Genomic DNA, 72,089 nt, shown 5'->3' on the forward strand with positions numbered 1-72,089 from the left:
TTATGGAGATAGGCGAAGAGTTGTTGGTGAGAAAGATGAAGAAGGTTGAATTGAAGCGTTGAAGAAGATGATTCAGAGAGAGCGAGGTAAAAGTTTGTTACAAGTTTTTGGAATTCTGTTATCTCCTTCAGTTAAGCTTTTTTTTGAGTTTTTGTTGTGAACTATTATTGATCTCCCCTCCTCAATTTCTGATGTTAACCTCTTATAATCCCCCGATGCCACCCTGAACCGATTTGTCTTTATTTTTGGTTGCAAGCTCCTTCTGGTTTGAACTTGCTAGGTCGGTTTGGTTTGAGCTAATGTATGAAGAGGCTGCAATTTGATGTATTGTGAGCTGATGGATTATTCAAGTCAGAGTACCATATCCATGTTATTCTATTTTTTTTGTGAATGGAAAATTTGTAATGAATATTGGTAATTGTCACTTTGAATTTCTCAATGATTGTAATTGAATGAATGTACAAATTGAATGAGATTGAGTATGTCTTTTTTGATAATTTTTGTGAAGTATGGACCTTTGAATGGATGGGCTTTGGATGTTGAAATTGAACGGAAATACTTGAATGAAAAGATGATGACGATACTTAAACGAACACTTCACACTCCTGACTCAATTAAATTTTCTAAATCCAATCCAATCTGACATGACAAATCATAATTGATAAGGATGAGAATCAAATTACATTGATCCTAATGCGCTCACAAGTTCCCTTCCCATACTATGGCTCACGTCTTGCATTCACATAATCTTCTTCAATTGATAACCCTTGAGACATACCTTATGAAGAATGAGATTTGAACTTGAAATTGCACTATCAATGAACCATGACATTTTGAACCGACAAAAACCTTGGATGAACTTTGAATAACACTTTTGGATCTTAACTTGAATTAAGTTCTTGATGAACAAAATGTTTTTGAACGAAATTTGAATAATAGGAATAATTCAAGCTCAAATCATCAAATTAAATTCATCCTCAAATCATTGTGACCTTAATTCAAGATCAACTTCTTTATTCAAACCAAACCACCAACAAATTGAACATACAGTGGTGCCTTGAACACAATGCTCTCCTTAAGCTCATAACTTTGTATCATGACTCAATCCTTTGCAAATCATCCCACCTTTTGACTTAGTGGCCTTGAAATAATGGAACTCTTTATTATTTTTCTTCGATTTTTGATTGACGAAATAAACGCCATCCATAACTTAAAGCTCCAATAAAGAGGGCAAATTTTGGGGTACAACAGCTGCCCCTATTCAAACTTCTTGAACCTGACGAGTGAGAAATGAAAGTTTCGAACCGTTGAGGTGGAAGGAGATTGAATACCAGAATGAACCCAAAAATTTGCGCTCTTGATCAATAGAAGATTCCATCTTGCAATAAGAAGGAATGTACCACCCCGCATGCAGGGAGAAAAAACTTCAATTGACCTGGATAATTAAATATGCTCCAACTTGCGATAAGAAGGAACGGGCACCCACAGGCAGGGGAAACACTTCAAATGATCTGGGCATCAAGAGAAGGAACATCTCGACTGATCTGAGTATCAGACGTAGCAGATGTCTCCGAACTTGCATCGGGATAGATGTCTTAGGTCGATCTGGGAATCGAGGGAGATACATCGGTTGAATCGGACATCAACGGGTAATAGGTATCTCTGATCTGGGAATCATGATCTGGGAATCTGGGCAGACATCTCTTCTGATGCAATTAAATCATCAGGTAGATATTCCTACTAATCTGGGAATTAGCGGCTAGCTCCTTCGTAAGACCACGGGGATCCAGAGGCGGTTCCTTCAACTGAACTGGTAATCAGGATAGGAACAATATCTCTTCCGAACTGTGTACGCCGGGGAAAGAATGCCTTTAAACTGATCTGGACATGATGCCAGAAAATAAGTAGGACAATCTTCATCTGAATGAAAAAGTCAATCAGGCAGATATCTCCATCTGATCTAATGATATCAGTGGCTTGCTCCTTCGTAAGATCTTGGGAGATACGGAGGCGGTTCCTTCAACTAATCTGAATCTGAATATTAGGATAGGAACAGATATCTCTTCCGAACTGTGTACGCCGGGTAAAGAAAGCGTCTTCAACTGACGGTTAGGCATCAGGACTGGGCAAACGAGTTTCTTCTTCTGAACGAACTAAATCGTCAGGGAGTAGATATTTCCAACTGATCTGATGCATCAGAGGGCTTGCTCCTTCGGAAGATCTATAGAGATCCGGAGGCGGTTCCTTCAACTAATCTGAATATCAGGATAGGAACAAATATCTTCCACCGATCTGGGAGCATCGGGAATAGGAATGTCTTTGAACTGATCTGAACGGCGCCAGAAAATAAGTAGAACAATCCTCTTCTGAATGATAAAGTCAACCAGGCAGACATCTCCATCTGATCTAGATATCAGTGGCTGGCTCCTTAGGAAGATCTTGGGGAGATCCGGAGGCGGTCCCTTCAACTGATCTGAATATCAAGAATAAGGACAGATATCTCATCCGAACTGTGTGCGCCGGAAACGAAATGTCTTCAACGGATGAAATGACATTCCTCTTCTGATCTCAACATCAGGATAACGCCCGTAATGATTAGGCGAGTATTGCTCTCTGGGGAGCATTCGTATCTGGATAACTTTCCTGCAGAAAGAAACAAATATGATATGATTTATGCATGATGCATGTATGAATGTTTATAGAATAACGTTCCCGAGAAAGAAGATGTTATACGCTTTTGAGAATGCTATGTAAATGATGCATGATTCGGACGCTGCTTGGGGAGGCAACAGATGAGCACTGAATTGCTAAAGAAGTCCTGGAGAGAGTATAGAACTCTGCGGGGAGGACAAGATGAGTGACCAAGGGTCACAACTGCGAGCTGGCAAAAATGGATCAGAAATCTGCTGGAGATAATCAAATCTAGATGCGAGCTCTGCTTGGGGAATAGATCTTGCTTGAAGATAAGAACATCCCAATTAACTGCTTGGGGAATACCCTGGAAACTTCACTGGAGAAGCAGATTTTCGACACACTGGGGATGAGGAGATAAGAGCAAGTCATGAAGACAACTCTGATGGGGAGTGACCAACTTGCTTGTGTGGGACACATTCCGCTGGGGAAAATCCTTGAAGGAAACAGATTCTGCGGAGGATGCATGTGAATCTCTGCTGAGGAAAGACTCAGTGGGGAAAATGAATACTTCTGCACAACGATCCGCTAGGGATATGAGAGATCCGCTAGGGATAAGGAACTTAGCATAAGAACCTTTTGTTTAGGCAATTCCAGTGGGGAATAAGATGACTCTTCTGGGGAAAACAGGTCCATCTGATGGAGAGAGAAGTGCTCTACTGGGGAAAGAGAGGCATTCGGGCAAGGAACCTCATTAAGAGCTTGCTGGGGAATCAGATACCATTCAATCATGATTCAACTGGGGAGAAAATATTCCACCGGGGAATAAGACTTCCGAAGCACGGAGATTTCGTTGAAATATGCTTTGCTGAGGATATGAGAATCTTGGAACAAAGAAAACCTCATCTGGATGTACTCAGCTGGGGAATGAGAATCTCTCACTTGGATAAATTCGCCAACACATTGAGGATGTACTCGAAAGGATGTACCCGCGAGATAAACAGATGAAAATGCCCTAGGCTATAGCATAACATCTTCACGGGGTTTCCTCACATGATAGAGAATAGTGATGCTCACCCACAATGGAAAAATGCAAGAGCAAACAGATTGTAAGACATCTGAGCTTGAAACTTTCCAAACAAGCAATGGATTCACAAGTTGACAAGCAAGCAGTGATTAGAACACCAAACAAGCATCAGCCGGAGCATCAAACAGACATTGGTTCTCCAAGAGAATGCCACCAGGAAGTGGGATTAATGGGTCAAGCAAGTATTGGACTTTCAGCTTCTGACTACTGAGGATGACGACCCTGACGGTTCTCAAGTTCATATGTTGTTTAGCTCACACCCGAACTTAACCTGAACATCTCCTGATGAGGGTAAAATGCCAATGCATAGTGCTTTGCCCCAGCCTGTATGGACTTTGAAGAAATTTGTCTTGCAAATACTTCCTGAAATTTGTGCTATCATAGCCAACTTGCCCCAGTATCAAGAATTTTGGAAACATGCCCCTGATTGATAAGTATTGGAGGTAGCTTCAACTGTGCTTGGGTGAATACCCCTGATTACTTAGCACTTTGAGAGATTCTTTGAATCTTGACCTGATTGCCTCAGATTGATTGAAAACTTACTCGATAGAGTAATCAAATGCTTTTGTGCCCATGAGGGTGATCAGACTTTGAAATATTGTTGCCTCTACTCAACGGAGTTCGGAAGACAACTTGTCCTTCGGGAGGATAAAACGTTTTCATCTGAAGTTCATGATGGAAACTTTCTTGATGCCAAGCACTTGTTCATATGCAAAGAATGTTTATTATGAGAAATATAATTCTAATGCAAAGAGTATGTTTGTCTAAAAGTTTAAAGAAACTTTATGAAAGGATGTCGTAACATCGATTTTTTTTATGAAAGACAGAAAAGATGGTGTGATACCAACTCAAGCGTTTAGCGGATCTCCCAGGAGTCAGCTTACCGTATTCTCGTGTATAGTCTGCTTTCGAATTAACCCTGCTTCAATTAGGACTTTCAAAGTTTGTAACGTGGCCAGGTTCACGGTTTTAAGAAAAAAGGATTTTTAGGCTCAAATTATTTGGTGCCCACCCCCTTCATGATGTTCTCCAGTCCTAAGTTCAGTTAACTTTGACACGAGCATTCATCTCTCAACAAGAGTTTGAGATGATTGAGGAATCAACGAGGCGTTCGAACATGGAAGTCACTTTACCTTCCGTTTTTGGTGTCTGATCACACGACTTTGTTCTTTTGATGAGGATTCTTATTTTGTAATCCTTGTTTTTCGCTTTTGCTTTTCTTATTTTTTGTTTCCCTAACTTTTGCCTGGACAAATTCTTTTGAATTTCGAGTTGGATGTCCAGCGGGATGCCCTAATTTTTGCCTAAGTCACATGCTTTCAACTTGTTGACTTAGCGGGCTTTTCTTCTTTTTTTTCCTTTTTTTTATCATTCTTTTCTTTTGAACAAGTCGTGTGATCTTGAATCTCTGATTTGTTTGAAGTGCTTGTGACTGCCTGAGTCTTTGATTGATAAAGAATTACCATTGTGGTATCCTCATCGTTTTTTGACCTCCTGATGTGAGGGGTAAACCACAGCGGCTTTGATGTTGGTCTCGACCTCCTGATGTGAGGGATAAATTTGATGTCTCGACCTTCTGAGGTGAGGGATAATCGTTGTGGATTTGACTTTCCTCAACCTTTTGAAGAATAACCATTGTTGTATCCTTAGATGTGTGCTCCTGATGAATTTTGAATGCTCGATCAGGTTAACTGAATACTACCCTCCCCTGGGTTGAATGTGAGGGTTTTTTATTTTGAGAAAAGAAACTCCTACTTCAAGGCTCAAAGGGGTTAATGAAGTTCTATCTCCCTTATATCTCCAGTGTTTGGGAATTTTAAACAATGCCTGTACATCATCAACAGGGTTCTACTCAAAAGCATACCATTTGAGGTTTTTGGTATTATGTTCATCATTCTCCCTACAGAGTTATCATGCTTTATGTAGCAAGAGTTAAGTATCACAAAAAGCATAAAAAAACATATAAGAGCAAAAGCGAATGGATTTTTCCAAGACAAACATATCCAATGCATTATGATTATAGTTCAAAAATAAACAAGTTTTGCATGCAACAGTATTGAACAAAGCAAGAAAGCTTAAACATGAACATGCATGATGAATTAGGAATTGCCAATGTTGAGGAGATTCTCTCCGTATGGACTTATTGCTTCAGAAGATCCGCTGAGTCAAAGGAGAACTTCAATTCTGGACTTCAGGTGCGGATGTGATAGCCTCTGAATCAATCAGGTCTTGTACCTTGTCTCTAAATGACTGACAGCCTTCAATCAGATAACCAAGTTCCCCTGGAGCGAAAAGCACGCCAAGCGTTGCATATGTTCCCATAGAACACTTCAGATTACTTCCCAGCAGAAAATTCCGACAAAGTCATACAGAAATTGTAAGTGTCTAGCTTTTAGGGATTTGAGCCATGCAAGTTGTGCACAAACTCAAGATACAAGGCGTCTTGCTTATCCCTCGGTCGGGAGCCCCAAATATAGCGACTGAAGTTGTGAATGCTTTAGGGATTTGAGCTGCCAATGATGCGAACTCAAGAACACGGAGTCTTGCTTATCCCTCGGTCGGGAGCCCTAAGTATAGCTGCTGAAACAGAAAACACCATCATGAAGGGAGGAAACTTGTATTGCTATCGGTGAACAACAATAACCTCTGACGCTTGGCTATCAAAGTCAATACTTGGAACACACAATAGTTGTTATGAAGGAAGCCTCTGGCAGTACCAATTGCAAGTGACTCTCACGACTTACTTTCTCGAGGAAGAACAAACATTCTACTTGCAGCAGATGAAATGAGATCGACCATTAGAAACCATTATGATTAAACTCAAACATCTCTGTATCGAGCAAGTTCTGGACTCTTTGTACCTCAACACCTTGTAAGGCTTGACATTATGATCAGGTGCCTCAGAATGGAAAACACCAAGTATTGTCATCGAAATCAGGAGATCTATTTGTGGTGAGAAACACCCAAAGCACGAATCTTTAACCAACTGAAATTCCATCAAGCACAGAAGCAACTGAACATAATGGCACTAGGATCACATCAGCTTATTTCTTATACACCTTCCGTCTCTGTTGACAAGTAAAGGTTGCTGAAAAGGAAACTCTAGGAGGAGATGACTCAGGATGTGAAGCAGAACCTTGAGAATGAGGTGTACCTTTGCAGATCACTCTTGATTACTGTCTTGCAGAAGATTTTGGCGAAGTCACACGAAATTTGTAAGTGCTTTAGGGATTCGAACAATGCAAATGGTGCAATGCTCAAGATAGACAATGTCTTGCTTATCCCTCGTGCGGGAGCCCCAAACAACTTCAAAGACTTGCAGATCCTAACATCAAGACCAGGTGCCCCAGAATGGAATTCACACCTAGTGTCATCATCATCAAGCAGAGAACTTGCAAACATCAATACAGTACGGAACTTAACCAGTTGCAAATAAAGCAACCGTGGAAGCAAATGAGAATAAGACCTGTCTTCAAAAAGAAACCCAATTGAGCTTTCACCTTGGATAAAATCCCCACAAAGTTGTTCCATGACCAATCTTTGAGCTCACAACAGTAACAAGTCAAGTGTGCGAGCCTGAAGAGAGCACCAAGTCTGAATAATAGATCCTCGGTCCTGAATACCTGTTAAGCATGGAATGTATGAGATGCATGATATGAATGCAATGCCATGTTCATTCGATTTCCAAGGAATTCTCATGTTTTGATTTTTAGCCAGAGATGAAAGAGCTTGACACGAGGCTTAAAGATATGATTCCTTGAAAATGGAAGGAACATGCATGCTAGTATGCTAGTTATTTTTTTTTGTACATCATTTTTTGGAAAGTAAATATGCAATGATGCAAAGTGGTGGGACTTGTTGCCGCCCACCAGGCATTCTGCACTGCCGGTAACACACATAGTACAAAGCCAAAGGTTCGGCCCCAAATGATATACCACACGGAACATAGAATGTCAATCCACGGAACCAAAGCCCATAGTCAATAACACACTGGAATAGAACACAGATTACCACCCGAACAAGAACCATAGTACCCCACGAACAGGAACCAATAGTAACCTACGAACAAGAACAGCGGTAACCCACGAACGAGAACAGCGGTAACCCACGAACAAGAACAGCGGTCACCAACAATGTACCTGTTATATAATCATTGATTCCCGCCCCACTCACGGGTAAAATCTAGGCCAAGGTAAGGTCATGAAACGCAGTATAAGGTCCGCCCGAAGGTAAGCATCATCACAGCGTGTAAGCGGGTGACGATAATACCTCCGTTTGAAACCACTATTCTGCTCGTGTTCACATAATCCATCCCGAGACGTACACCTCGAGACAAACCATGCTCCCACTCTATCCTAGGGTTCCTATGGTTCACACATAGCCTGGGTATTGGGCCTTTTACCTCTTGAAACACCCACCCAACAGACAGAGATCCAGCCAGTCCAGAATATGATGCAGAAAAGTAAAAGCGCACATAGAATGCAATGCAAACATGTAAATATGCAAAGCAGTAAAAACACCCAATGATAAACACACAAGCGCTAGGATCGACTCGCTAGGTCCGGACCAGCAACAGGTCAAGACGTCCCCAGCAGAGTCGCCAGCTGTCGCTACCGCGAAAATTAACAGAGTCGCCACTAACATATTTATCCTAAAAAGGAAGGGAATGCCAGCAAACCACAAAACAAAACAACGGTCTCCCGACCAGAGAAAAAGGGTAAGGGAGTCGGTTACGCGAGGGGAAGGTGTTAGCACCCCTCGCGCCCATCGTACTCGATGGTATCCACGCCTGTGTCTAACTCTATGGGTGTGTAACAAATCTACGCTAATCTGGACTAAAATGAATGCAGAATGTAGGGAAAAGAAAGGATTGTGCTCGCACGGGCCCTACCCCGCTGCCTACGTATCTGTTTTGCAGAATCAGAGCTACCGTAGCTCGACTAATTAATTTCTGTTTGTTTTGTGTTTTTTAGGTGAACAAGTTACATTCACACTCCGCTGCTCGACCTTTGGAGACTTATGCTTGGGAATGGAGCGGAAATAACAAGCTCTTAAGAAAAGAAAATCAAAGAGTGTGGTTTGTGTTTTAAAGAATGCATGAGGAAAACCTAAGCTAAGGGGGGAAGCTTGCTACCTAATGTTATCATACAAAGGGTACAAGTCTAAGCTAGCCTAACAACCTATGGGGAAAAGGGGGAAGCACACAAGAATATCACACAAACGAGCATCCGCTCGTAAAGCAAACAAACCAACGGTACTGACCGAGTGGTAGAAAAGCGGTCCCGCCATAGCCAAGGGGAGCAGCTCAACCCAAGTTAACCAAGCATTAGACCTCGCGAAAATGATCGGGCCATAGACAAGAGGGCGGACCCCTCTCAGCAACCAAGCCGTCACGGATCGTAAAGGAAAATGGTGCGTGCGTACACCGAGCATCAACGTCGAGCGACGCGAGCTATAGGAAAGGCGGGGGTCCGGCTACATGAACCCTTTTCCTGACATACTCGATAACAAGATCTTGTGTTGGTTCGGAAGCAAGCGACGCGTAGCGTGCGCATACCGAACGGACTCGATGAGACTAGGCGGGGGTTGATTGCTAACCCTTTCCGCATGCCTTCCATGAGGACTTAACGGAGTGCCATATAGGACTTATTACACCGTGACTCCCTGCCGCAAAGCACAAATGTAAACACACCAACAAAAACAGAGCCTCTTTCGAGGGCTTGGCCAGATGCATGTCTAGGTCCTACTTCTCATGTTAAAGGATGATGCGAGAAAGCGGTAAAAGGGACAAGGAGACAACACTGAACGGATAGCAAATCCGCAATGAGCTAGAAAGCGTAAGCAGAGAAGTCCGGAATACTTCGCGTAAGCCATCATCAAGCAAAGCGAGTCAGAAAGCGTCGTCGTGAAAATAAATCACGAGCGACATGTGGTACACGTCGAGCATAACCACATAAGCAACCTGCAAGAGAACACAAGCCAGACAATGCAGGAATATACATCTCAATGAATGAGAGATCAGATGAATCCCGTCGGGAAGGAGTTCGTGTCCCACAACTAAAGTGGAACACGATGCAAATCAATCGCACCGGAAGCGAACTCGTGTCCCACAAATAAAGTGGAACACGAAGCAATCGAAGGCTCTCTCGAAGTACCCCGCACATCTCAACAACCAAGTCAGTAATAACAAGGAAGCATGCACCGACCATAGAAAATACTAGCGATTAAATTCTAAATGAATCCTAAACAAAAGTCTAACAAGATTAAATTGTTTTTTATGGCATTTTTATCTGAAAGTAATACAAAACTATGTAATAAAAGAGAGCATTTAAATTCTAACAAACAAAATATTACATGTTTTTGACTATTATCTAATAAGCTCGAAAAATAAAATCTAATTCTAACTAGAAAAGAATACATGTTTTTTATTCATTTTTTATCATGCAAAAATTTAACAAAGTGAAATTGTTTTTGTACATTTTATTATCTAAGAAAAAAATCAAAATTAAATCTAACATAAAAGTCATGGAGTCAGGGGGTGTATTGAGTGAAAATAGAGTGCAGGAGGAGGAAGGGCGCAGGGAATTGTATGGAGGCCCAAGGTTCACTTGATTCAATCCATTAGAATTTTATATCATTTTGATTAATCAGACTCAATAATCAGTACTAATGATTCACATTAATTCCATTAAACAAATATTCTAATTAATCAAAATGGCTTAAAAGGAATTAGGTTTACGTGATTATCAGACTCTTCACAAGCAAAACGCAACGGCGGAGGTTGCTCTCTTCTCCGGTCTCGCCGCTGCATCGCCGCCGTGAACCACGAGAGAATGACATCAACTTTCTCATCATCAGTTCCCTCGCTTCGCTCTCTTTCATCTTCTCCGATCGGTCTCTCTGATGTGTCAATCGCGCCGGCTGTCTCACGATCTCGCTCTCTCCAATTTGTTTCATTTCCGCATCGGTCGGTGAACGCGCTCAATCTTTCTCTTCTTCTTTTTTGCTTTTACGGTAAACTCTGTGTGATGTTGTTGTTGTTGCGCCGCGCGGTGATTCAACGACGACACGAGGAAGATTGACGAATTGGCGGTGATGATGTTGAAGATCTGCAGAAGATGATGAGGTGAATTGAAGATGATGTTATGGTGAATCGATGGTGATGATGAACGGTGATGGCGATGATTGAATTGAGATTGGTTCTGTGATTAGGAAAATTGTGATGAAGATTCAATCGTGAAGAGAGCCACTGCCGAAGGAACTTGTTACGTTTCTTTTTGCAATTTTCTGTTGTTGAAGATGAATAGAGAGAGTTGATTGAAGAGGTATTGTAGATGATCGAGAATTGAGATTCAAGAGAGAGTGAAGGTCCTCTGCAAAAGTTTGTCACCGATTCAGTTACAGGTTTTTTCTTTCAATTGGTGAATGAATGTTATGGAGATAGGCGAAGAGTTGTTGGTGAGAAAGATGAAGAAGGTTGAATTGAAGCGTTGAAGAAGATGATTCAGAGAGAGCGAGGTAAAAGTTTGTTACAAGTTTTTGGAATTCTGTTATCTCCTTCAGTTAAGCTTTTTTTGAGTTTTTGTTGTGAACTATTATTGATCTCCCCTCCTCAATTTCTGATGTTAACCTCTTATAATCCCCCGATGCCACCCTGAACCGATTTGTCTTTATTTTTGGTTGCAAGCTCCTTCTGGTTTGAACTTGCAGGGTCGGTTTGGTTTGAGCTAATGTATGAAGAGGCTGCAATTTGATGTATTGTGAGCTGATGGATTATTCAAGTCAGAGTACCATATCCATGTTATTCTATTTTTTTTGTGAATGGAAAATTTGTAATGAATATTGGTAATTGTCACTTTGAATTTCTCAATGATTGTAATTGAATGAATGTACAAATTGAATGAGATTGAGTATGTCTTTTTTGATAATTTTTGTGAAGTATGGACCTTTGAATGGATGGGCTTTGGATGTTGAAATTGAACGGAAATACTTGAATGAAAAGATGATGACGATACTTAAACGAACACTTCACACTCCTGACTCAATTAAATTTTCTAAATCCAATCCAATCTGACATGACAAATCATAATTGATAAGGATGAGAATCAAATTACATTGATCCTAATGCGCTCACAAGTTCCCTTCCCATACTATGGCTCACGTCTTGCATTCACATAATCTTCTTCAATTGATAACCCTTGAGACATACCTTATGAAGAATGAGATTTGAACTTGAAATTGCACTATCAATGAACCATGACATTTTGAACCGACAAAAACCTTGGATGAACTTTGAATAACACTTTTGGATCTTAACTTGAATTAAGTTCTTGATGAACAAAATGTTTTTGAACGAAATTTGAATAATAGGAATAATTCAAGCTCAAATCATCAAATTAAATTCATCCTCAAATCATTGTGACCTTAATTCAAGATCAATTTCTTTATTCAAACCAAACCACCAACAAATTGAACGTACAGTGGTGCCTTGAACACAATGCTCTCCTTAAGCTCATAACTTTGTATCATGACTCAATCCTTTGCAAATCATCCCACCTTTTGACTTAGTGGCCTTGAAATAATGGAACTCTTTATTATTTTTTTTCGATTTTTGATTGACGAAATAAACGCCATCCATAACTTAAAGCTCCAATAAAGAGGGCAAATTTTGGGGTGCAACAAGCCGGACCCCCGCCTTTCCTATAGCTCGCGTCGCTCGACGTTGATGCTCGGTGTACGCATGCACCATTTTCCTTTATGATCCGTGACGGCTTGGTTGCTGAGAGGGGTCCGCCCTCTTGTCTATGGCCCGATCATTTTCACGAGGTCTAATGCTTGGTTGACTTGGGTTGAGCTGCTCCCCTTGGCTATGGCGGGACCGCTTTTCTACCACTCGGTCAGTACCGTTGGTTTTGTTTGCTTTACGAGCGGATGCTCGTTTGTGTGCTATCTTTGTTTGCTTCCGCTTCTCCCCGTAGGTTGATAGTTTAGTTTAAACTGGTACCCTTTGTATGATAACATTAGGTAGCAAGCTTTCCCCCTTAGCTTAGGTTTTCCTCATGCATTCATTAAAACACAAACCACACTCTTTGATTTTCTTTTCTTAAGAGCTTGTTATTTCCGCTCCATTCCCAAACATAAGTCTCCAAAGGTCGAGCAGCGGAGTGTGAATGTAACTCGTTCACCTAAAAAACACAAAACAAACAGAAATTAGTTAGCCGAGCTACGGTAGCTCTGATTCTGCAAAACAGATACGTAGGCAGCGGGGTAGGGCCCGTGAGAGCATAATCCTTTCTTTTCCCTACATTCTGCATTCATTTTAGTCCAGATTAGCGTAGATTTGTTACACACCCATAGTTTTAGACACAGGCGTGGATACCATCGAGTACGATGGGCGTGAGGGGTGCTAACACCTTCCCCTCGCGTAACCGACTCCCTTACCCTTTTTCTCTGGTCGTGAGACCGTTGTTTTGTTTTGTGGTTTGCTGGCATTCCCTTCCTTTTCAGGATAAATATGTTAGTGGCGACTCTGTTAATTTTCGAGGTAGCGACAGCTGGCGACTCTGCTGGGGACGTCTTGACCTGTTGCTGGTCCGGACGCAGCAAGTCGATCCTAGCGCTTGTGTGTTTATCATTGGGTGTTTTATTGCTAGGCATATTTACCTGTTTGCATTGCATTCTATGTGCGCTTTTACTTTTTTTTGCATCATATTCTGGACTGGCTGGATCTCTGTCTGTTGGGTGGGTGTTTCAAGAGGTAAAAGACCCAATACCCAGGCTATGTGTGAACCATAGGAACCCTAGGATAGAGTGGGAGCATGGTTTGTCTCGAGGTGTACGTCTCGGGATGGATTATGTGACTACGAGCAGAGTAGTGGTTTCAAACGGAGGTATTATCGTCACCCGCTTCCGCGCTGTGATGATGCTTACCTTCGGGCGGACCGTATATTGCGTTTCATGACCTTACCTTGGCCTAGATTTTACCCGTGAGTGGGGCGGGAATCAATGATCATTTAACACGTACATTGTTGGTGACCGCTGTTCTTGTTCGTGGGTTACCGCTGTTCTCGTTCGTGGGTTACCGTTGTTCTCGTTCGAGGGTACTATTGGTTCCTGTTCGTCGGGTACTATGGTTCTTGTTCGACTGGTAATCTATGTTCTATTCCAGTGTGTTATTGACTATGGGCTTTGGTTCCGTGGATTGATATTCCGTGTTCCGTGTGGTATACCATTTGGGGCCGAACCTTTGGCTTTGTACTGTGTGTTACCGGTAGTCCAGAATGCCCGGTGGGCGGCAACAAGCCCCACCACCTTGCATCATTGCATATTTACTTTCCAAAAAATGATGTACAAAAAATAACTAGCATACATGTTCCTATCATTTCCAAGGAATTGTATCTTTAAGCCTCGTGTCGAGCTTTTCCATCTCTTGCTTTCTAAAAAAATCAAAACACGAGAATTCCTTGGAAATTAAATGAACATGGCATTGCACGCATATCATGCATCTCATACATTTCATGCATAACAGGTGTTCAGGATCGATGATCTCTTATTCAGACTTTGTACTCTCACCAGACTCAGAGACTTGGCTTGTTCTTATTGTGTGCTCAAAGATGGATCATGGAACAATTTTGTGGGGATTTTGCCAAGATGAAAGCTCAGTTGGGGTTGTTTATGAAGACATGCAAGTTGTTGCCCATGCTCAAGGATTCCTAGTAAGAAAACTCAAGAAGCACTTCGTGGATTTCTTCCACAACCTTGTGGTTTCTGAAGCTCCTCGTCAGCGTCTAATCTCCTTTTTCTCTCATGAATTCAAGGGGTATGTTCTTAGCAATGACAAAAGAGGTTCGAGAGACAAATCTATTTGATTCTCATGTCTTATGCTCATTAGCTTCCATGCTTGCTTTATTTGCAACTGGTTAAGCTCCGTACTGTATTGATGATTGCAAGTTCTCTGCTTGATGACGATGACACTAGGTGTGAGTCCTATTTTGGGGCACCTGGTCATGATGTTAGTATTTGCAAGTCTTTGAAGTTGCTTGTGGATCCCGCACGAGGGATAAGCAAGACATTGTCTATCTTGAGCATTGCACCATTTGCATTGTTCGAATCCCTAAAGCACTTACAAATTCCGTGTGACTTCGCCAGATTCTTCCGGCAGACAGTAATTAAGAGTGATCTGCAAGGGCACACCTCTCATTCTCAAGGTTCTGCTTTATATCCCGAGTCACCCCCTCTCTTGGAGTTTTCTTGTCAGTATCCTTTGCTTGTCAACAGAGACGGAAAGAGTAAGAAGCAAGTTGATGTAATCCCCATGCCTGGTGTTTAGTTGCTTCTCTGCTTGATGGAATTTCAGTTGGTTAAGATTCGTGCTTTGGATCTTTCTCACCACGGATAGCTCTCTTGATTTCGATGACAATACTTGGTGTTTTACATTCTCGGGGAACCTGATCATAATGTCAAGCCTTACAAGGTGTTGAGGTACAAAAGTCCAGGACTTGATCGATACAGAGATGCTTGAGTTTATTCGTAATGGTTCCTACAGGTCAATCCCATTTCATCTGCTGCAAGTAGACTGTTTTTCTTTCTCGAGGAGTAACTCATGAGAATCACTTGCAATCTGGTACTTCGAGAGGTTTCCTTCACAACATCTATTATGTGTTCCAAGTTATGACTTTGATAGCCAAACACCAGAGGTTATTGTTGTTCACTGATAGAAATACAAAGGTCCTTCATCCATGATGGTGATTTCTGTTTCAGCAGCTATGTTTAGGGCTCCCGACCGAGGGATAAGCAAGACTCCGTGTTCTTGAGTTCGCATCATTGGCAGCTCAAATCCCTAAAGCATTCACAAACTCCCTTCGTTGTTGTTTAGGGCTCCCGACCGAGGGATAAGCAAGACGCCTTGTATCTTGAGTTTGTGCATCACTGGCACATCTCAAATCCCTAAAAGCTGGACACTTGCAACTTTTGTATGACCTTGCCGAAATCTTCTTCCAAGAAGTGATCTAAAGTATTCTGACGTAATGCTTGATGTGCTTTCCACTCTAGGGGCATTTGGTTATCTGATTGAAGGTTGACATTCATTTAGAGACAAGGTACAAGACCTGATTGATTCAAATGTTATCACATTCGCACTTGAGGGCCAAAATTGAAGTTCTCCTTTGACTTAGCGGATCTTTTGAAGCAATAAGTCCATACGGAGAAGATCTCCTCAACATTGGCAACTGCTGATTCATCATGCATGTTCATGTTTAAGCTTTCTTGTTTTGTTCAATACTGTTGCATGTAAAACCTGTTTGTTTTTGAACTATAATCATAATGCATTGGATATGTTTGTCTTAAAAAAAAATCCATTCGCTTTTGCTCTTATATGTTTTTCTATGATTGTTGTGATACTCAACTCTTGTTAATAAAGCATGATAACTCCGTAGGGAGAATGATGAGCATAATACCAAGAACCTCAAATGGTATGCTTTTGAGTAGAACCCTGTTGATGATGTACAGGCATTGTTTCAAAATCCCAAACACTGGAGATATAAGGGAGATAGACCCTCGTTACCCTTCTGAGCCTTCGAAGTAGGAGTTTCTTTTCTCTATAAAAAACCCTTATTTTCAACCCAGGGGCAGGGTAGTATTCAGTTAACCTGATCGAGCATTCAAAATTCATCAGGAGCACACATCTAAGGATACAATAATGGTTATCTTTCAAAAGATTGAGGAAAGTCAAATCCATAATGATTATCCCTCACCTCATGAGGTTGAGACATCATGATTATCCCTCACATCAGGAGGTCGAGTTTAACATCAAAACCGTTGTGGTTTATCCCTCACATCAAGAGGTCAAAATATGAGGATACCACAATGGTAATTCTTCATCAATCAATGACTTAGGCAGTCACTACGCACCTCCAGCAAATCACAGATTCAGGATCACACGACTTGTTCAAAAGAAGAATGAATCAAAAAAGAATGAAAAAAAAAGCCCGCTAAGTCAACAACTTGAGAACATGTGACTTAGGCAAAAGTTAGGGCATCCCGCTGGACTTCCATATCAAAATTCAAAAGAATTTGTCCAGGCAAAAGTTAGGGAAACAAAAAAAAAAAGCAAAGCAAAAGCGAAAGCGAAAAATAAGGATTACAAAATAAGAATCCTCAGCAAAAGAACGAAGTCGTGTGATCAGACACCAAGAACAAAAGGTAAAGTGACTGCCATGTTCGAACGCCTCATTGATTCCTCAATCATTTCCAAACTCCTCTTGAAAGATGAACGCTCGTGTCAAGTTAACTGAACTTAGGACTGGAGAACATCACGAAGGGGGTGGGCACCAAATAATTTTGAGCCTAAAAATCTTTTTTTTCTTAAACCGTGAACCTGACCACGTTACAACCCTGAAAAGTCCTAACTGAAGCATGGGTTAACTCGAAAGCATACTATACATGAGAATACGGTAAGTTGACTCCTAGGAGTTTTGCTAAACGCTTGAGTTGGTATCGCACCATCTTTCTTTAACAAAAACGATGTTACGACATCTTTTCAAAAAGTTTCTTTAAACTTCAGGACAAACATACTCTTTGCATTAGAATTATATTTCTCATAATAAACATTCTTTGCATATGAACAAGTGCTTAACATCAAGAAAGTTTCCATCATGAACTTCAGATGAACAGTTTTATCCTTCTGAAGGACAAGTTGTCTTCTGAACTCTGTTGAGCAGATGCAGCAATATTTCAAGGTTTAATAACCCTCAGGGGCACAAAAGCGTTTGAATACTTTGTCGAGCAAGTTTTCACTCAATCTGAGGCAATCAGGTCAAGATTCAAAAAATCTCTCAAAGTGTTGAGTAATCAGGGGCATTCACCCAAGCGTAGTTGAAGTTATCTCCAATACAGGTCTGGCAGGGGCATGGTTCCAAAGTTCATAATACTGGGGCAAGTTGGCTTTGATAGCACGAATATCAAAAAGTCCTTACGAGACGAATTTCTTCAAAGTCCCTACAGGCTGGGGCAAAGCACTATGCATTGGCATTCTATTCCCATCAGGAGATGTTCAGTTTAAAGTTCAGGTGTGAGCTAAATAACTTATGAACTTGAGAACCATCAGGGCGTCATCCTCAGCAGTTAGAAGCTGAAAGTCCAATAATTGTTGGCATTCTTACAACCAACATGAATATGCAGAACACTATGAAAGTCGATGTTTGTTTAGTCCCTTTGAAGTCAACACTTGCTTGACCCATTGAGGCCACTTCCCGATGGTATTCTCTTGGAGAACCAATGCTTGTTTGATGCTCCGCCCGATACTTGTTTGGTGTTCTAATCACTGCTTGCTTGTCAACTCGTGAATCCATTGCCTGTATGGAAAGTTTCAAAGCCAAGATGTCGGACAATCTGTTTGCTCTTGCATTTGCCCATTGTGGGTGAACATCAGTATCCTCTGCCATGTGAGGAATCCCGTGAAGATGTCATGCTATATCCTGGGGCATTATCATCTGTTTATCTCGCAGGTACATCCTTTCGAGTGCAACATGTCAGCACATTGGCAGATTTATCCAAGTGAAAGATTCCCATCCCCCAGCTGAGTGCATCCAGATGAAATCCTTATCTCCTCAGCAAAGCACATTTGAATGCAATCTCTATGCTTCAGAAGTCTTATTCCCCGGTGGAATGCCTTCTCCCCAATTGAATCATGACTGAATAATATCTGATTCCCCAGTAAGCTCTCAATGAGATTCCTTGCCCGAGTTCCTCACTTTCCCCAGTAGAGTGTTTCTCTCCCCAACAGATTGATCTGTTTCCCCAAGAGAGTCATCTTATTCCCCAGTGGAGTTGCCTTAATAAAAGGTTCTTATGTTAAGTTCCTTATCCCCAGCGGATCTCTCATTTCCTCAGTGGATCGTTATGTAGAAGTATTCATCTTCCCCGCTGAATCTTTCCTCAGCAGAGGTTCACATGCATCCTAATCTATGTCTGTCAAGGATTTCCCCAGTGGAGTTCGTCCTACACAAGCAAGTTAGTCACTTCCCACCAGAGTTGTCCCCATGACTTGCTCTTATCTCCACATCCCCAGGGTGTTGAGAATTCGCTTCTCCTATGAAGTTTCCAGGGTATTCCCCCTAAGCAGTTAATTGGGATGTTCTTATCCCCAAGCAGGATTTATTCCCCAGCCAGAGCTCGCATCCAGATTTGATCGTCTCCAGCAGATTTTTGATCCACCTTTGCTAGCTCGCAATTGTGACTTCAGGTCACTAATCTTGTCCTTCCCGCAGAGTTCCATGTTCTCTCCAGGACTTCTTCAGCAAATCAGTGCTCCTCTGTTGTATCCCTAAGCAACGTTCGAATCATGCATCATTTGCATAGCATTCGCAAAAGCGTGTAGCGTCTGCCTTCTTGGGAACTTTATTCCATAAACATTCATACATGCATAAATCATATCATATCTGTTTCTTTCTGCAGGAAAGTTTATCCAGGTTCAAATGCTCCCCCAGAGAGCAACATTCGCCTAATCATTACGGGCGTTATCCTGATATTGAGATCAGAAGAGGATTGTCAATTCATCCATTGAAGAAATTCCATTCCCGGCGCACACAGTTCGGAAGAGATATCTGTTCCTATCCTAATATTCAGATTCAGATTAGTTGAAGGAACCGCCTCCGGATCTCTGTCGATCTTTCGAAGGAGCAAGCCACTGATATCATTAGATCAGATGGAGATGTCTACCTGATTGACTTTGTCTTTCAGATGAAGATTGTCCTACTTATTTTCTGGCATCATGTCCAGATCAGTTTAAAGGCATTCTTTCCCCGGCGTACACAGTTCGGAAGAGATATTTGTTCCTATCCTAATATCCAGATTAGTTGAAGGAATCGCCTCCGGATCTTCCAAGATCTTCCTAAGGAGCTAGCCCACTGATGCCTCAGATCAGTCGGAGATATCTCCTGATGATTTAATTCATCAGAAGAGGATTGTCTATTATTCCTGATATCGCCAGGTCAGTTGAAGACACTCCTATTCCCGATGTCCCCAGATCGGTTGAGGATATTTGTTCTTATCCTGAAATTCAGTTCAGTTGAAAGAACCGCCTCCGGATCTCTAAGATCTTCCGAAGGAGAAAGCCCTCTGATGCCCCAGATCAGTCAGAAAATATCCATTCCCTGACGATTTAGTTCGTTCAGAAGAAGATATGTCTGCTCAGTCCTGATGTCCCCAGATCAGTTGAAGACAATCTTGACTCCCGATGTCCCCAGATCGGTTGAGGAGGTCCATTTTCTTCCTGATGCCCCCAGATCAGTAGAAGGCACAATCCTGATGTTTCCGATCAGTTGAGGACTTCCACCCACCTGACGATTTATTTTCGTCGGAAGAAGACTTGCTTGCTCAGTCCTGATGTCCCCAGATCAGTTGAAAGCATTCTTTAAAATTCCCGATGCCCCCAGATCGGTTGAGGATATCCATTTTCTTCCTGATGTCCCCAGATCAGTAGAAGGCACAATCCTGATGTTTCCGATCAGTTGAGGATATCCACCCACCTGACGATTTACTTTCGCCAGAAGAAGACATGTCTGCTCAGTCCTGATGTCCCCAGATCAGTTGAAGACATTCTTATTTCCGATATTCAGAACGGCCAAAGACATCTATTTCGTTTTGATACACGGATCAACCGAAGATGTCGACCTTCTCTTGGTGCCCAGACCAATTGAAGTTTTTCCCTCAGCAATGGGGTTGCCCGTTCCTTCTTATCGCAAGTTGGAGCTTATTTAATTATCCTGGTCAATTGAAGTTTTTTCTCCCTGCTTGCGGGGTGGTACATTCCTTCTTATTACAAGATGGAATCTTCTATTGATCAAGAGTGCAAATTTTCGAGTTCATTCTGGTATTCAATCTCCTTCCACCTCAATGGTTCGAAACTTTTGTTTCTCGCTCGTTGGGTTCAAGAAGTTTGAATAGGGGCAGCTGTTGCACCCCAAAATTTGCCCTCTTTCTCTGTGATATAAGTTATGGACGGCGTTTATTTCGTGATTTGAAAATCAAGAAAAATTAAAGAGTTTCTATTATTCCAAGGTCATTAAGTCATGGTACAAGGTTACGAGCTTAAAGGGAGCATTGCGTTCAAGGCGCCGCTATACGTTCAATTTGTTGGTGGTTTGGTTTGAATTAAGGAATTTAGATTAAATTAGATCCTAATGGTTCGAGCATGAATTTGATGTGATGATCTAATCGATTCTATTTCTCAAATTTCGTTCAGGACATCTTTGTTCATCAAGAATTTAATTCAAACTAAGATACATGATGCAAGAAATCAGGTTGTGGATTATTTGTGATCAAGGCTTTATCATTTCTCTCATTGATATGTTAATTGCGATGCAAGGAGAATTGTGTTGAAGATTGAATTCTACCGTTACAAGATTCAAAATCAATTTTATTGTCAGATTCATGTTTATTATCCAAATATACCAAGTTACATCATTAGTAGAAAATGCTAAAAAAAACCATTCGGTATCCATATCATTCATTCACAAGATGATTCATTACAAAATTCAAGGTATCATACATTCCCAAATCATAATACACTCAAGGAAACAAAAGATTAGAGTTTGATAAAATCCAACGAGAGAAAACCAAAAGAGATCTTGCAGCTTGATTAAATCCTGTCCGCACCGTCACCGAAAAAAAACCGTAGCCCACGCTTCCAACCGGTTCAGCTGCATCAAACCTCACTTTAACAAAACCGATTGAAACCGAACCTGCACATAAAAGCCAAAGGAATCGGTTCACAACTAGGGGGACCAAGCTTAGCATAACAGGGAAGAGGGAAAGAAAATCGATAACAGAATTCCAAAAGAAACGTAACAAACTCTTGCTTTTTCTCGATCTTCTTCTTCTTCAAGTCTCACCATCCTCAATCTCACTCTCACGATCCACAAGAAAAACACAGAAAACTCTCTTCAATCTTCATCTTCAATCCTCATTCTTGATTCATCTTCTTCAATAATCAACTACAATCTCCATAACAGAAAGTCTAACACAAAAACCAGAAGAACCGCTTCAAGCTCTCTGCAGAACATCATCAACCACCAAATTCTCCAACAATTTCAACTCACGCAAGAAACACCTTCATCAATCCATCGTCATCGTTGTTCAACACGCATTATCCACTGCATCTGCCATAATCGGCACCATCACTTCACAATTCGGCGGAGAACTTCAACATCACCGACATCGCAATAACGTTCAATCTGCACAGTAACGTTCAACAACATCATCATCCTCATCGCAACAAGATACGCAAACATCAGAACGCGAAATCACGACTCATAAAAAAGAACTCAGAGAAGACGCAGAATTCGAAAAAAGAAGAAGAGCGCAAAGATTAAAGAGGTGTTGGTACCTGAAGTTTGAAGCACATTCCCTGGATTTATCGTCTTTAAGATCAAATTGAAGACACATAGGAACTGATCTCTGGTCGTTGAGTTGAATCAGAGACTGAATGAAGTCTGAATCGAGAGAGAGCAGATCGACGAGAAAAGAGAGGTTGAAGCGGAAAGTTTGAGATTAAGGTAAGAGCAGAGATGAGGGAGGACTCGCTGCGGTGGCGGCCGGAACACCGTCATTGTGATGCTCGCGGAAAGTTGATCGGAGAAGGAGGAGGAGCGGCTGCCGTTTCTCGCGTGCGTGTGATAAGAGAAAATTTCATGTAACCTAATCCCTAATCCTCATCCTTTTTTTTTAATTTTTTTTGTGTGTTAATTGAAGTTAATTGAAACAATGCTATGATTAGTGTGTATTAATTGTGATTAACAAAATCTGATGCTAAAAATCTGGATCAAAGACAATCCCTTGGGCCAAGACCAATCCATAAGCCCAATCACCACCATTTTTTTATGCTGAAGAAAAACTGTAACAAAAACAACCTCTGCTGGGCCTTCATTGGAATTACTCACGCCTTACCCCCCCTAGCCCATAGCTTTCCTTATTTTGATCAACAAAAACTATGTTGGGCCAATATCTGTTGGGCCTTGCGCCCAAGCTTCTAGTCTGCACCACTAAAATCCAACTTTTACCCCCTGTCTCTCATAAACTTCATGTTAGAAATAGTTTTTTTGTACATACTTTTTTCCATTTATTTTTAGGTGATAGAATGACAATAAAACGACACTTTTCTTAGACTTTTGCATGATAAAAATAATAAAAAAAGCATGTAATATTTTCTCTTGTTAGAATTTAAATGCTTTGTTGTATAGTTTTGTTCTATTTCTTTGATAAAATACCATGAAAAAGATAATAAAAAAACATGTAATCTTTTTTTTATTAGACTTTAATTGTTTTCTTACATAGTTTTATTCTAGTTTTAGTTGAAATGTCATAAAAAACAATTTAATCTTGTTAGACTTTTGTTTAGGATTCATTTAGAATTTAATTGCTAGTATTTTCTATGGTCGGTGCATGATTCCTTGTTATTACTGATTTGGTTGTTGAGATGTGCGAGGTACTTCGAGAGAGTCTTCGATTGAGATTCGACTTGCTTCGTGTTCCACTTTATTTGTGGGACACGAATTCGCTTCCGGTGCGATTGATATGCGTCGTATTCCACTTTATTTGTGGGATGTAACGCCCGGAAAATAAGTATATAGTTGATTTGGACGTTTGTGACGTTTATTGGAATTTTACCGTTTTTGGGGTTGTTTCAGTCGGTATTAGTTCGGGATGGCGGACTAATATTTAATTGAAGGTTTTCATATTTTTGGTACCGGAAATATTATTAAGGTAATATTCCGCGTTTTGGGGCGTTTGAACGATATTTGAGCGTAGGGGCATTTTGGTCATTTCCGCGAGGAAGATATTTTCTTTATAAAGAAAACAAAGATGGAAAGAAAAAGAAAAGAAAGAAAGAGAAGAGAGAAAGAAGAAGAGGAAAAGAAGGAAAAAGTGTAGATTGGTGGATTCTCAACCGAATCGCGTTCCGATCGTTGCTATAGCAAGGTAAGGGGGTGAATCTAATTTATCTTGGATGTATGATTCTTATAGTCTTGTTCTTGTTCTTGTCCTTGTTCTTTTCTATGTTTGAACAAAAATGGTGGATTGTGAGTTTTGTAAGTTTAGGAGTTATAAACATGATTTTGTGGTGTGTATGTGTAGTGTGATGATAGATACCTTCATTGATCATGTTTGTTTTCCATTACCATGGCTTGTTTGAGTTTGGAGATAAAGTTAGGTTTTGAGTTAGAGTGATGAATTAACCATGAAAAGTGTGATAATAGGTTGTTTCTATGGTTTGTATGTGTTGTATTGGTGTTGTAATGATGTTTTGGAGTGGTTTTAGTGGGTATAAGGGGCTTGGAACAGTTCTGGTGCGATTTGGTTTTTTCTGGGTTTACGCAGGTCCGCTGAGCGGAGGTGGGTCCGCTGAGCGGAGGTCCTGTTGCAGAAAATCCTCTGCCAAGGTCCGCTGAGCGGAGCTGAAGCGGATGACAGTTTTTTCTGTTTTTCCAAAACTTTGAAACTTCGTAACTCTTGAACCGTAACTCCGATTTTGTCGTCGTTCGAAGCGTTGGAAAGCTAACGCAATAACCTATATTATTATCTAATTAAATGATTCATAGGATGAAGTATTCCATTATTTTTATTAGGATCAAGTGATAAGTTGTGTAGTATATTTAATTATCCAAACTTTGGAACCTTGTAACTTTTGATCCGTAGCTCCGTTTCGTACGCCGTTCGAAGTGTTAGGAAGCTAGTTGGATGTTCTATATGATAGTATAGGCTTGGTTAGCTTGTTGTTAATTGGTTATGAGGGTTGTTGATGAAAACACATAATTGTTTATATACGCAATATGATTGGTAAATAATCATAGTGCTTGGTTGCAATTGTTGATGATGTAGGATGTAGTAGTGGTTGGTTGATTTTCATAAATGGTTTTGTGAACTAGTGCATGATAAATCATGATGATGTGTTGTGTGAATGTTATCGTATTGATACGAGGTATGTGATTAATTATCGATAACATGAGATCATGTTCATATGTGTTATGTATTAATGAATGTTCATTCTTGATATGTGACGATGTTTGGTTGTTTGTTGTTAACATGATGTGTGGCCTTATGGCAAGTAATTGTTGTTATGAGAATGATGTATTGATGGAGTTGTGGGCCAATGTCCAATATTAATTTGATGTGATGCAATTATGCGATCATTTATGCCGATGTGGCTAGTATGTTTTGACGGTGAATGTGTGTTGTGTGCTTATTAATGCCTGTGTGGTAATTATGGTGTGATGTAATTGATAACGATGTTATTAATTGGTGATGTATCCTTTTGGATAGAATATAAACGATGTAACGTGAGTGTATGATCGTGTTATATTGTTGATGATGTTGTTGTCGTGTAATAGAGTCTTATATTTGCACAGCATAACATTTCAATACGTTAATGGCGGAATGCTGTTAACAGATGGCCTGCGGGCACGGTTACCAGTAGGGGCTTAATGCTCGGTAATGGAATGAGCCTTATTGGCAAGAGGTCATCAGTGGGAGCTGCGTGCTCGATGACGACAGCGTGCGCGCTTGGTTACCAGTAGGGGCTTAATGCTCGGTAATGGAATGAGCCTTATTGGCAAGAGGTCATCAGTGGGAGCTGCGTGCTCGATGACGACAGCCTGCGGGCTTCCTGAGTGGAAAAAAGTCCCAGCATAATGCTCGGCAGGTGTTTTTGTCATAATGACAAGGAGGAGTTTTACTCCGGATTTGGTACCACATGCATATGCATAGTTGAGTCTCATTCATCATCGTCTGTCTTTATAGTTATGTTATCATTCATGTGTCACATTACTTATATATGGATTGTGGTTGAATGAATGAATTACTTTGTTGTATGATTCTTGATGTTACTTGTTGGCATTACTATAATTGTCATGCTTTCATTATGAATTATATTCTCACCCTTCTGCTGATTTGATGCTTGAGTGGCATCCTGCAGATTAGCCGCTTTGGGAGTCTTTGAAAGAGGTAGTTCTCCAGTTGGTATTGTCGGTCGCTCTGATACGTAACACCGGGTAGTCGGGAGTCTGTTGTTATTTATTTGTATATGACTCTTTTGAACATGTATATGTGATGACGTGCCATTGTGTATTGTAAACACTTTATTTTGGAAAACTCCTCTTTGAGAGTGAGAGCTATACGTATATATATATATGTTCATATCTTCCGTGTGTTATGTATCATGTTATTGGCAGGTGTGTATGCTTTTGACATCGGTGATGTCCGTTTGTTTTCAAGGTGTTTGTTTGGTTACTTAGTGTAACATCCTAATTGTGTTGTATGAAATTTTAAATACTCTGATATTTTCTTTCCTAAATGCTTTGGGTAGAATTGGGGTGTTACATTAGTGGTATCAGAGCAGGTCGGTCTGTCCGGCCAGTGTTGTCTAATGTTGTTTAATTCCTCAGTACGTGATAAGTGTGTGGAGCACTGTCAGTACTTGTTGTGCCTCTAGTCGGATGTATGCAGGAGTGGTTTGCAGCTAAGTGGGGGAGAACATATGCTTCTCGGATATGTTTCAGTTGCAAGATGTTAGTTTGCTACTGAGGGCAGCAGTACTAGTGTTGTTGGAATTTGTTGTTTTCTGAAGTGAAGGCGACTTGGACTTAAGACTTTGGTTGTTAATCAAGTTGGAGTGTCACGGAGTAGATGTTGGTTAATTCTAAGGAATGGAATTTAGAGAGTTGTGATGCTCTAACGCTACTGATGGACTATGAAGTTGTTGTTTGAGTAGCCTTGTGTGAGTTGACGTTGTTAGAAACGTTTTGGAACTCGAGTGAGAATTAAGAGTATGAAGAGTTGAGTAGGATCTCGGGAATTTTATTCTTAAGATTTGTTAGAAGTGTTTTGGTACGTAGATGTCGGGTTGGCTGGTTCAGATGATCTTGAGAGATTTGTGAATTATGGAATCATAGTGCTTCTGTGCTATGAGCAAAAGTTGGAAAAGAATATTATTAATGTTGGTACTGATAGTTTATACTCTATTATGATTGTCGGCTACCTATTGACAAATTGAGGACTTGATCACCCTTAATCCCTTGTTGATAGTAGACGGAATCGTATTGGACGTGATAGGCTTATCTGGCTAGTTTGATAATATTGGAAGTGAATGAGTTGGTGCAAGGTGGTACGACGTTGTTTATGTTGTCGACGACTTTGGATGTTCTTGAGAAAGAGCAATTGTGGGAATTGCGGATAGTTGTGCATTTGTATAAGTGTTTCTTGAAGGTTTCATTGATTCATCGTCGAAAAGAGGAATTTTGTCTTGGAGTTCTATTTTGACGGATTTAGTTCCTAGAATTATTGTTGTGTCGAGGATTCCGTGTCGGATGCCAACTTCTGAGTTGGAAGAGTTGAGGAGTCAACTTAAGGATTTTCTTGAGAAGAGGTTTGTTCGTTCGAGTGTGTCGCCGTAGGGTGCATGTGTTTTGTTGGCTAAGAAGGAAGGTTCAGTGAGGCTTCGTGTCAATTTTAGACAATTGAGAAAAGTGACAATTAAGGAAAAGTATCCACTTTCGAGGATTGATATTTTGATGGATCGAGTTGGTTTGAGCTTGTTTGTTTTGCAAGTTTGATTTGAGGTATAGGTATCATCAGTGTGAAGATGAGCATGCTAAGTACTTGAAAATTGTTTTGTCCGTGTTGGGAAGAAGAAGTTGTTTGCTAAGTTTCCTTGTGTGAGTTTTTGGTCGAGTGAAGTGAATGTTCAAGGGGTAAGTGGTGGTTTATGCTTTTATGCAAGTTAAGATTTTTGAAAGGATTTATCTGTCACAAGATTTAGAGTTGGCAGTTGTTATTTCTGTTTGGGAAATTTGAAGGCACTAATTATTCGGATCGAGATTTGTGTGTGTAAGTGACTACAAGAGTTTGAAGTATTTGTTTGATCAGAACGAGTTGAATATGAGAAACCATTGCATACGTCTATGTCGATGATTCGAGTATTGTGATTGTTGAAACAGTTGTGAGATTTGAGTTTGGTTCGTAAAGCGACTTCTTCAGGTGTTGAGCTTTATATGTGAAAGCTTACTTATGGTATTCTTGATGAGATTAGAAAATGTCAGGAATCGAATTTGAATGGGTTGATAAGATGACATTTATTAGTCAAAGATAAATATGGTGATCTTCGGATTGATAAGAACAATGTCATGGGATGTCATGATCAAGGTTGTATTCCTAATGTTCGGATTTGAAAAGAGGACTTTGGATGAAGTGCGTCATAGTGATTTGAGTATTCATCCTGATGCTACTAAGATGTATCAAGATTTGAGAAGGTCATTTTTAGTGGCAAGGTAATGAAGAAGGATATGGAGGGATTTGCTTATTTGTGATTGACTTGTCAGGAGTCGTCTGGTTTCATGTAACTGTTGTCCATTCCTGAGTAGAAGTGGAATAGCATTTCTATGGATTTTGTTTCTGGTTTGCCGAGGACGTCGAGTAATTGTGAGGCGATTGGGGTCATTGTGGATATATTGACGAAATCTGCTCACGTTATTTCGATAAGAATGGATTAACCGATGGAAGTACTTGCAAGTTGTATATTGGTCAGACTGAGAGGACGATTTGGTCACTTAAGGATCTATGAGGGCTTGTGTTGTGAAACAAGGATGTGTTTGGATTAGCTTTTTGCCTTTGATTGGATAATACAAAGACTTTTGTCTGGTGTGCAAGCTGACACAGCAGATTAAGAGGTTGAGTATGTTAAAAGAGAACAATGAGTTTCTGGTGAATACTAGAAGGAGTTGGAAGTTGGTTATGAAATTGGTAAATCTGTTTGTTATGGGAAATCAGAGTGCGCATCGGAAGCGTGAAATGACGCGGTTCGTAAGTATATGAATTGTTAGAGTTCAAATTGTGGACAGTGGATGTGGTAGGAATGATAAGACCACCAGATGTTTTGGTTGTTTTGCTTTTAGCTAGAGTGGTTTGTTGTTTGGCGCTGATTGTGTCGTTGCTTTCGTGGCTTGATAGTTGGTTAGTCGGAGGCGATAGCGTATCCAAGTTTGTTTGTGTTTGGGATATTTCCGAGGACGGAAATCTTCTAAGTGGGGGAGAGTTGTAACGCCCGGAAAATAAGTATATAGTTGATTTGGACGTTTGTGACGTTTATTGGAATTTTACCGTTTTTGGGGTTGTTTCAGTCGGTATTAGTTCGGGATGGCGGACTAATATTTAATTGAAGGTTTTCATATTTTTGGTACCGGAAATATTATTAAGGTAATATTCCGCGTTTTGGGGCGTTTGAATGATATTTGAGCGTAGGGGCATTTTGGTCATTTCCGCGAGGAAGATATTTTCTTTATAAAGAAAACAAAGATGGAAAGAAAAAGAAAAGAAAGAAAGAGAAGAGAGAAAGAAGAAGAGGAAAAGAAGGAAAAAGTGTAGATTGGTGGATTCTCAACCGAATCGAGTTCCGATCGTTGCTATAGCAAGGTAAGGGGGTGAATCTAATTTATCTTGGATGTATGATTCTTATAGTCTTGTTCTTGTTCTTGTCCTTGTTCTTTTCTATGTTTGAACAAAAATGGTGGATTGTGAGTTTTGTAAGTTTAGGAGTTATAAACATGATTTTGTGGTGTGTATGTGTAGTGTGATGATAGATACCTTCATTGATCATGTTTGTTTTCCATTACCATGGCTTGTTTGAGTTTGGAGATAAAGTTAGGTTTTGAGTTAGAGTGATGAATTAACCATGAAAAGTGTGATAATAGGTTGTTTCTATGGTTTGTATGTGTTGTATTGGTGTTGTAATGATGTTTTGGAGTGGTTTTAGTGGGTATAAGGGGCTTGGAACAGTTCTGGTGCGTTCTGGTTTTTTCTGGGTTTACGCAGGTCCGCTGAGCGGAGGTGGGTCCGCTGAGCGGAGGTCCTGTTGCAGAAAATCCTCTGCCAAGGTCCGCTGAGCGGAGCTGAAGCGGATGACAGTTTTTTCTGTTTTTCCAAAACTTTGAAACTTCGTAACTCTTGAACCGTAACTCCGATTTTGTCGCCGTTCGAAGCGTTGGAAAGCTAACGCAATAACCTATATTATTATCTAATTAAATGATTCATAGGATGAAGTATTCCATTATTTTTATTAGGATCAAGTGATGAGTTGTGTAGTATATTTAATTATCCAAACTTTGGAACCTTGTAACTTTTGATCCGTAGCTCCGTTTCGTACGCCGTTCGAAGTGTTAGGAAGCTAGTTGGATGTTCTATATGATAGTATAGGCTTGGTTAGCTTGTTGTTAATTGGTTATGAGGGTTGTTGATGAAAACACATAATTGTTTATATACGCAATATGATTGGTAAATAATCATAGTGCTTGGTTGCAATTGTTGATGATGTAGGATGTAGTAGTGGTTGGTTGATTTTCATAAATGGTTTTGTGAACTAGTGCATGATAAATCATGATGATGTGTTGTGTGAATGTTATCGTATTGATACGAGGTATGTGATTAATTATCGATAACATGAGATCATGTTCATATGTGTTATGTATTAATGAATGTTCATTCTTGATATGTGACGATGTTTGGTTGTTTGTTGTTAACATGATGTGTGGCCTTATGGCAAGTAATTGTTGTTATGAGAATGATGTATTGATGGAGTTGTGGGCCAATGTCCAATATTAATTTGATGTGATGCAATTATGCGATCATTTATGCCGATGTGGCTAGTATGTTTTGACGGTGAATGTGTGTTGTGTGCTTATTAATGCCTGTGTGGTAATTATGGTGTGATGTAATTGATAACGATGTTATTAATTGGTGATGTATCCTTTTGGATAGAATATAAACGATGTAACGTGAGTGTATGATCGTGTTATATTGTTGATGATGTTGTTGTCGTGTAATAGAGTCTTATATTTGCACAGCATAACATTTCAATACGTTAATGGCGGAATGCTGTTAACAGATGGCCTGCGGGCACGGTTACCAGTAGGGGCTTAATGCTCGGTAATGGAATGAGCCTTATTGGCAAGAGGTCATCAGTGGGAGCTGCGTGCTCGATGACGACAGCGTGCGCGCTTGGTTACCAGTAGGGGCTTAATGCTCGGTAATGGAATGAGCCTTATTGGCAAGAGGTCATCAGTGGGAGCTGCGTGCTCGATGACGACAGCCTGCGGGCTTCCTGAGTGGAAAAAAGTCCCAGCATAATGCTCGGCAGGTGTTTTTGTCATAATGACAAGGAGGAGTTTTACTCCGGATTTGGTACCACATGCATATGCATAGTTGAGTCTCATTCATCATCGTCTGTCTTTATAGTTATGTTATCATTCATGTGTCACATTACTTATATATGGATTGTGGTTGAATGAATGAATTACTTTGTTGTATGATTCTTGATGTTACTTGTTGGCATTACTATAATTGTCATGCTTTCATTATGAATTATATTCTCACCCTTCTGCTGATTTGATGCTTGAGTGGCATCCTGCAGATTAGCCGCTTTGGGAGTCTTTGGAAGAGGTAGTTCTCCAGTTGGTATTGTCGGTCGCTCTGATACGTAACACCGGGTAGTCGGGATTCTGTTGTTATTTATTTGTATATGACTCTTTTGAACATGTATATGTGATGACGTGCCATTGTGTATTGTAAACACTTTATTTTGGAAAACTCCTCTTTGAGAGTGAGAGCTATACGTATATATATATGTTCATATCTTCCGTGTGTTATGTATCATGTTATTGGCAGGTGTGTATGCTTTTGACATCGGTGATGTCCGTTTGTTTTCAAGGTGTTTGTTTGGTTACTTAGTGTAACATCCTAATTGTGTTGTATGAAATTTTAAATACTCTGATATTTTCTTTCCTAAATGCTTTGGGTAGAATTGGGGTGTTACATGGGACACGAAATTATTCCCGATGCGATTCATCTGATCTCTCATTCATTGAGATGTATATTCCCGTATTGTCCGGATTGTATTTCTTGCAGGTTGCTTGTGTGGTTGTGTTTTACACGCACCACATAGCGGTTGTGATTTATTTTCACACCGCATCGCTGTGACGCTTATGCTGGACTCCTGGCTTTGCTGGATGTTAGATTACGTGAAGTTTCTTAGTTCTGCTTGTGTTGCTAGCTCACTGCGGATTTGCTATCCGCTCAGTATTGTCTCCTTGTCCCTTTTATCGCTTTCTCGCATCATCCTTTAACATGAGAAGTATGACCTAGACATGCATCTGGCCAAGCCCTCGAAAGAGGCTCTGTTTTTGTTGGTGTGTTTATATTTGTGCTTTGCGGCAGGGAGTCACGGTGTAATAAGTCCTATATGGCACTCCGTTAAGTCCTCATGGAAGGCATGCGGAAAGGGTTAGCAATCAACCCCCGCCTAGTCTCATCGAGTCTGTTCAGTAAGCGCACGCTACGCGTGGCTCGCTTCTGAACCTGCACAAGATCTTGTTATCGAGTATGTCAGGAAAAGGGTTCATGCAGCCGGACCCCCGCCTTTCCTATAGCTCGCGTCGCTCGACGTTGATGCTCGGTGTACGCATGCACCATTTTCCTTTATGATCCGTGACGGCTTGGTTGCTGAGAGGGGTCCGCCCTCTTGTCTATGGCCCGATCATTTTCACGAGGTCTAATGCTTGGTTGACTTGGGTTGAGCTGCTCCCCTTGGCTATGGCGGGACCGCTTTTCTACCACTCGGTCAGTACCGTTGGTTTTGTTTGCTTTACGAGCGGATGCTCGTTTGTGTGCTATCTTTGTTTGCTTCCGCTTCTCCCCGTAGGTTGATAGTTTAGTTTAAACTGGTACCCTTTGTATGATAACATTAGGTATCAAGCTTTCCCCCTTAGCTTAGGTTTTCCTCATGCATTCATTAAAACACAAACCACACTCTTTGATTTTCTTTTCTTAAGAGCTTGTTATTTCCGCTCCATTCCCAAGCATAAGTCTCCAAAGGTCGAGCAGCGGAGTGTGAATGTAACTCGTTCACCTAAAAAACACAAAACAAACAGAAATTAGTTAGCCGAGCTACGGTAGCTCTGATTCTGCAAAACAGATACGTAGGCAGCGGGGTAGGGCCCGTGCGAGCATAATCCTTTCTTTTCCCTACATTCTGCATTCATTTTAGTCCATATTAGCGTAGATTTGTTACACACCCATAGTTTTAGACACAGGCGTGGATACCATCGAGTACGATGGGCGTGAGGGGTGCTAACACCTTCCCCTCGCGTAACCGACTCCCTTACCCTTTTTCTCTGGTCGTGAGACCGTTGTTTTGTTTTGTGGTTTGCTGGCATTCCCTTCCTTTTCACGATAAATATGTTAGTGGCGACTCTGTTAATTTTCGCGGTAGCGACACACTATCAAAAGATATACCTTTCTCGACATATTTTGAGTAAGATTCATCAAAGGACACATGAACTGACTCTTCAACTATAAGTAATCTTTTGTTGTAAATCCTATATGCTTTACTAGATTGAGAGTAACCAAGAAATATGCCTTTGTCAGCTTTAGCATCGAATTTCCCAAGGTTATCCTTACCGTTGTTTAACACAAAACATTTGCAATCGAATACGTGGAGATGTGACACATTTGGTTTTCTACCCTTTAATAATTCATATGGTGTTTTGTTTAGTATAGGACGTATTAGTATCCTATTAAAAACATAACATGCGGTGCTAATAGCATCAGCCCAGAAATATTTGGGTAGACTTCCCTCATTGAGCATTGTTCTTGCCAACTCCTCTAGAACACGATTTTTACGTTCAACTACTCCGTTTTGTTGTGGTGTTCTAGGAGCTGAAAAGTTATGTTCAATTCCATGTTTATCACAGTATTTTTCAAAAAGATAGTTTTCAAATTCTCCACCGTGATCGCTACGGATTGCAACTATTTTAGTGTTCATTTTGTTTTGACATAACCTTGCAAATTGAGTAAAAGCTGGAAAAGTTTGATCCTTACTAGGTAGAAAGATTGTCCAACAAAATCTAGAGTAATCATCAACAATGACAAAACCATAGATGTTTCCACCTATGCTTTTTGTCCTTGAAGGGCCAAAGAGATCCATGTAAAGAAGCTCAAGAGGACGTGATGTTGAAACCACGTTTTTTAATTTAAAAGAAGTTTTTGTTTGCTTCCCCTTTTGACATGCATCACATGGATGATCCTTTGATAACTTTATTTTTGGTAAACCGATTACTAAGTCTTTTGTGACAACCTTATTAAGTAAGTCAAAATTTATGTGGGCAAGGCGTCTATGCCAAAGCCATGAGTCTTCGCCTAGAGCAATGAGACACTTGGCACTTGACTTAGATACTTCGTCCAAATTCAGCATATAGATATTGTTTACTTTTATGCCATTAAACATAATGTCTCTTTTCTTAGTATGTTCTATTGTACAGCCAGAATTTGTAAAAGTTGCTTTGAAATCTTTGTCGCACAATTGACTAATACTTAAGAGATTATGTTTAAGACCTTCTACTAGTAACACATCAGTTATAATTGTGGTAGACAGGTTACCTACACTTCCTTTACCAAGTATAGCTCCCCGATCATTGTCTCCATAGGTGACATACTCCTTTTTCTTTGCGTGGAACTCAACAAAAAGTGATATGTCTCCCGTCATGTGTCTTGAACATCCGCTATCAAGGAACCACAACCTTTCGGCAATGTCAAGACACTTTTCACGTTTCTTTTTCTTGTGTTGATGAGACATAAGACATAAGTTTGCCGATTCTTCTTCATCGCTTGATGAGCCTTCACTAGATGAATCAATTTCTCATGTTATGTAGGCTCTTCTAGGCTTGTTGTGACCTTTGCTTTGATTCTTTTCTTTCTCCTTCTTAAGGTATGGACAATCCGGTTTGTAATGACCAACTTTACCACAATTGAAACAAGGACCTTTGGATTTTCCTTTGTTATTCTCATCTTGTTTGTACTTGTTGAATTTCTTCCTATAGTTGATCAAGCTTTTGTCGAAGTGTTTTGCTCCATTTTTCCTTATGTATTTGTTGTATCTTCGAACAAACAGTCCCATTTCCTCATCATCCGAGTCTTCCTCATCACTAGTATCACTATCCTCTTGCTCTTGCTTTGAGGTCTTGGAGCTTGAAGCCTTTAGAGCTATTGATTTCTTCTCTACCTCTTTCTCCATGTTCTTATCTTTCTTTTCCCTTTTCTCATGCATGTCAAGGCATTTAAGATGTTTCTCATGTTCTTCAAATTTACCAAAGAGAATGGTGATGTCTAAGATATTTAGATCATTTGCTTCCTTTATGGCTGTAACCTTGGGTTGCCATTCCCTGTTTAAACATCTTAAAATTTTGTTAGTAGCAATTGCATTGGAAACAGGTCTATCAAGAGAATTTAAACGATTTTTAAGATGCACGAATCTCTTTTGCATGTTTTCGATGGATTCACCATCTTCCATATGAAAGAGTTCGAACTCTTGAGTTAACATATTGATTCTAGCTAGTTTGACATCATCCGTGCCCTCATGGGAAACTTGCAATGTGTCCCACATAGCTTTAGCGGATCTACAATGGGAAACACGATAGTATTCATCAACTCCTAGAGCTGATATTAGAATGTTTCTCGCTTTCCAATCGTATCCATATCTCTTTTCATCTTCAGCATCCCAAGTATTTTCTGGTTTAGGAACAATAGCACTAGCTGCATTTGTCATGGTAATTCGAAAGGGACCATTAACAATTGTTGTCCAAATGTTCCTATCAATGGCATTGATATGAACGCACATACAATCATTCCAATAGCCATAGTTTTCACCGTTGAAAACTGGAGCTCTATTGTGAGCCCCTTTAGGTCCGGAAGCCATCTTTCCAATAAGTGTTTCACGTAGCACGGAATAAACCAGAGCTCTTGATGCCACTTTTTTTGACGCTACGCTTAAGGATCTAGAGGGGGTGAATAGATGCCTCAGAATTTTTCGGATTTATCTCAAGTGTAGGCGAAAGCGTTTCGGGATCGACTCGCGTCTATTCCGAACCACTATTGAAAGAATCGGATATGTGATTAAACCACAAAATAGTTAAGGATTAACGATGAAAAGACCGCTTAGGGAATCAATCAGTTAAGCTAATGTAAATCGTTTAACTACTTGCTTGATTAACTTTGTTTGCAATGACTTGATAATGGTTGAATCAATATATCAAACACTTGGTAATAATGTCCAAATTGATTATGATTCAATGTGTGGTGACTTGTGATGTTTGTGCAGAATCTAATCACACAAGTTTAACACTTGAACCTTTGATCAATTTGCAATTATAACCAGAAATAAGCGAAACGTAAACGAAAAGATAAAAGTGATAAGAACACGATATTTGTTCAGGCAGTTCGTCAATCGTCCTCGCTACGACTACATCTGCCCCCAATTCCAAACGGGAATTGGGATGTCTTTCATTATGATTGAAAACAGTTTATACAAAGAAGATAACAAAGCGATAACGATAAAATGAATATGTTGATCCTTTGAATCTTCCTCCCCTTGATCTTGAGCCAGATCAAGTGTCTTCCAAGAGCTTCACTTTGATTCCCTTTCTGCAGTGTTTTGAATTGCTCGAACCCTTGTTTTTCAATCTTCACACTCAGCTGAATCTTTGATGAAGTCTCTTGATAAAAACCCCCAAAATTCACCAATCTTGGAGGACAAAATTCGCAGATTTTATTCACCAAAAATCTCACAAATCTTCACCCACTAGGAATCTTCAATTCGGTTCCATGGACGTTATCGATCTTGATCGCAAACTCTCAACGCAAAAATGATTGTGTGTAATTGTGGTGGAGTTGAGAAGAAGAACGAAGATGAGAAGCCTTTGTGTATCTTTCAGTTGTTGGTGTTGAAGATGAATAATTAACAGAAAAAGATATATATAGGAGTTGGTATGTTGATGCAGAGCAAACATACAATTTGGCAATTTTTGAGGAGATAGGTTGACCTACTTCATTGATTAGGTCGACCTAAATGGAGCAGATTAAACCAAGTTGTAATTGTTGCCAGTTGAGTCGACCTGTTGGGGGTTTGGGTCGACCTAAGATCAGTTGAAACACGTTCTTGGGATTTTTCTTCAATTTAGGTCGACCTAGGAGCGTGAGTGAGTCGACCTAACAGGAACATAAGTGAATCTTCTTTGTTTGCTTTAGTTTGAGTCGAACTAATGATTAGCTGGGTCGACCTAACTAATGCAAAACCATATGCTGAGTAACTGAAGCTTTACAGGTTGACCTGGGCACATGGTAGGTCGATCTACGGTGTCTTAGATAGCCAAACCTTGCTTTTCCTTGAGTCATTCACTTGTGCTTTTGTATTTGTTCACTTATGATGTTTGCCATGAATCGAAAACTCCTTGGTGAGTATAGGCTTGTACTTACATCATGATCAACCCTTGATCAAATGGTGAATAATACTTCAAGAGGTTAATGTTGATAAAAAATCAGGAGTTTTGGTCGTGATTTGACCATAGTTGTCTTTTAGGTTTAAACTAGTCGACTGTTGACCATTTGAGCAATTGAATGAGTAATCCTGTGAATCAAGGCTTGAAATTTGGCATGAGGGTTCTTTGAGGCATATGAGAGGCCATGGAGCCCATTTGCAATCTTAGAATTTGATTTAACCTTGAGAGAATCCAAACCCTAGTTTTGGTCTTTATTGCTTAGGAGGAGAATGATCATGCTTTCAGTCAGAGATTGCATGAGCCTGTGGAAACTATCTGAGTCCAACTATTTTTAAATATAATGGGCAAATTTTGTGGTATGACAGAATCTGATTTGTTTCCTTGCAATTCATCTCAACCTGTGTGTTAGGATAGTGCCAAGTTTAGTGTGATAACTCAAATTTGGCTAGCTTGAAATCCTATTATAACCGGAGTTATGTCAAAATGTTGTAGGGTCCTTAGGATAGGTTGGGTTAATAATGAGTTTTAGAATCGTAGAGGTGAGATGTTGTAATTGAGTCTTTTGAAACTTTATATTTTGAGATTTAGGAATGGAATTATTAACTATTATTGAGGCAGTGATATAAAGAACCAAATGAGGTTATATTTTTTGTAAATGTGAAAATGGTCTTGAAATTTTAAAGCATTGATGACAAAAAATTAGGGGTGCCTTGATTGAATGGCCTATACACTACAACCTAAATTTCTGGTGATTTTGGGATCCTTGACTATGTGGTACTGAATGTGTATACTAAACCCATGTGACCGCAAAACAATATAAGAAGACATATAACAAATCAGTTATTAATCGTACTTGAGGTGCTACTTTATATTGATTATAGTACAGTTGGGATTTTTTCATTTGACCTGGGCGATAAAATTAAATAAATGATTTGAAAACACAATTATTAGAATATTTGCAAATGTGTGCCGACTGTTGATTGATTCCATGATGATTATGATTTGATAGAACTTATCCCAAGGAAGAGCTAGTGCTAGGAGGTTTACTACTTAGAAACCGAGCCTTTGCCAAACTCAGAAGCTATTTTTTCTGTTGTTTTTATTCTAGAAAACAAGAGTAAAAGATTAGTTTATAGTTTTTATTTTTTCAATTCTACTGAGTAGCTTTTCATAATAACCATAAATCCTTTGTTTCTTCATACTGAGATTGAAATTCTGCAGAATGACTTGGTTATTTGTAAAATCTATTCATCATAAAAATCTATTTTTATGACATGGGAGATTAAACATTTGTTGGTGTTTCAATTCATAGGATAGACTTTTAATCACTGGAAGTTGGTGTTTCAATGCATAGGATAGACTTTTAATCACTGGGTTACACTGCAATTTGACAATTATTGAAAGAAACCAATTGAAAAATGGACCATTTTTTGTTACTTAGTTGTACTTTCTAATATGGTCAAAACAAAATTCACAAATATGAATTTTAGATTCACAAATATGAAGTTTAGATAGTCTGACATGGAAGACTCACTTGTTTGTCTGTTCTGCTTTTAATATTTGTCATTAAAACACAACAACCATTTTCAACTCGCTTCGTTGATACTAAATCATGATTAGAAGTTTATTTGGTTTTTATATTGCATGCACCAAAATAGTGATAACGCAAGAGAGTGCAGTGGGCTCCATTTTTTCTGAATACATGAAAATAAGAGTTTAGGTGTAGGTAAGAGAGTGGGGAAGTAGGATAGATAATGCAAAGTTACAGACTTACAGATGATATTTTTTCCAAGTTAGAAGTTACATTTTGTTGTCAAATAGCACCTATATCCATAGCAGCTCTATATGTTATATTTGATGTTGCTGTAGATGACTTCCTGTATATTGATGATTTTTTAAAATATCTACATAGGAAAGATGTTTTTAATATTATCCAAGAATGTAGAAAATACTTAATGAAATTAGATTAGATAATCGTGAAGGAACTCATCCTTGCTTTTAACAAGGCAAAATCAACTGCAAAAAACAAAAACCCAAAACCAAAATAAAGGAGGGAACGTGAAATGTACTCTATATGAGTTCTCTCTCTCTCTCTCTCTCTCTCTCTCTCTCTCTCTCTCTCTCTCTCTCTCTCTCTCTCTCTCTCTCTCTCTCTCTCTCTCTCTCTCTCTCTCTCTCTCTCTCTCTCACTTACTATTCTTTCTCTTATATTCATGGCTATGGATCGTAGTTGGATGCAAAAAATTCGCTCAAGTGAAGAGTATAAAAAAGGAGTGTTAGAGTTTTTGACATTTTCCGAAACTAATCTTCCCAAAAGTAATGGATGATTTCATTGTCCTCGTGCTAAGTGTGTGAATATTGCACCTTTAGATGCTAACATCATATGGGATCATCTAATAGTCAATGAGATTTGTCAAAATTATACGAAGTGGATATAGTACGGTGAATTGTCGGATGCGCCAATGGCCTCCCTGAGAGAAGAGTTTGATATAGAGGCGAGTGATTTTCTAGAAGAAATGATTCTTGATATTGGACAAGACTCTTTTCAACGAGCACACGTACACGATACTCTTTGCAATGACTACAAAGTTCCTTTGAATCCAAATTGTAAAAACTTCACACGATTGTCGGTCGTGATGAGATTATTCAATTTGAAGGCATTTAACAGTTGGACCGATAAAAGCTTCACACAATTGCTTGAGTTGTTGAAGGAAATGCTTCCAAATGAAAACACGCTGCCGAACCGGGTGTATGATGCAAAAAAGATATGATGTCCGATGGGTATGGAGTATAAGAAAATACATGCATGCCCCAATGTTTACATATTATACTGGAAAGATAATGAAGAGAAAGAAAAGTGTCCAAAGTGTATGACATCACGATATAAGAAGAAAGGTGATGATGAAGGTTGTGATGTAACCACAAAGGGTCCTCCAGCAAAGGTGTTATGGTACCTTCCAATTATTTTGAGGTTTAAGCGATTGTTTGCGAATTTAAATGATGCGAAGAATATTAGATGGTATGCAGAAGAGAGGAATTGTGATGGAAAATTCGGCATCCGACCGATTCTTTGCAATGAAAGAAGGTTGATACCTTATTTAATGACCTAGGAAATGAACCAACAAACCTTAGGCTTGGACTTTCTACAGATGGAATGAACCCATATGGAATTTTAAGTAGTAATCATAGTTCATGGCTTATTCTCTTGATTATTTACAACTTGTTGTGCATGAAGAGGAAACACATTATGTTATCTATGATGATTTTGGGACCAAAACAACCGGGAAATGACATATATATATATATATATATATATATATATATATATATATATATATCTAAGTCCCTTAATTGATGACTTAAGAAAGTTGTGGGAAGAAGGAATTATGTGTTTGATAGTTTTTCAAATGAAACTTTCAAATTATGTGCCATGTTATTTTGCACCATCAATGACTTTCCAGCTTATGGTAACTTGTCTGGTTACAAAGTTAAGGGGCATAAAGCATGCCCTATATGTGAAAAAGGTACTTGCTACCATCAGTTGGATAAGGGAAAGAAGACTTTTTATCTTGGACATCAAAGATTTCTTAAACGTAACCCCCCATATCAAAGATTAAAAAAGGCTTTTAATGGATATCGAAGGCCTTAACTGGAGAAGAAGTCTATCATCGGGTGAGGAACATAAGTGTTAGTTTTGGAAAAAAAACAAAAAATTTTACAAATAGTAATATATGGAAGAGGAGGTCTGTATTCTTTGACCTTCCATATTGATCTAGTCCTAATGTAAGACATTGTATTGATGTAATGCACGTGGAGAAAAATGTGTGTGATAGCGTAATTGGAACACTTATCAACATTCAAGGTAAGACAAAGGATGGTTTAAACTCTCGTTTAGATATGGTTAATTTGAAAATAAGAGAAGAGTTATCTCAACAACCAAGAGGTACCAAAATGTATTTACCACCGACATGCCATACATTGTCAAGAGAAGAGAAAATAAGATTTTGTGAGTGTCTACAAGTGAGAAAGTTCCCAATGGCTACTCCTCAAATGTCAAAATTCTGGTGTCAATGCAAGATCTCAAACTAATTGGCTTGAAATCTCATGATTGTCATATTTTGATGCAACAACTACTACCTGTGGCTATTCATGGCATCTTACCCAAAAATGTCTGACATGCCATAACTAGATTGTGCTTTTTCTTTAATGATATATGTAACAAAGTGATTGGCCCTGATAAATTGGATGAGATGGAAAACGAGTCTATTATTATTTTGTTTCATTTGGAGATGTTTTTTCCTCCTTCATTTTTTGACATCATGGTTCACTTAATAGTCCATCTAGTTAGAAAGATTAAAGTGTGTGGCCCTATTTATTTAAGATGGATGTATCCTTTTGAATGATGCATGAAGATATTGAAAATCTATGTGAAGAATCATTATCGTCCGGAGGCATCTATTGTTGAAAGGTACACCACAGAAGAAGCCGTTGAGATTTGTACAGAGTATTTGTCACATGCAAAACCTGTAGGATTACCTAAGTCTCGTCACGACGGAATATGCTACGGTAAGGGTACTCATCTAAAGGTTAAGCATATGGGTGAAGGGAAAGTTTTTAAAGCACATTTGTATATATTAAATAACACTGATGAGGTTCAGCCATACTTGAGTACACATAAAACCATTGTCAAAGCCAAAAACCCTCGAATGTCAGAAAATGGGTGTTGAAAGAGCATAACAAAACATTCTCAAAATGGTTTAAAAACAAGATTATGAATGATAATAATGCTTCGGATACATTAAAGTTTTTAGCTTATGAGCCTAACTTTAATGTCTTATGTTGTAAGTGGGTTAATATTAACAATGGCGTACAAACTGATGAATTAGGATTTACATTGGTGGACTTAGATAAGGTGGGATGTAAGGAAGAACCTTTCATTATGGCAGCTCAAGAAATCCAAGTGTTTTATGTAAAGAATCCCTCAAACAATAGGTGGTTTGTTGTCCTCTAAAGAAACACAAATTATAGTGATGAAAATGATGATTCAACTCTAGACGTTGATCACAATACTTCTTTTTCAACATGAAGGCCTTCTTTTTATGATGAAAATGAAGTTGATGATGTTTATGCCACTTGTAATGATCATCAAGAAGGGATTTTGGGGGATAATAGCAAATAACAAACAACATAGTTTTAGAATACAGTGAAGATTACTTTGTTCTTGTGTTGTAGCTGAGTTATACTATGAAAATTACAATATATTGTTTATAGCTCTGTTTTGATACTCTTGTAGAGTTCATACTCTTGCATTCTGTTGAAGTAATCTTTGATACAGTTGATGGCTACTTTATATAAATAGACTTACTAAAATTCATTTGCTAACATGTTATGATGTTGAGTTATTGTTTTAACAAGATAGGATTAACTAGTTAACTAGTCATCAGTGTATGGAAAAGGTAGATAATGTAAGATGCTAGTTAGTGAATTCTCAGTTTTATCGTTTTTCTGTTTTTCTATCTAAACAGACATTATGGTTAATCCATCTAGCTCTTCTCAAAAAACAAAGAAGACTAAAGGTATGACAGGCCACACGTATTGAATATTTGGGTGGTTTTCTTCAATGTCCTTATTCAATACCCTTAATTGATGTGTTTGAAGGTTAACTTGTTATTATCCTAGTACTAGGCTCCTCCTTTACAATTTTGTGTTACTATAGTTATACGTAGCTGTCTGATTTGTATCTCATTGCTTGGGTAATTATCCTTATGAATTGAATATAGCTGTGTTACAATTTTGTGTTACTTAGTTATATCATTAGGTGTCAGTGTTTCATTGTTCCATGGTGTTGAAAAATAATTAAGTAGCCATCCAAAGACAAGACATAATAGTGACATAGGAAAGAGTTGATGACTCCATAAGTGATTATGTGTTGTTGAAGAGTAAGCTTGGGTCAGTTTGAGTATTTATATTTTATCCAAATAAAATGCCAGAGTATGAAAGAGGAACTTAATGGACTCTGCTAAAAAATATTCTCTATCTTGCTACAGTCATTAATCATAAACACAAGTTTTGGTTGCTTATGCAAATATTCTCTTTTGAATCTGAATCTGCAGTTTGTGTTTGTGTGACATATTAGCTAAACATTCTTCATACTGGTTAACTTCTCTCTACTCCTTATGCAATGCCCTTAATTAACGTGTTTGAAGGTTAACTTCTTTGAGTGTCATGAGATTTTGCGGTAAAGAATGAATCACAGCTATGCATAACTTATGAAAATTTCATCAGCAACATATACAATAACTTATTTACTAATAGTAAAACCTAAAAGACTAATAGAAAAGTGTTGTACTTCATATTTTATTTGTTTGTATTGAATCTTTAATTCATTAAATTTTATATAACTGTTTCCTATAATAGTTAAGTGATCCTGCCAGGTTTGAACATCTATGAGAGAGTTAAGTGTGTGGTGTGAGAGCAGGCTCTGTCATATCAAGTTGTGTTTAAACATTTTTCTGTTTTTCTCTCTACCCAAGCATCGTGGCTAAACCATCTAGCTCTTCTACAAAAAAAGAAGACGAAAGGTGTGACATCATTACTACGTTTCATTGCCAAACTTCGTGATGGTGAGAAATGATGGACAATCTTTAGCAGATAGTTATGGTTCATACGATTCCTTCGAAAATGAAGATGTCGTTGATTCCCACCTACAAGGTAAAATATATGTTTTAAATATTATATGTCTTAATTATAGAATTTGGTCATATAAAAACCAATGGAATGACTTGATTTACATTTATATGTGTACATGTATTACTCACTATAATCTTTCATAATACAGAATATTATGATATTGGAGACCCCTGCTGGGAATGTGAATTTTGCCACGCTTGCATGTGGTACCAAGAGCGTAAGGCCAAATCAAGACATACTACGGTTCCTAAGTTTGAATTATGTTGTAGAGGTGTGAAAATTATTCTCCCCTTCTACTGACTATCATTTACCACAAATTATAAAAATTAAATCCTTTGAATGTGAGGTCACGTTTTTTATGTCCAAACATTACTATTATTTCATTTTTGTTATATTCCCATTCTACTGACTAATTTATATAAATTATGAAATCAAATTCTTTTAAAAAACGTCAAATTGCCTTCATGAAATAAGAATGTCCAATTATAGTTTTTTTACGTTTCATTACCATTTCGAGTACCGCTTAGTAATTATAATTTTATTACTTTTCCTATTTTAACCTCAATCATTTTTTTTAATTTCAAGATTGTCTAACTTATTGAATTATTAAAGACTAAATTCTTTCTCTGTATTATTTCTAAGTTTATTTTTTTTATTGTGCGGTTGTTATTTGTGCGTTGTTCCTCTCAGGTGAGTTTTTTTTCTTTTTATTTTGTTGAAGTTCCCTTTTTGATTTTTTTTATATTAATAACATACTTATACTTATATCGGTTCTTATATATGATAATAATAAAACTTTTTTTATTATACTATTAATAATAATAACAATATACAAATATAATATATTTTAGATAACTGGTTTTCAAAGCGGATAACATATTTTATTTAACCTTTTTAACCTAATTACCTAAAAAATAAACCCAATGTTATTTAAATGTGATGTGTTGTGTTATTGTATATTTCTTAAAGATTTTTAGTTGGGTTAAGAAAAGAATATTGAGTAAAACAATCCGAAAAATAATTTTGTAAAAAATAATTTTCAAACAATTATTAAAAAATATGATTTTAATTAATAAAATTTTAAAATAATATATCTTAAATATAATTTTTTATGAAACTTTATTAAAAAAACTTCAAATTTAAATGATATTTTGTGCACTCTAAAAAATTATAATAAAATAAATTAGAAAGATAATTTTTATTTAGCAGCAATGAAAATTGGCAAGAAAAATAATGAAAATTAATTAAAATCTATAAATCCAAATCCAATGTTTCTACATTAAACCTATATATTATTTAGCAGCAAACACTCTTTTATAATCAGTGAGAAACATACCCTTAGTAACATATCAACCAACATTCACAAATCAACCTGAAATAGAATAAGGAGTAATAAAGAAACTGCCAATCTTAAACCCCAGAAATTCAACAGAACTACAAAGATTAAAACAGAGAAAAAAAGAGAAAAAGCTGAAAACCTTTTGTTATTAATAAATCAAATTTGAAATTCAAGAATAGTTTTTATCCATTATTGCTTGCAATCTTACAACAACAAAAACAGTATTAAAATACTCTTTTTTAATAAAGTTTAGAAACAGTATAAAACGATACAACAACAAAAAACAGATTAGGTTCTATAGAATAGTTTTTATCCATTATTGCTTGCAATCTTACAATTATAAAATACTCTTTTTCTTAGTAACAATAACCTTAAAAATATGTTTTTTTTTAATACCAGAATAATACAATGATAGTGATAAAGAGTAGAATAATGAGAGTGATTGAAAGAGAATGAAAACTCACCGTGAGTATTGTAGTTCGAAGAGGAGTTTGCTTATTATGTATGACCTTGGCTGCGACAACCTACATATATCAGGGAACAACAACACAACAACAACATCAACAAAAAAACTAATCAAAATTTCAAAAAAAAAAGTTCAATGAAACATTTCCCTCTTTCAGATCTAACCAAAAAAAATTTCCTGTAACTTATAAAAAATTTCAGATCTACTTATTTTGAAGCTTTTGTGTATAATATTCCTATGGTACAACTAAAATCTTAAGCTTTAATGTTTCAAATTCCAAAAGGAGAAAAATCAATGAAACATTTACCTTTATTAATCATGGGTCTTTGAAATGTTCATGTTGAACCCTAACATTTTTCAGATCCGCTTCATGTGCTTCTTCTTCAGATGAAAATTTATCAACATCTTCAGATGAATCTTCTTCTTCTTCGGACTTTTGGGTTGAGGAGTTTGGAAGACAGGGTGGAGGGTGGTTCGTCAAAAGGAGAAAAAGATATCACAATGGAGAGAAAGGGGGAGACGGCGATCTAGGGTTTGGGGGTTTGGGGAAAAGAGAAGAGAACATGATGGAGAGAAAGGAAATGAAAAGTTATCTGCAAAAGAGAGAATGAGAGACAAGGAGATAGAAGAGTGAGATGAGTGAGGTATGTTGCTTGCAAACTTTAGCCTTTTTCTTGGAGAGAAACGAAAGTGAATAAAAAGTAAACAGAAAGTACAACATATCATTAAAATGACCAATGAAAACACAACAATTGGCATGGAGTAATTTTTATTTTGTTAATTACTTGAATAACCTTTAGAAAGGGAAAAAATATTTGCTTGTAAGGGCAGAAAGGTCAGTTTGGGCAACACTTTATTAATGGGTAGATAGTTGATCTTTGTCATGATATTTGAATAATTTTATCATCTACTTTAATAATATTTTACATTATCTTTGTCATATTTGAACATTCATTTTATTTTACTTAAATATTCGATAAAAACATACAAATTATGATGTTACTTAAAAAAAATTATTTATTTAAATATTAATTTTTAAGGATTTAAACATTACAATCTATTTTGCAATATTTATTTTACAAAACACAATTATTTCAATAATAAGGATAAGTGAATTTTATTTCTTTTAAATATGACAAAAAAAATATCAATGCAAAAAAAAATTTATGACAAAATTGTTCTCATAGTCATATTTATGTTTCTTTTAAATATTTTAAAAGTGAATATTCAAACATATCAATGCAAAAAAAAATTAATTTTTGTAAAATCATTCAATACTTCAAGGAAGTAATATGAAATTATATATTTATTTAAATATAGCATGGGAGAAATTTACAAAACAATTAAATATAGAAAACACTCGATACATGTTACATACTTATTTTTAACCAACCAAATTATTATTACATGTTACATACTTATTTTTAATTTTTAAAAAAAAAATTACTTTTTAGTAATATTCTAAAAAAGTTTAAATATTATTAAAAATTATAAATGTTTCTCAATTTTTCAATATGGGATAAATTATGTATGTATTTATTTATTTATTTTTATAATAAATATATAATAAAAGAAAATACATAAAAATTAATACTCATGTAAAATTAGTTTTGAAAATAATATAAGTTTTGATAAAAAGTAGGAGAAAATAAATCACAAACAACAAAGCGAAATAACCAAAATTTAAAATAGGTGCAATGAATTTTAAAATTGAGATTTAAGCAAGGAGATTTTGCACACATTTTATTAATTAAGCGATCACTATTTTTATTAATATCCGTCCTTTTTAATTTGCACAAACGTGTAAAATAATAAGATATTATTTATTAAATTAATATTAGTTTTAAAAAGTGAAACAAATATGAAAATTTAAAAATTATTAAAGTGTGAGATAAATCTTATTTTAAAATAAGATAATCAACTTTCACTCAACCAACTTCCACTACTTAGCTAAAATCCATCCAATCCATCCATCAAAAAATTCATCCAATCCATCCACTAAATAAAAAAATAAGTTAATGGATGGATTAAATTAGGGGTGGCAAACGGGCATGGCCTCCCCGTTTAGGCCCGCCCCGCAAAAGCCCGCGAAAAAATGGGGCGGGGCGGGCATATTAGAGAGTGCGGGTCTAAAACCTTGCCCTGCCCCGCAAAAAGTGAGTGCGGGACGGGGAAAGCCCGCGGGCATTGAACCTTTTAAGCCTAAAAATAGTAAAATTGAATGAAAAAGCTCATGCCCGCAAAAGCCCGCAAAAAAACGGGACGGGGCGGGCATACTAAAGGGAGCGGGCCTAAAACCTCCTCCCGCCCCGCGAAAAAGTGCGGGTAAAACGGGCTTTCCCCGCGGGCCGGACCCGTTTTGCCACCCCTAGATTAAATCCATCCATTTATATACATGGATGAATCCAATCCATCCAACACATTTTGATAATCCAATGGATTATTTTTATTTTATACTTTAAATGGTTTAAATTATTTTTTATTAAAAATAATAAAATATGAAAATACAAAAAATCGAGTTTCTTCATAAAATTGAAAAATCGAGTTTTTTCTGAAAAAACGAAAAAATCGTGTTTTTACGAAAAACGAAAAAAATCCAGTTTTTTCGGGAAAACAAAAAAATCTAGTTTTTTCGAATAAACGAAAAATCGTGTTTTTTCGGAAAGACGAAAAAATCGTGTTTTTTCGGAAAAATGAAAAAATCGAGTTTTTCCAGAAAACGAAAAAATCGAGTTTTTCCGAAAAACGAAAAAAATCAGGTTTTTCCGAAAACACAATAAAGTCGAGTTTTTTTGTTCAGAAAAACAAAAATATCAAGTTTTTTTCGGAAAAATGAAAAAATCAAGTTTTTTTGGGGAAAACGAAAAAATTGAGTTTTTTTCTAAAAAACGAAAAAAATCGAGTTTTTTCAAAAAATGAAAAAGTCGAGTTTTTTTGGGAAAACGAAAAAATCAAGTTTTTTTCGTAAAAACGAAAAATTCGAGTTTTTTTCGAAAAACGAAAAAAGTCGAGTTATTTTCCGGAAAAAACGAAAAAAATCGAGTTTTTTTCTTCGGAAAAACGGAAAAAGTCGAGTTTTTTTCGGAAAAATGAAAAAAATCGAGTTTTTTTTTTAGAAAACGAAAAAAATCAAGTTTTTTTTTGAGAAAACGAAATAAGTCGAGTTTTTTTCAGAAAAACGAAAAAATGTCGAGTTTTTTTTTGAGAAAATGAAAAAATCGAGTTATTTTCGGAAAAACGAAAAAAATCGATTTTTTAGGGAAAACGAAAAAATCGAGTTTTTTTCGGTAAAACGAAAATTCGTGTTTTTTTCGGAAGAACGAAAAATCAATTATTTTTTAAAAAAATGAAAAAATTATTTTAAAATACGTAAATTATTATTTTTATGAAATTTTTAAAAAAATAAAATATTTTTAATTGTCTTTTGGATGGATGGATATCCATCCATTAGAAATTTGTTAATGGATGGATTTTATTACTTAATGGTTGGATTGGATTGGATTTTTATTTAGAGAGTTTAATGGATTGTAATGGATTAATGGATTGGTCTGATCCATCCATTAAGGATTCAATTCATATCCATCCAATCCATTCATTAAGGATCCAATCCATATCCATCCAATCCATCCATTTTGCCACCCCTAAGAAGTAGTGTTATGAAAAAATTTAATAAAACCATCCGTAATCATATAGGATACTTCATATATGGTTACATATGAGTATTGTAATACCATCCAAAACTACCAAAATGGTTTGATAAATTAAATATACCCGAAATTATATGAAACTACAATAAACATCAGATACTTAAAAAGTTGTCAAAGTTTAATACATTGTGACAGGTATGATATGTCCAATCCGAACCGAAATAACTGACGAATAAAAAAAAAGAATCGATGCTGAAAAAATGAATCGATATGACCGCGGTTTGCAGTTTTTGGTTTTTAACAGTTTAGTATGGTCGAAATCGGATTTTAAATTTATACCCATCACAGAACCGAAACCAACCGTACGTGTTACATCACAACTCTTTTATTTTTATAAAGTTTTATAGTGATGTAAAAAAATTAAGATTCAAAATATTCACTATGATGCCTATCATGAGACATAACAATTAAGCCTTCAATTTTGACAGAGCAGTTAGAAAGATAAAGATGAAATGACAACTCATTTATTTTATTCTACTATCTCTCAAAAATACAATTTGCTTATGTTTCCGGTTTACAAATCTTTTATATTAACACAAAGTTTTATTTATTAAAATATTTCTGTTTCAATCACATCTCTTTTTTCTCTCTCCCACTTGAACGAAAACAAGTCTTAAGTCTTACTCCCTCCGTTCCTTTTTAAGTGTCGTTTTAGAAGAATTTTTTGTTCCTATTTAAGTGTCGTTTTATAATTTAATATTATAATTTATCATTTATACCCTTATTTTCTCATTAACTCCACCTCAAATTTTTCAATTAGTTATTGGAAAAAGAAAGTTTATGATTGAATTTATTTGGAAAGAGAAAAATAAATAAGGGTATATTAGAAAAAGTAACTCTAATAATCCACTATCTTGGACCTTGGTTTAAGAGTTTTGTGTTAAAACGACACTTAAAAAGGAACGGAGGGAGTATTTATTATTGGAGCCTTCTTTCAATCTATGGTTCAATCTTCTACCTTTCTATTTCTTCTTTGCTCATAAATGATTTCAAGTGTTTATCTCTATATGAGAAGAGGTATGCTATGTATACTCTCTTTTTCTACACCAAATGCTTTTACACTATATGCATACACATCTTTTATACTTGCACAGTTGACAAAGTAAGAAAAAAATTATTAAAAAATAGTTGAGTATATATTTATGGTCTAATTTACGGCGTAAGTGTACAATTTGTTGGATTTAGACTCTCAAACCTTTGATTAATTCCTTATTGTTAAAGATGACAATGAAGAAAATAAGAACAAAAGTAGGATTAGGGTCTGCGGAAATTAAAAGAGAAAAAGAAAGTATTTTCTGCAGAGTTTCTCTCTGCCCACAAACTGTGCAAATTCTGTTATTCACTTGCAGCTGCAACTTTTGTGAATACACTTTAATGACTTGATTACAAATAATGAGGGTTACTCCCCCTATTTATAGATTTAGGTTAGCTTTCTCCCTAAGCCAAAGTCTAAATCTATAAAAGCTCAAAATACATATTTTGGAACTAAATCAAATCTAATATATTTTAAATCTAAATCAAATCTATCTAGATTTAAAACAAACTTATTGTCGCACCCTAATTTTTGCCCTACAAATATCATTCATATTTCATGTACATTCATCATTTTTCTCTTTTTTATGAAAATTCCAAAAAAAAAATATTATTCATGTCATGTTTATTTTTATTTGCATTTCATAAAAAAAAAATATCAAAAAAAAAATTGGGTTTTAATAATTTAGTTTCGTTTTTGTTTATTTACTAGTGTCGTTTCCGCGCATTGTGATTGAGGGAAATAAAAGATGATAGGAAAAATGTTATTTTGTTCAATATAATTATTGTAGAAGTAAATGTCCTAAAAACAAATGTGTAAAATATCGAAATTTCTTTTCAATAGGTTGGATCAAAGTTTGTGATATATTGATTAATAAATATTATTTTACCCTTAATATTCAATATTTCGATCAGTAATTTCATGTTTCCGTTAATATTCAATATTTTGATTAGTAACTCATGTTCTCGTTAATATTGAATATTTTATTCAGTAACTTCATGTTCCTGTTAATAGTCAATATTTTGATTAGTAACTTCATGTTCCCGCTAATACTCATTATTTTGATCAGTAACTTCGTATTCCCGTTAATATTCCAAAATTGTTCCCGTTAATATTTAATATTTTGATCATTAACTTCATGCTCCCGTTAATATTTATTATTTAATCAGTAAGTCTATGTTACCGTTAAAATTAATTATTTTGATCAATAACTTCGTGTTCCCGTTAATATTTCAAATTTGTTCCTGTTAATATTCAAAAAAAAATATAAGGAAAAGGTATTAGTAAAAGATTAAATTTAGGTTAAAATTGAAAAAGTTATAAAAATACTAATATTAAAAAAATTGAATATTGAAAATAAAAAGTAATAAAGAAAATAAAGTTTATATGTTATTTTATTAATATGCAATAAAAATTGGAAAGATCTATTATATGACTTAAATTATTAATGTTTTATCGATAGTAGAATAAAATGTGACCCGCATAAAGAACAAACAACACAATGTCGATTGTCCAATGCAATAAACTTATTCACATTTACTTTCAACTTACTAACATTGGTTCCCGTTAATATTGAATATTTTAATTAATAACTCCATGTTCCCGTTAATATTCAATAGTTTGATCAATAACAACTTGTTCCAGTTAATATACAATAGTTTGATCAATAACTTCATGTTTTCATTAATATTCCATATTTCGATCAGTAACTTCATGTTTATGTTAATATTTAATATTTTGATCAGTAATTCATGTTCTCATTAATATCAAATATTTTAATCGGTAACTTCATGTTCCCGTTAATATTCAATGTTTTGATCAGTAACTTCATGTTATCGCTAATATTCATTATTTTGATCACTAATTGCATATTCACGTTAATATTCTAAATTTGTTCTCGTTAATATTCAATATTTTGATCAGTGACATCATGTTCCCGTTAATATTTATTATTTTCATCAGTAACTCCTTGTTCCCGTTAATATTCATTATTTTGATAAATAACTTCGTGTTCTCGTTAATATTCCAAACTTGTTCTCGTTAATGTTCAAAAAATTTATCAGTAACTCATAAATGTTTATGTTAATATTCAAAAAAATCATCAGTAACTTCGTGTTCCCGTTAATATTCAAATTTTGTTAACAATTAGAATAATATATTCATTGTTATTATCTTTAAAATGCAACAAATATTTTTTTTATTATATTACTATTATTATTATTATTATAGATTTTTTATCATAAAATATTTTATTAATGCTTTTTGTTATTTTATAACTAAAATATAATTATTTATTATCATACTACTAATATGGCTCTATATTTATTCCAAAAAATATTTTCGATTACTATATTTTCTTGTATTAAAAAATAAAATATTTTTATATAAATTATAATCTTTATTATAATTATATAATAATAAAAAATTTAATATAACTATATAATAGTCACAATCCTTCATACAACTATATATTATTATTATTATATATTTATATTAATCATTTTAATTAATACGAAATTATATTAATTTATTTATTTTTTATTTTTAAAACAACCATATATAATTGCAGCAAATATTTATCAAATAAATATAACTATATACACGGTTTAAAATAATATGGGTGTTACGTCTAGAAAAGAGTGGAGGAGATTTAAATTAATAAATATTTATGACTCTTAATATAACATAAAGAATATTAAATAATATTTGTGACTCTAAATATAACATATACAATTAAATAAATACTTAAAGAATATTAAAAGACAAAAACAAAAATTTAAATTAATATTTATGATTCAATTAATGGATAAGATTAATTTTCGATCTAATGAATTTTGATTACGAATTAAATAATTTTAATAGAGTCTTTTAACATAAAATAATTTTATTGCTAGTGTTTTGTATTTTTTTAATTAATTATTAATATACAAATTAAAGCCTATAAAAATATTTTTCAAATTACTAAATAACTATATTAATAGTTAAATAATATATACTCATGGTTATTATCTTTAAAATGAAACAAATATTTTTTCTATTATATTATTATTATTATATATTTTTTATTATAAAATATTTTATCAATGCTTTTTGTTAATATAATTATTTATTATTATTGTAAACAATTAACATCTTCGATAAAATTAATAATATGGCTCTATATTTATTGAAAAAAATATTTTCTACTACTATATCTTCTTGTATTCAAAAAAATAAAAAACGATATATTTTCATATAAATTATAATTTTTATTATAATTATATAATAATAAAAAATTTAATATAACTATATAATAGTCACAATCCTTAATATAACTGTATATTAGTATTATATATTTATATTAATAATTTTAATTAATAAGGAATAATATTAATTTTTTATTTTTATTTTTTTACGACAACCATATATGTTAGTAGCAAATATTTATCAAATTAATATCACTATATTCACGATTTAAATTAATAGTGGTTGTTAGGTAAGAAAAGAGTGTAAGAGATTTATATTAATAAATATTTATGACTCTTAATACATCATAAAGAATATTAAAGAATATTTGTGACTCTTAATGTAACATATAGAATTGAATAAGTACTTAAAGAATATTAAAAGACATAAACAAAAATGTAGAGTAATATTTATGATAATTAAATTAATTGATTGTAACTGATTTCTATTTTTATATATATATATATATATATATATATATATATATATATATATATATATATATATATATATATATATATATATATATATATATAGAGGAGGGATCAAATTACACCCGAAGAGTTACACCACAAGTTACACTCGTTCAATAACTACATTTCGAATTAATATTTTTTAAATTTAACCGTTGGATTGAAACATAATATCATATAGATCATACCTATAAAGTTTGAGCTTAATCTATAATGATTTACTATACAATCAAGATATCCAAAGATTAACGTCAAAATGAGCTTTCATATAACGTTAATTTTGATGTAATTCAATGACATAGTAAATCATTATAGATTAAGCTCAAACTTTATAGGTATGATCTATATGATATTATGTTTCAATCCAACGGTTGAATTTAAAAAATATTAATTCAAAATGTAGTTATTGAATGAGTGTAACTCGTGGTGTAACTCTTCGGGTGTAATTTGATCCCTCCTCATATATATATATATATATATATATATATATATATATATATATATATATATATATATATATATATATATATATATTTATATAGGCAACACATTAATGTAAATTGATCTTTTGATATTAATGTTATAAAAATTTGTTGAAAAAACTCATAGCAAATATTTCAATGAGAAATGATGATATTAAATTGCTTGATGGTTTTTCGTATATTTTGTGTATATTGGCGGCATAAAATAAGAGATATTTGGTCTATATCTTAGTTTTTTTTTTTTAAATCTTGTCTTTGATCTTATTTTTGATCTATTGAATTTATTTTGTATTAGTAGTAATATAAGTAATTTCTAACGATAGTTAGTTTCTTTTATTTTATCATTTATATTGTCATTTATGTTACCATTAAATGTTTAATATACAGATTTTTTCTTTATTCTTTGATTCTATTTACATATACATTTTAAAATTATATATACATTTTTAATTTGTAATATTTTATTACATTCTATATTTTTTTTCGACCTTACAATAAATAAATATCAATAATATTTTATAAAATTAATTTTAATATATATATATATATATATTGATAAACTTAATTTTTTAATTTGACTAAAATAAAATATTCTTTAGTTCTATGAATTAATATAAAATATTATGTTATTTACATATTATAATATTTATAATTTCGATAATTATTAAGATTTAATATACATATCGCTCAAACATAATATTCAATCGATCAATGAAGTTTATTTATGGGTTAATACCTATTTTCCCCCTGCCATATAGGCGACATTTGAAAAACCCATATAGGCGACATTTGAAAAACCCATATAGGCGACATTTGAAAAACCCCCCTGCAAAAAAAAAGTTGCAAGAATTCCCCTAACATTTGAGATTCTCTCATTTTAAACCTTCGTCAGATCTAGTCATTGACGTGGATGCCCAGGTGGCTTTTTATTTTATTTATTTATTAATTTTAATGCCACATGTATTTTATTTTGTTTTTATTTTTTGTTAATATAGGTTAATATAAAGTTGCAAGAATTCCCCTAACATTTGAGATTCTCTCATTTTAAACCTTCGTCAGATCTAGTCATTGACGTGGATGCCCAGGTGGCTTTTTATTTTATTTATTTATTAATTTTAATGCCACATGTATTTTATTTTGTTTTTATTTTTTGTTAATATAGGTTAATATAAGAAAACATGTTAGAGGTAGGAATTGAACCCACTCCCTTCCACTACAAGATGTAGCACCTAACCACTAGACTGCAAGTTCAAAGCTAATATACCTTAAGTGGAAGGGTGTGGGTTCAACTCCCACCCAAGACAAATTTTTGGACTTGCAACTTTTTTTTTTTGCAGGGGTTTTTTTTTTTTGCAGGGGGTTTTTTGAACGTCATTTTGTAATAATATACCAATTACTTCACGAAACAAATGTATAATTTTTGGACTTGCAACTTTTTTTTTTGCAGGGGTTTTTTTTTGCAGGGGTTTTTTTTTTTGCAGGGGGTTTTTTTTTGCAGGGTTTTTTTTTTTTTGCAGGGGGTTTTTTGAACGTCATTTTGTAATAATATACCAATTACTTCACGAAACAATTTCCATATCAAGAAAACAGATGTATAATTTTTGGACTTGCAACTTTTTTTTTTGCAGGGGTTTTTTTTTGCAGGGGTTTTTTTTTTTGCAGGGGGTTTTTTGAACGTCATTTTGTAATAATATACCAATTACTTCACGAAACAATTTCCATATCAAGAAAACAGATGTATAATTTTTGGACTTGCAACTTTTTTTTTTTGCAGGGGTTTTTTTTTTTGCAGGGGGTTTTTTGAACGTCATTTTGTAATAATATACCAATTACTTCACGAAACAATTTCCATATCAAGAAAACAGATGTATAAGAAGTTAAAAAATTACAATCACATTAAATCAAAATTAAAAATTGCAATCAATCAATAATTATAATATTATAAATTTATATTAAATGTGTAATAATAATATTCATAATTATAGTTATTTTTTCTCGTATATAAAATTAATTTAATCAATATAGCTATTTGTATATAAATATTTTTTGTCATTAATTATAAAAATATTTCAATCATTAGTAAATTTGTTATATATATATATACTTGAAAAATGTCTCCCTATTTAAATTTACATTATTTTCTTTCCTTTTATATATCATATAAAACCCCGTTTCCATAATTATTCTTTCTTTTATTATTTTTTCAAATAGTAAACTATTTTTGCTTTAATATATTAAAGAAAAAATATAGGCACAGCCAATTTAAAAAAATATATATATCAAAAATATATTATGTAAATTATTATATTTAAATTATTTTTAAATTAATTATAATTATAAATAACTTTAATAATATATTGGGACAAATGAGTTTGTGGATTAAGTGTTAGTCTATAACAATCCATATGACCAAACATCTAAGGACAAACACAAAAAAACATTAATCATCAAATAAAAATGGATAAATAAATATATTTCGCATGATAAAATAATAGAAAAAAACTCAATCATTATGATTTCTTTGTTACAAAAGATTTTGCTACTCCTTGTAATCTGATTTTCAAGGGTTTGAGTAAATGATTTCTATAATGCATTCATAAATATTTTCTACAAGGAATCTTCAGCACTATTAAGATAATCAAATATTTCAGACTTCACTTCTTCCACTTCTTTATTTCACTTCCTCCACTTCTTCTTCCAGCAATGGTAGTTGATGGCATTGCCCTTAAATAAAAAAGAAACATGAGTTAAGAACACAACATATATCACGCAAATAACATATCCATGATTAATACAGAAAATATCCATGATTAATATAGAAAATATTACAGAGATGGAATTCATAAAACAAAATAACAAAAAAATAGAAAATATTACAGAGATGGAATGAAAACACCTCACAAATCGTGAAACGAAAATGAAAAGAAAAAAATCCGCCTTATAAGCATTATTATGAGATGCAGCCTGCAAGTTACTACACAACAGAGTAAAAAAGAAGAAAAAAATTAAAAAAGCAGTGGTGTCGAAGGAACCAAAACAGATTCGGAAACACACTGGAGCACTACCAACATTTCCGATACCACGCATCATGTAGACCACCACCATCATCAGCGGCTACGGGCCGCGATCCATCCATAACTGACGTCTTCCACCATCACATACATACAACCCAACGCAAATCTTCAATCAGGATCCCTCTGACTCACACATGATCATGCAATTTCACAACACACTGAATTAAACGTGGAAAGAAGAAGAATGAAAGTGGTTGATAAATATGCAAAGCATTATATAAGGTCATTAGTGCTGTAAGCAGTTGTGAATGGCCAGAGAAAGTAAATAATTTGTAATTGCAAGATCATGAGAGGTTGGAGGTTTAAAGCTCAATCCTTACAACTGCTGCAACATACAATGGGAAGGGAATGATGTGGAATTTTGTGAGTGGGAAGGGAATGATGTGGAATTTTGTGAGAAGGGAATGATGTGGAATTTTGTGAGAAGAGAGGCTGATGTGGCATAGCTAAGAGATGAGGAAATGGTAGACTCTTCTTATATGATAAATTAGTTTTATCATTATTTTTTTTTATTATTCTAATTTTATTATATAGAATAGAACAAAATTTATTTTTTGTGTAAGGCCCATGTGTTTATTTCGTTTTAAGCCCAAGTTGATTCTGTTTTTGTTTCAAACTATGAAGTTTTTTTTAAGGTCCTACATTGTCATGTTCACATATTATTTCTCAAGCAAATCGTTCCAAAATGCCAAACACAACAGTCCAACCTTGCTGTTATCCTGCAAAAGCCTACACAAAACAATAAAAGGGTCCAAAAATCTGCACATAAACATCCAAATGTTACACCAAAATAGGCAACACAAGCCTGCATCCAAAAAGCCAAGAAAATAGACAACAAATATGTTCAAATTCACCCTACTTTCCCCCCAAAAACTCTCTTCAATCCATCTATAAATCAGAACAAAAACACAGCAATAGGGGGCCAGCCACGAAAAAAGAAGATTGTTACTCTGCAAAATATTCACAGCTTCCTCCAAGTTCATTCACAAAAACTTTGAGCTTATTCACCTTCAAAACACACTCAGCAAGAACACCCATATAACTTCACACCTTCATACAAACTCACCAAAAATTTCTTCAATCAACCCTCACTCACATATCAGAAACACAAATCCTCACCCGCAAATAATCACCATTCGAAACCATTCATTTACCTCAACACCAGCACACCATCATCACTTCAACATCAACAATAACAGCTGAACCCTCTCACTCTCCATTACCCCGCATATGGTACGGTAAAGAATAAAAAAGGCCAAGACCAGAGAAACAGTAGAAGAAGAATCGACACCAATTCCAGCCAATATTTTGAATCACAAATTCACAGAGAGAAGTGAAGCTTACCCTTTGGATTACGGCACTCCGATAACTTTCGGATTGGTAAACTTTATATTCACAATAATGGGTTGTAGTGATGATAAATATTTGTTAATCTTTATCTTGTATTGCAATTTCTGTGTGTTGGTTGCTTTTTATTTATTCTAATCGTTGCTCGCCGAGAGAGAACAGAGAGATGAACGAGTGAGTGAGATAAATCGAGAACGAGAGTATTAAGCGAGAGAGGCCGAGGGTATTGAGACCGTGAGAGCTTCGAAACAGAGGTGAGAGCGCGATGAAGCAAGGTATCGCGAGAGATCGAGAAAGGTGAGGAGCTTCATTTTGTTTTTGTTCCCGTTCACTGATAGAGAAGAGAAATTATTTAGATAAATAATTTAGTTATTTAAATTAATGTCTAATTTTTATTAGTAATACTTCTATTTGTATTGGGCTTTTTATAGTGTTCGGGCCTTCTAGTTAAGTACCCATTATGAGTACTATATATGTAATTTGTTGAGACTTTGAAGAGTATCAAAGAAATCAATGTTATTTTTATATTTTTATCTCTATTTTCTTAGCTTATTTTTAAGGTCTTTATCTTTTATTGTTGAAACCCTAATTCTATATTCTTGGTAGGATTAGCTTCCTATCAATTCGTGCTCTCATTTCGATCTCATTCTCCCAAACTATATGGCCATTCCGGTCTTCTATGGAGAAGAAGAAGAAGACTCTTACTGGTGGGTATTATGTGTTGAAAAAGTTTTCAGAGAGAAAGGAACACCAGAAAAGATGAAGTTGCTAGAAGCTGTGGAAAAATTACACGGTCGTGCTCGTCAATGGTGGGTTTGGAGGTCTCAACTTCATCCACCATCTTGTTGGGATACTTTCACATGTGTGTTTCTTTGGCATTTTAAACCTGAATGGAGAGAGCTTTTACCGATTTCAGATGAGGAAGAGAAATTGGTTCAAGAGTTGTCATCCTTAATGGAGCAAAGTGTTACGGTAGATTTCACCAATGTTATTGAGGATTTTGGAAAATCACAGCATGAAACATCAAAGGTGATGTTTATGTATACTCCTCTAATGACAACACAAGTTAACGAGATCCAAGCTCAAAAATTGGTAACTTCCTCCCGTAAAGATTTTGTGTTCAATCATGTCTTTGATGTTGGTGACCAAAGAGTTCTATATCCTTCATCCATTGTGAAGCAGAAACATATTCAATTTCCTTCTCCCATGTCATCTTCATCTTCACCCTGTGCTTATGTAGATATAATGATTCCTATTGTTGAGACTCTTTCCAATGATGAAGATTTTCGCAATGGTGTTGATTTCACAATTCCTCCCAAACCACCAAATCTAAACAGATTGTTATCAACTGATAAGTGTTCATTACCATGTGAATTTAACACACCGTTTTTGCAATCACCAGCCTCTACATCGTCGTTGCCGTCATTGCTACCGAAACCACCAGATTGTAGCTTTGCTACATGTTTCAACCATTGTGTTACTTTACGAAAGACTCTGCAACCCATTCACTTTGAATCAGCACACCAAGATTTCGAAAACCCTATTGTTATAAGAGATGAAGAGATACCCCCGCCAAAACCGCCCGATAGAATCTCCGATGTGACGTCTTCTCTCAAGCATCCAACAATGTCTGGTGAATCAATGGACACCGTTACAGAGGCAATACTCAACGCCATTTCTACTGCCCAAACGACATTGTCATCACTCTTTCTCGGTGAAGATTCCGACAACCTCGTCAATGATCAGTTGCTTATTGGTACCAGCCAAATTGACACAGGTAACTCTGTATCACAATCAACAATTACAATTACTATGAAAACCACATATTGGAAGGAATGTGAGTCAAAGGTTCAGCTCTCCATGATGACGCTTTCAACCATGGCTAAAATCACTGAAATGATTTCTCCCATCAAGCCTCATTCCAAAGATATTGATGTTTACAACAATGTTAATTTCATAATTCCTCCAGAGCCACCAGATCTTACTTTCAACATCAACAATTTCATCACTCCTCCACAACCTCCTTCCAAGGTAAACATTTCTGCTTTTGCTCACAATTTGTTTGTTAAAATGCCTCTAACAGCCATTAATACTATTAAGAAGAACATGGTGGAAACATTGAACATGCTTGGTTTGGCTAAAAGAATTGGAGATCGATTCTTGCTAACAAGTACCAGTGAGGTTTATGGCGATCCTCTGCAGCATCCTATGAATGAGAATTATTGGGGAAACGTTAATACCATATGTGTCCGGAGTTTCTATTGTGACGGGAAGTGTGTGGCTGAGGCATTGGCTATCGGTTATCACCAAAGGGTTGATGTGGAAGTTAAAATTTCTAGGATCTTTAACACTTACAGATCCATAATGTGCTTAGATAAGGGATGTGTCATTACTAACTTCATTCCTCATTTATTAAGAAAGGAGGATTTGACAGTTCATGGGGATTGGAAGCAACTAAGGAGTTTCCAGTATGTCTTTTATTTGGTGGAGGGTCTAGTTTACCTTGTACATGCAGAACATGTGGGATATTTCAACCTTGGAAATCCTACTAAATTTATCATGTTTGGATTTGCAAAGGTGGTCCAAGAAACAACTGATCTTGATGCCAAAATAGATCACTCTCTTATTAAAGTAATTATTGGCTTCATCCAGCATCATAGGCTTGGACATATGGGAGCCTCATTGTCCTTTGAGATTTATTATTGGTTGAAGATAAACAAAAGAACTTATTTTTCTTGGATTGAGTTCTCTTCGATACTCATCGGTTGGACATTTGTAGTGTTAATTCTGATAGAGTTTACTCAAGTATTATTGGCTTCCAAAAATGGTTTTATTGCTGCTATGCGCCAATATGTTAAATTGCTTCAGGATGCTTATGAAAATTCTAATAGTAAGCTTGAACATGATAATTTACTATGTCTCTTTCTGTGATAGTCTTGATGGTGCTTTCTCAATTATTAAAATTAATTATCCATGGCTAAGCTTATATACTGTTTATGACATTATCTTGAAGTCAGTTAAAAAACAGTATATTAAATTGGGAGAAAGGCAAGTAGTCCAAGGTTCTGCAATGTTCTGCAAGGTTAAAATTAATTATCCATGGCTAAGCTCTTTCCATTGTTTTGGGTTGTTTTTAAGAATGCATGAAAAAGGCCTAGAGAGCTTCACTGTGGCCTATGAATTTGCAGCGAGATCAAGACTGAAAAAAGAGTTTCTTAGAACATACAAAGGCAAATATGCATTCACATATGGCAAGGCCTTTGTCTACAAAAACATGAGCATTGATTATGCTAACTTTGCGGTTGGATGTGGTTTCACAAACAGAGTCTTTTCTTTCAGGCTTTGGGATCCAGGAAAGGTAGCAATAAGATTTTTACAACCTTGAGGACAAGGTTGTTTTTGAAGGGGTTGGTAATGATAGAGAAGAGAAATTATTTAGATAAATAATTTAGTTATTTAAATTAATGTCTAATTTTTATTAGTAGTACTTCTATTTGTATTGGGCTTTTTATAGTGTTCGGGCCTTCTAGTTAAGTACCCATTATGAGTACTATATATGTAATTTGTTGAGACTTTGAAGAGTATCAAAGAAATCAATGTTATTTTTATATTTTTATCTCTATTTTCTTAGCTTATTTTTAAGGTCTTTATCTTTTATTGTTGAAACCCTAATTCTATATTCTTGGTAGGATTAGCTTCCTATCATTCACTGAATAGCAGAAGCAGATACACGCGAGAGAGATGAAGAGAGGATGGGGCGATTCTTTTGATAGTTGATTAGGGTTTCTGTTTGTTATTTCAATTGGGCCTCAGCCCATTTTCTTTTCTATACACCCTAACTTGCGCGTGAACACCCCCTTAGTATTGTTTGTGTTTTGTTGTTTGGCTTTGGTAAATGTTAGAGGTCCAAGTCCGAGTTTCCTGTTCACCACTCTCATTTCAGCGAGCCACCCCTCCTGGGTTCATATTTCTTTGGGCTAGATTGCTTATTGGGCCAGCATTTCATATTATTTGTTATTAACTTTTAATTGATTTTCTTATAGTATTTGTCTTGTCCTTTATTTATTATATTTCTACTTTGTTTAATATTTGTTTGTGTCGCGGGCGAAAAATCGTTGTCCTTTTTCGAGATGAGACACCTGATGCCTTCTTTGGGCTCGAGTGCTCAAAAAATGATTTTCCTTTTGTATCGACCAAACTTTTTATTGTTTCCAAAGAGGAAAAGGAAAAAAGCTGCAATAACCTTAAAAGTGGGGGAGAGATCTTGGGTAAGAGGGTTGGTTATACGAAGGGAAGGTATTAGCACCCAACGTATCTATAGTTCTCTATAGGCTTTTTTTTTGTGTTTGTTTCATTCTATGTTATGGTGGAGGTTCTGTTATGAAATAGGTGAGAGACTAAGGTGTTTGTTTGATTATGCTCGCAAAGATCATCGCGATCCTCTGCATACATATCCCTTAGAGGGAATCAGAGCATCTGTAGCTCGGGGTCTACGGGTGATAAGGTTTGAGTGGTTTGAGGGAGAAGTTTTGCTCGCCAAGGATACGACCTTGTGCCTACGTATTCTCAAAGGAATGTTGAGAAAGTCAGAGCAATCGTAGTTCCCACTTATGCTAGTGGAAGCAAAGGAAAAGAGACAAATGTCATCTAAATGTTCGATGTATCTAATCTATATCATCACATACATCTGTTTGTTTTTGTTTGAAAATCTTTTCATTATAAGCCCTGGGCCATGCCACTTATGGTGCTTAGAATGATAAAGATGTTTTTGTTTAACCAGCCTTGTGGCAAAAGTTTCAATGAAGTCAGCCTTGTGACAAAAACTTTGATTAATCAGCCAACCTTGTGGCAAAAGTTTCAATGAAGTCAGCCTTGTGACAAAAACTTTGATTAATCATCCAGTACGGTGGTAAAACCGTTTGATTGATTAGCCAGCCTTGTGGCAAAAAGAAGTTTGATTGATTAGCCAGCCTTGTGGCAAAAAGTTTGATTGATTGATTGTTTGTGATGATATAGAAGAGATACTCCTATCATAGAGATGAAAAATGTCTAATCTCCTAGGGTATTTGATTTGGATATTGGGGATGCTTATAAGAAGCCCGTGGGTCCTTGTACGAAGCCTAAGAGGAGGCTATCTGTGGGTCCTTGTATTGTAAGCCCAAGAGGAGGCTATGGGAGGGACAATCCAGGGTCCTTGCATTGTAAGCCCAAGAGGAGGCTATGGGAGGGTCACTCGTTTGTACAAAGCCCAAGGGGAGGCATGGTATAGTTGGTCTGAGCTCTTAGAGCGATTTCACCGGGAAACCATACTCTATGTCCTAACCTAAACTAGGGAGATTCTTTGCACGAAGCCCAATAGGAGGCTATGGGGAACCTAGTGTTGTACTAAGTTGAACAAATATATATAACACAATCACAAATATGAACAAGTACGAACAAATATGAACGAGTACATGAACAAATATGAACAGTTATACATATATATGACAAAGTGTGTGTATATAATGGAGTTTATGAAGGAAATATACCTGTAAGCATGCTCCATTTGTATACACGGGGGCTCAGGACTCATACTCGGGGAGAGGCCCTTTGAGTTTATTCAAAGCTATGTAAACAGGTATTTACAAAGGGGCTTGGGACTTATACCTACATGGAGGCCCATGATATTTTTGGGAAGATTTAAAGAAAACCTTCATTTTTGATTTGTTATTCAAAGTTAAAAAACACATTGATTGAGATATGTACAAAAAATGTATGTGTACAATGAAATACCTAATTTCATGTACAGGAATGGGTATGTACAAAAGGGGCTTGGGACTTATACCTACATGGAGGCCCGTGTTTTATTTACAAAACATGGTTGATTGTTTATTTACAGACGCGTCGTTTGTTGTTTTGAAAACAATATTGTTTTGAAAGAGTTTTCTGTTCAAAGAAAAAATTGTATAAAAGGAAAAAAGGAGTGGGTCTTATACTCTCTAATATTCGAGAGGCCCCACATCATTTTGAAAATCAATTGACCAATTAAAAAGATTTAATCAATAGTTTCAAAAAGAAATGGTTTATCGTCTTTGAAAAGAATCGCGATCGCTTGTTTTAAATCGGTTTGAATTTTGAAAGGAGTCAAATTAATCAAGACAAACAAAAAGAATATCTTCAATTATCACTTAGATGATCAGGGTTTACTCAAAAAATATTTACAAGTGATTAAGTTTGAAAATCAAATGAAAAATAATATTTAAAAGTATTAAAAATACTTAAAAATAAGTCATTTTAAACCTATTTAAAAATGTATCAAATAAATATTTTTTTGATGATTTTTTTTTTGATATTCTTAAAATATATGTGTTAAACAAGAAGTGTGTAAAAAATGAATGAAAAATGAATTAATTTGATGTGTTAAATAATTAAATGAAGTTGTGTAAAAACATTGAAGGAAAATAGTGATAAAAAAAATGTTTTGGCCCCCATGAGTGTTGAACTCGCACCCTCTCTCTCACAACTCAAAAACTTAACCAACCAGACCACGCGCGTGGTCTGTTAATCTCTTGCAATGAATTGAATATATTTTGAATCAAGTTCCTAAGTTCAGTTTCAAAATTTGGCGCCAAGAACACAACCCCCAAATTGAATTTGAAAATTCTGAAAACTGGATTGTTTTGATCAAGTGAATAGCCTAACTTGCTCGATTTTCCACAAGGAACATGATGGTACCAATTAATTTCATTTATTTTCACTCTAAGATCATTAATTTTCTGATGAACATGAAGAACCCTAATTCTATGATTCAATCTGAAATCGTGTATGTGCAAGATAAATAGCAATTGATTGAGGGTTAATGATCCTCATGTGTGCAGAAATGAGATGGTATGTTCATATTTCATTCATGATGCATGATTCATAGAGTTTGAAGTTCAAGTAGCTTACCTTCAAAAACGGCAAAAGTGAGAATCGAATTCTGCAAATGAGGAGTTCCAGTTGTTGTTTCTTGATCTGAACACCTTCAGTGGACCTTATGGAACATGTTTGGATGCCTGGAACAATTTGAAAACCTCTTGATCAATCCATGGTACTCGATCTGCAGTATGGCTCAAGTGAGGATCAAGCTTAGTGATTTTGGTGTTTCAGATCATGTATGATGGTTGGAACAGTTCATATGAAGTATATGGATGATGTTTAGAAGGTTAGTTTGGACAGAATTTGCTTGGTATGGATTTTGGCATGATAAGGCTAGTGTTATGCATATTTGGAGGTGAGATGATGATTCTGAGTTTTGGGATGATTTGAGGTGTGTGAATGGTTCAAACACATCATGTATGATGTTTATGAGATGTTAGAATCATTACTTTGGCCAGAACTTCAAGGGTTTGGGGGTTGGGATTTCTTCCTCACTTTGAAACTTAAAACTTGCAATTCAAGAAAGAAAGAGAAAACCAATCTTTTGTGAGGTTTTGGTGTGATTTGCAATGAAGTAATGACCTCTATTTATAGGCCAAACTTTCTGAACTCAGAGCTTTGCAACTTGCTTCAAAGTTTGATGATTTGGCTTAAGGGATAGAAAGGAATCTTTCACATTTAATGCATATGGTTAAAAGTAACTAAACCATGGTTATTTCTCTAAGCTTCTTATCTCTTTCCATTCTGATCTCAAACCAGAAATATCTTTCAATTATTGCCTCTATGTGTCATCAATTGGATCATTTGGTAGAATAGTGCATAACTTTGGTAAAAATGGCTTGTAATTTCATGCATAATGGTCACTAATGGCAAAATTCAAAACCATAGCTACACTCCATGTTTTTTCATGCTCTTGGACATTTTGGAAAGCTCATGTTGTGTACTTCAAAACCCTAGTTGGAAGTTTCTTCAAGACCTTTAAGGAAATGGGTGAAAAAGATCCATGAACTTTGAGAAAAATGAAGTTTCAAGTGAAATTTTCCAAAGATGCCAACTTTGAAGCTCCATATCTCTTAAATGGTTGATCTTATGGAAAAAATTTATATGTGACAAAGTTGTTCATTGGATCAAAATCTACAACTTTCATGTTGGAAGTGTTTTTCAGTTTGTAGGTGAAATTTTGAGAAATTCCCTTCCAAAGTTTGGAAAAAACCATGAAAAACACTTAGAAATTTTTCTAAGTATGAAAAGTCAAACTTTGACTTTTTGATTCTTGATTGATTTTCTTGATTTTTCTTGATCAAATGACTTCATATATCATATATTGATGATTCAAAACTTCAAAAGTCATGGTTGACCAAAATTCCCAAAAGTCAAAGGTGTTCTTGTACAGTTGACTTTTTCAGACGAATCGCGTTTCTGGAGATTTCAAATGAAACAGGCTATCCTCACCAAATGAATGGTATGAATGGATCACATTGAAGCATTAGAGGTTATTGAGCCATGGTTTGAGTTGTGGCACCATGTCCTGATTAAAAAGTCAGTTATTCAGTGAATTAGGTCAAAAACCCTAATTGTCGACCAGATGAAATTGATGACTGTAGGTCTTGAATTGAGATGTAATTTCCATTGGATTTTGTCATAGGGATTATTTGAGGATGATTGAAACTTTTGATTGACTTCCTGGGGATTTTTAGGGTTTCCCAAATGTGATCCCTGATTTCAGTCCCTGATAGTTCAAAACCCTAATTCTGATGATTTGAAATTTCACTGTTGATCAATCCTTGTGTAGGAGATGTCTTGAGCCAATGGATTAGATCAAAATGATGCACTTGGGGTCTTGAGGTCATGTCCCAAGTCATTAGGTCAAACTCTGAGCAAAAGTCAGGAGTATACTATCTTCAGTCAAAACCCTAATCTGGTTGGTTCAGAGCCTTTGAGCTTGTTGAAATGAATCTGAGGACCAAATGTTGATTGTTGATGAAGATGATTCCTTTGAGATAAAGGGAGAACAAAACCCTAATTGATTTGTTACTTGTACTGATGAGTGATTTCTTGATTAAATCCTGCTGAGTCACAAGTAACAAACACAAGCTATGCAATTTGTTAGAGATGCAGATGATGCATATGCAATGATATGAGGTGGTATCTTAGGTCAAAAATTGGGGTATGACAGATGCCCCTATTTAAGTTTCTTCAACCTGGGACATGAAGATTGAAAATCTTCGTTTTGATAGGGTGGAAGAGACTTAAATATCAGAAGACGCGAATTTTGGACCTAAGATACCAAAATTGCGAATGATGCAAGGATATCTTTACCGAGGGAATATCAAGAACTGACTCCACTGGGGAAAAGAGATCGGGAAGGATGTCTCAATCCGTTTTAGGAAGAGAATCCGTTTTGTCTTTTCGGGAAAGCAAGTGTATGCTTCACCGGGGAATGATAGCTTTGTAAGAAAAGCTTACCTATCGACATTATCGACTATCAGCATGGGGATAGACTTGTTAATAATGCGAAGGTGAAAGGTGTGAAACCGTATTACCGACTATCAGCATTGTGATAGACTTGACAAGGTAAAAAGAGTTTCAAAGGTTTGGTTAATATTACCGACTATCAGCCTGGGATAGACATGTTTAATAATATAACCAGAACAAAAGGTTACCGACTACCAGCCTTGTGATAGTGGTTTTGAAGACTTGATCAATTATCAGCCGAGTGATAAAATGATCTTGGAGACTTTGCTAGGGAAATTACTGGTTATTCAGCCTTGTGAACAGTAATAAGGCCCTGATTGTCAGATGGTCTTCGTGATTGATTTCCTAGAGAGGAAATTTTTGAAAGAAACATAAACTGCTCAGATGATGAGGCTATTGTTTATGGTCTGTTTTTCTCGACTCTTTTTGGTGGAATCGGAATTTGAATTTTTGGTAAAGACAAAGTTCTAACCATGAATGAATTGGAAAGAAACAGTCAAACAAGACTTCGTTCCCATGAGGAATGAACTCAAATGGGGATTTTCTCCTTTGTTTTGAGAGGAGAAACTGAAGCAACCTTCTTCCACGAGGAATGATCTCAGTGGGGAACTGGAGAAAGAAGATGTTCTTTCTGCTTATGGGTGACAACCTACTTGGAGAGATGACACGCCCATATCTGTTTCTTTTTCCTCTTTTTCTTTCTTCTTTTTTCCTTTTTTTTCTTTCTTTTTTTTTTGAGGATAGATATATCCAAAACAAGTGATTTTAAAGCAAACATTGAAAAATGCAAGAATGCATAAATGATGAAAATATGATGAATGATGAATGTCATGAATGTAGTATGCATGTTGACGATACTGACAGACAAAGAAGTATACTGGAGAGGGACCGATGTCGCAATACAACCAGATACTTGGCAAATGTTCTTCAACACGGTGTAGATAACACAGGTGATGAATGATGCTGCGTGCTTTAAACTTCTCTGGGGAAGATAAGCATTTTTTCTTATTTGAGATGGAGGAACTTCTTCACTAGAGATGAAAGAACTTCTTCACTGGGGATTGGAAGTCTTCGTCACTAGGGATAAAAGACCTTCTTCACTGGGGATAGAAGAGCTTCTTCACTGGGGATAGAAGAGCTTCTTCACTGGGGATAGAAGAGCTTCTTTACCTCGAGGGGTAATTGCTTCAAGAATTCTTTTCTGGGACAAGAATACCGTTGTCTCAACAATTTTTCAGGGAGAATCCTTTTGTTCATCCTATGGAGACGACTGCTGATGTTCCTTCCGTTGTTCACAACTCAAAGGAAAATTTCGCTTTTATTTTGAAAAAGAAAAGTGAAGTAAATTCATTTAAAACTTATTTTTTTCTTTTTTTTTCAAAAGTGAATAACACAGTTAAAGCGTCATTTTGCAAGCTAAAAGAAATTAGAGATTGCAAACAAGTGGGCACAAGGCTCAAATTTATTTAATAGGATGGAAATCAGCTAAAGGCGTGATTCCATGGAGTATTTACAAAAGTTGGAAATGGTAATTATGCGGAAAAGGCTACATTGAAAGCAATAACCACTATTCCCCCTAACAACTTTGAGTTCCAACTGTGCTTGTTGCTTCAGATTGGCGATTGTAAGTCGGTGAACTGACTTTTATTTTTTTGTAAGCAACCAATGTTGCGGTGAGCATGAGTCGCCACCAACTTTTATTTTGTCCAATGTTAGGAAAGGTAAAAAGTACAGAAAAAGACCTTTTTTGAAAGAAAACGGGCTCGGGGGGTAAGTTATGAAAAGGGAAGGTGTAAGCACCCTTTTCATCCGTAGTTATCTACGGGCTCTTAACTTACTTAGCTCATGTTTTGTTTGTTTTGAGTTGAAAAGAGGCATAAGGACTTTAGCGTAAATGCGTAGCCTTAGTTTTTTGAAAGAGTGTTGAAAAGATATTTTTGTTGAGCTAGGCAAATTAAGAGAACTACCCTAATTAATTGGTCCTTTTCTATACTTTTTACGGTTCCTAGGACTATCCATACTATATAGGAATAGGTAGTCCTTGTTTATATTGGACGTGCGGGTCATCGAAGGGTCATCGACGGTCGTTGAAAGCAACATGATAGAGATACCTTAGCAATTTAGCGGGACTATCATCATTTTCCGAAGGGACTCCGAGGGACAAGATCTTTTACCGTAGGCAACTCCGAGGGACATCGAGGGACTAAGATCTTTCTATGATGATATTTTCGAGGGTCATCGTTTGCTAAAGTATCTCTACATTCGAGGGACATGACCGTTATTATTCGTAAGGCAACCAAGAGGGGCGTACCCTAGAGGTGAGTGTGTGAACAGTAAAATGAGTGTGTTAGATTCAGATATTTTTATCTTGAGTTAAGGTTAGCTAACGTTCAATTAATTAATCTTGCCATACACACCCTAATTAGCATACATCTAAGCAGTATATATAATAAAAGTACGGAAATTAAAAGTGCAGGAAAGTAAAGAGGTTTTCTTTAGATATTTACATTTGAACCTATATACATTCTAATATCTAAATAATAAAAAAAACAGCAAAATAAAGCAAACATGCGCCATACATGGAGAAATTGAGATGAGAAGAAGATCGAGGAGGTTTAAAAAGTAGAAACCTAACTAACTTTGATTAATCCACTAAAAAAAAGTCTAAACTAAAATTATTTAGTTAAAACCTAAATCTAAATTAACTAATTAATTATTAGTTGAAAAACCTAATTAACTAATTATCGGCTAGAAAACCTAAATAAGTAAATTATTTAAAATAGGCTAGAAAACCTAATTAATGAAATTGGCTAAAACCCTAATTCTAGATTAAAATATTTTTTTGTGGTTTTTATTTGGTTGATTTAAAATTAGATAACTTAAAAAAAAGTAAATAGAAAAAGAAACAAAATAAAATAAAATAAAAACAAAAGAATGGAGGGGTGTGTCGCTGAGTGAATGTGTAGCCTCTGGCAATTCGGACAGGGCTTTTCAATTAAGCCCAAGTCTAAGATCTGGTTCACAAACAAAACCCTAATGAAGGGTGGTCCGCCTCTTGCTTCAATCCACAACTTTCTTCAGTTCCCATCTCCTTTTCTCTACTTTTTCAGAACTCACTTTTGATTTCAAATATCAGCAACACACAACCAATATCCTCAAATATGAACACAACTCAAACAATGTCAACAATCATTCTAAGGAATGACTAAACAGCAACCAATTCTATTAGAAACACATCAACAGAGATAACTCAGAGACAGAGAGCATAGGATTACCGGGTCGGAAGTTTGAAGGAGACATCGTTATTGGGCCGTGGTGGATCGAACGGCTCTAAATCGGCGCGGTGGTTGTCGGCTAAGGGCGGCCGTTCACATGGTGGTAGCTGCGTTTTGCCGGGGCTTCGTCAGCGATGATGTTTGGACCGTTTCTCTTCCTCCCTGAAAAAAAAACAAAAACGTTTGCACCAATTGTATCAATCATGTTCTGAGATAAAAATTGAAAGTTTATATGGTGCTGTTCTGGGTTGCGATTTGTATTCTCAATCTTCTCTGTTCGTGTTGATCCATATTCTTTGTCAACCTGTTTAGAATTATGTTAAATATACAGTGGAAATTTGGCATCTGTGAAGTTTGTGTTATTAATTTGCGGAATTTATTCATGATGTTTGTTTTAAATTTAATGGAGGTTTTGAAAAGTTTTTTTTTGTTTTGCTGGTTTATTTACATGGTGTAACTTGTAAGTGGTAATAAAGTGAAATTTACAAAGTGGATGTTGTGCCTTAAAAAAGTGGGA

The sequence above is a fragment of the Vicia villosa genome, unplaced genomic scaffold, assembly GCF_029867415.1.
Source record: "Vicia villosa cultivar HV-30 ecotype Madison, WI unplaced genomic scaffold, Vvil1.0 ctg.003310F_1_1, whole genome shotgun sequence".
NCBI lineage: Eukaryota > Viridiplantae > Streptophyta > Magnoliopsida > Fabales > Fabaceae > Vicia > Vicia villosa.